The following is a 72,089-nucleotide window of genomic DNA, read 5'->3' on the forward strand; positions in this document are numbered from 1 at the left end:
CATTAATGTTTTTTATATTCATAAATACATGTGTATACATGTACATAGTTATCATTGTGAGTGTATAATAAGATAGATCATGAGTATATGCATCTATAATTTATGGGTCCGAACTTGCTATTACAAGTATCAGTCATAAGTATATACAAGAGAATCTAAATTATGATAATATATCCGCATCAACCATAAAATCATAAGATAAATATAAGCTTGTGATCTTGAATTATGTAAGCATGTAATGAATACTAAATGGGTATTTCATGTAAGAATATAAACATATAATGTATAATCATGAAATTTAAGTATCTATAAGCATGCAATTAAATAAAAAAATAAACCAAAATGAAATCTACAAATTTCATCTAAGATTCAAACTACAATAATGAAAAATTAAGGATAAAAAATATAGGAATTAGGAGCAAAATCAAAATTACAATTATTAGAATTTAAAACTCTCATATAAATGCCCATCTTCCTATTCTAGGTTTTTGTTCCCTATCGTGTTTAAATAGATGCATGACTCTATGAGCTCAACTCTTGATAAATAATATCAAAATGTCATTTTGACCCCTTTTATTATTTGTCCTATGTCCATTTCTTGGCTAATTAGATGCATGAATCTATGAATTTAACTCTTGACAAGTAGCATCAAAGTGCCACATTGACCCACTTTAGGTATTTAAATTCGGGAGTATCTAGTAGATATATATGTTGAAGGGTCTAACCCTCCCTTAACTAGTATCAAATGATACTTCATTCCCTTAACTGAACTTAGGCTAAGTAGATGTTTGGCTCTATGATTTACTCTTGAAAAATAACGTCAAAAGGCCACTTGGACCTTCATACCTTCAAAATTCCAAGATGTCAAGTAAGTACACATATGATATAGGGATTGATATTTTCTTAACTAGTATCAAAAAGACATTCTCATATTCCTTCATAAACTTTCAAACTCAAATATCTTTGTTGCTCTTCTCTAAACTAAGTATACGTTTGACCCAATGAGTTTGCTCTTAGAGAGCAACATAAAAAATGTTGTTGTTTCATAAGCATGGCACAAGGACTAATTACTCTTGGCATTTCCTTATAGTCTTAATATTTTCCAAAACCCAAGAGTCTTTTCTAAAGTAGAAATTGATCCTAATTACAACACTAGTTGCCTAGGTCCCAAAATTAATAATAATAACAAAGGGAAAAAAACAAATGCACCAAATAGCATCAAATCGCAATACCTGACTCATAATAAAAATCTATTTCCAGAATCATCCAATATAGAAATCTATCAAGTCAATAAAAACACAATAAAGGAAAATCTCATGAAATGAAGTGAAATAAAATTGTCAAACCATCGAGTTTTATTGTAAGGATCAAATAAAGTCTCTTTATCAAATCCTAACTCACATAATTTCAAGTCATGTATAGTCAATGCAAAAATCAACATTCCATAAAATGGAGAAAATATTCAAGTTTATGAATACTCTCCCAATCTTATCAAAATCGACAAAGTTAATCAAGTTTTTACAAACCCCAAAAGATTTTTCAAAGTTTATTTAAAAATTGGATTTGTTTTCCAACTTCAAGCTTAACCTTGGTTTTCCCTTTCTAAAATTTTCCTAATTTTGAACAGATGCCCAATAATTTAAGATATTCCCCTTGCATAACCTAGTTTAGTTGCCCATAGATCCCTACACATCCTTGCTAGGTTCCTTTGACCCCCTCCAAGGAAGCCATCCAATCAATAGCTAGGCAATCCTAGAATATGATCAATCCCTCCATTTTGACCAACACTTGTGTAGATGCTTTAGCTCTAGCACTTCACACCAAGTTTATTAGCTTAACCTATCCATGGCACCCTACACCCTTGCCAAGTCAAGTTTAACCTCAACGCATTATTGCTTAGTATTTAAGATCTAGTTAATCTAATCATAATAGCTTTGATAGCTCGATGTGCATTCTATGCACACTAGTCTATTCCCACCTTTTAGATGCCTACAACCTAGATTGATACTCTTATAGAACCATCAATATAGACCCTTGAGACAACTAAATTTTAGGCTAGTCTAGCTCCATCAGAATAGAACAAAGTGGTACAACAACAATCAAATACATTTAAGTAATGATAGAACCCTTTTTTATTGTAATGGAGCAAGTCTCTCATCAACCTTCCATCGAGCAAGAGTTGTCGTTTGTGCTCTATCAAGAAGAGTTGGACAAGATGAAAGAAGAAGACATGAATGACATACAAGTGTCCCAACTAGAAGAGATAATTGAATTCAATGCTTTGCGCCCTCATCCCAACTTTGGATTGGTATACCTAAGTCAATCTAGACATTTGGAAGATATGGAACAAATTAGTTGAACAATTTATCAAGAGTTTTGGTTTCCATCCATTGCCAACATGGAGTGATCTAGAGCACCTTACTCAAGGACCGAATGAAGATTTTTCCATGCATTTGAGATGATGGAAGATCATGCCTATCAAAGTGAAGGAGCCCTTTTCAGAGGATGATGTGATTAATATTTTCATCAAATCATTGAGAGAACCTTTTTATTCATTAATGATAGGACAAGCTCTCAAAGACTTTCATCAATTTCAAGAGGCTAGTGCATGCATCGAATGGGGAATTAAGCATAAGAAAATCTACCTACCATCCACAGATCCACTATTCAAGATCAAAGAGCCTTCTGTAGTTGCCACCATACGTCAACCTTCCTCTTCAACACATAAACATCGAACTTTAACCGATCCTTTCAAAAGAAGAGTCAAGAGACGTTTCACTCCTCTCCCTCTGCAGTCTCAATTTCTTCCTCAACTGATCGAGAATGGGCATCTAACACCTTTGTAACCAAAACCAATTCCAGTCCTTTGCCAAAGAGCGCCAAGTTAGATGAGTATTGCACTTATCACCAAGGACCGAGGCACTCGATGAACAACTGCATAGTTATCAAAGTCAACATCCAGAATCTCATCAACACTAGATAATATCCCTTAAATCATCACTAATATATGTAATCAAATCTGTAACATTTTCAAGAACTACGATTGATTTTATCCCTTACAAGGAGTACGTAGGCAGCCTGTGCAATGGCGCTTGGGTGCAACTTGGATAATCAAATAAAAGTAAGACCTTAAGATTCTCAAATAAACACATTTTAGCATTATCTCCTAAAAACCCTAGGCTTTCTAAATAGACACCCTCTAGGTACTAACCCTTATAGTTTAGGCATTGCTTGCATCATCTCTGTTTTACATGCACACATATTATGCATATTTGCATTCCATCTAAAATCAAATGCTCTCAATAGGAAAGATGACCGCACCTACCAGAGATCAATACAAAATCCAATAAGAGATCAAAGAACTTCAAAAAGCAATAAACTTATTAACCTCCAAAGTTGATTGGTTAATTACTCATTCAAGAGCAACATCACCAGTTTTTACACCATCCAAGAAAAAAGTGAAGAAGTTTATCCTATTACCTTGTCAACCTTTACCACTTTTGCCCATCTTGATCAAGAAATGATACCTTCACCTGTTGTCTTGGAAACCTCTTGCGGACCCAAAGAATTTCAACCAGAAGGCTTACTGTGCCTACCATCAAAGACTAGGAAATAAGACTACCATCTAGCTTATGGACATGTTACCGCCTAAAGCACATTTGCATTGAACTTTGATTTCCTTTGTGCCTTAAAGCTCAACGTACTCATTTTTTTTTACTTAATGAAAGTTTGTTTTGTGTCTTTTATCAACTAATTTTTGTGTTCCAATGTTTAGTCTAGACAAAATAACAAATTCGGCAAGGTCCAATTTATCCTTCTAATGTGTCTAGATTTGATGATAAAAAATTTACAATAGGTCCCATCAATATGTTTTTATGAAAATTGGTTATCAAGTGGAAATTCAAAGAAAGAAATATTCGAGGAAGGGGATAAACCCCAAATAGCATAGGCACTGAAGGCATAAGGGCAATTAAGTCGACTTGCAACAGATACTTTTGAGTCAGCATAAATCAAGGCATCAAAACCACTATTAATTGTTGGTCGATTAAAGAAAGGATTAGAGGCCATTTTTGGCCAACCATTTCCCTTGGTCCCTTATCATTCATGCATACTACAATAGTCAACCCGTTTGAGCCATTCATAGGAACTTTTCTTTGATAAAACACAAACTTTCAAGGATGCATGAATCAAAAGGGCAAAAAAAAAAAAGAGGAAAATGAAAGAAAGAAAAAGCATGGAAAAAAGAGTGAATAAAAAAAAGAAAGAACTAAGGGCAATCCTATTAAAAAGCCCCAACATTATTCTCCCTTGAGCAAGCTTAACATGTATTTCATTTCTGAATCATTCATGCAATCCAAAGATAATAGGAGGCCATCTATCGGTCATTTTACCTTGTCTTTAATCCACCGACCAACCCTTTCAGTCTCTTCTTTGATTAAACCCTTGTTTAAAGAGACATATGTCAAATGTTCGAATGCCCTTACACCAAGTAAAAAAAGAAAAATAAATAAAGTCAAAAGAAAAAACTAGGGCAACAAAGTGTGATTTCAACAAAAAAAAGGAAGGAAAGAAAAAAAAAAACAATATGAGGCAATTAAGCTAGCAAGGCTAAACATTAATTCTTTGATTTCACTTTGCCCCCACTTCATTCTTCACCCCAACGTAAAGTTCTCCTGGATCAAGAAATATGTATGGCTCATGGCTTTAAAAGACATGAAAAGCATTTCTCGTCTAAAATGATAGAAAAAGAGAGAGAAACCAAAAAAAATGTACTACATGCCCTATTTCTCATCCTAAGCCGCGTTTTGTCCCATCTAATAATACCTCCTCGATCTTTGAGAAATTAACAAGCTGACTTTGGACAAAAATTTTTTAGGTTGACAATGATGGAATCAAGTATAGACACCTATATGGTAAAAAAAGAGAAAAAGAGTTGAACCTGAAAACACTAAACTAGTGGCAAAAGAAACAAAAAAGAATCGATGCATTCCAAATTTGGGGAAAGCATGAATAGTTTGACTTAACATTCAAATTGATTACCTCATCACAAGGAAGGCAATACTTTTTCTACAAGTCGTCAGGATTCAATCTCTACGTAGAAGGGGTAGCTACCTTTTGCTTGAATATTTCATAAAATGAATTTTCAGTTAGTATCTAATATTTTCTAAGACACATATCACTAACGCCAATAGTGCCCCTATGGTCAAAAGTTAAAAGCTCAATCGCATCAAATTTTCTTTCATCCAAATCATCCAAAAATTTCCCTAAATTCAACGTTATCCGAAAAGTATTTCAACCCAAATCATCATTTTGTTTTACAAATTTCTTTCGTTATCCAAAATCTTTCATCTTTTTTGGCATACACCTCACTTGAAAATTCTTTGCATCATCCATACAAAATTCTTTCATCCAAATCCAAAATTATCTAAAAATATTTGCATCAAGTTTTCTTTTACCCAAAATCCTTTTACACAAGTTAATCCAAAACTCATTGAATTCTCCTACTTCGTGTGTGCATAATCTAAAATTCATCAAAAGCTTTCACTTCGTGCAATCTGCCTTCGGGCATAATCTAAAATCAGTCAAAATTCATCAAAAACTCTACATTCGGGGATAATCTAAAATCTATCAAAATTCATCAAAAGCTTTTGCTCTATGCGATTCGCTTTCGTGCATAATCTAAAATCCATCAAAATTCATCAAAAACTTTCGTTTCGTGCGATTCACCTCCAGGCATAATCTAAAATCCATCAAAATTCAATAAAAGTTTTTGCTTCGTGTGATTTTCTTTCTGGCATAATCTAAAGTCCATTGAAAAATCATCAAAATCTCTTTCTTCGTGCGATCTACCTTGGTCATAATCTAAAATCCATCAAAATTCATTAAAATCTCTCGCTTTGTGAGATCGATATTCTAGCATAATATAAAATCCATCCAAAATTAATCAAAATCTCTCGCTTCATGTGATCTTCCTTCGGGCATAATCTAAATCAATAAAAATCCGCCTTCAGGCATAATAAAAAATTTATCAAAATATTTCTCTTTGTGCAATCCATCTTTGGGCATAACCTAAAATCCAACAAAAATCATCAAAAGTTTTTGCTTTTTGCAATTCACCTTCAAGTATAAATGAAAAAAATTCATCAAAAGATTTTACTTCATGCGATATGCCATTGGGCATAAAAATTTCATTAAAAGATATCTCATTTCATGTGATCTACCTTCATGCGTAATTTAAAATTCATCCAAAATTCATCAAAATCTCTCGCTTCATGTGATTTGCCTTCAGGCATAATCTAAAATCTATCAAAATCTTTCACTTCATGCAATCTGCCTTCGGGCATAATAAAAAAATCATCTAAATTTATCAAAAGCTTTTGTTTCGTGCAATTCGCATTTGTGCATAATTTAAAATCAATCCAAATTCATCAAAAGTCTTCGCTTCGTGTGATCTGCCTTCGGGCATAATCTAAAATCTATTAAAATTCATCAATAGTTATGCCTTTAGACATAATCTAAAATCCATCAAAGTTCATCAAAAACTTTCGCCTCATTAGATTCACCTTTGAGCATAATCTAAAATCAATCAAAATTCATCAAAAGCTTTGCCTTTGGGCATAATCTAAAATTCATCAAAATCTTTCGCTTCATGTGATTTGCCTTCAGGCATAATAAAAAATCCATCCAAATCCATTAGCTTCCACTTCATGTGGCTTTCGCTTTATGCGATTCGTTTTCGAGCATAATCTAGAATCAATCAAAATTCTTCTATAAAAAAAATCAATCAAAATTCATAAAAAACATTTGCTTCATATGATCTACATTTGGGCATAATCTAAAATCCATCAAAATATCTACATTCGGGAATAATGTAAAAATCATCAAAAGCTTTCACTTCGTATGATCCGCCTTTCAGCATAATCTAAAATTCATCAAAATTCATCAAAGGCTGTCACTTCATGTTACTTTTGCTTCATGCGATTTGTCTTCGAGCATAATCTAAAATCCATAAAAAATTCATCAAAACCTCCCGCTTCGTTTGATCTACATTCGGGCATAATATAAAATCCATCAAGAACTTTCGCTTCGTGCAATTAGCCCACAGACATAATTTAAAATCCATCAAAATTTATCAAAAGCTTTCGCTTTGTGAAATCTGCCTTTGGGCATAATCTAAAATCCATAAAAAATTATTAAAATATTTCACTTAATGCGATTCACATTCGTCAATAATCTAAAATCCATCTAAAGCTTTCTCTTTGTGTAATTCGCCTTTGAGCATAATCTAAAATCCATCAAAATCCATCAAAAACATTCACTTGTGCGATCTACCTTCGAGCATAATCTAAAATCCATCTAAATTTTAGTAAAATCTCTTGCTTCGTGTGATCTACCTTAGGGAAAAATTTAAAATTCACCAAAATCTTTTGGTTCGTATGATTTATCTTCAGGCATAATCTAAATCAACCAAAATTCGCTTTTGAGAATAATTTAAAATCTAACAAAAGCTTTCATTTCGTGTAATCCGCTTTCAGGCATAATAAAAAATCCATCCAATTTCATCAAAATCTTTCATTTCGTGCAATTCGCTTTTGGGTATAATCTAAAATCAATCCAAATTCATTACAAACTTTCGCTTCGTGCAAATTGCCTTTGAGCATAATTTAAAATCCATCAAATTTCATTAAAAGTTTTGTCTTCAGTTATAATATAAAATCCATCAAAATTCATCAAAAGCTTTCGCTTTGTATGATTTGCCTTCGGGAATAATCTAAACTCCATCAAAATTCATCAAAAGTTTTTGTTTCATGCAATTTACCTTCAGACATATATTCTAAAATCTATCAAAATATATCAAAAGCTTTCACTTCGTGTGATTCGCCTTCGGGCATAATTTAAAATCCATCAAAAGCTTTCGCTTTGTGTTATCCGCTTTCAAGCATAATAAAAAATCCATCTAAATCCATCAAAACCTTTCGCTTCATGCGACTTTCATTTCGTGTGATTTGCCTTTGGACATAATCTAAAATCAATGAAAATTCATCAAAAGCTTTCACTTCGTGTGATTTACCTTTGTGCATTATTTAAAGTTCACTAAAATTCATCAAAATCTTTACCTTCGAGCAAAATCTAAAATTCATAAAAAATCATCAAAAATTTTTGTTTCGTGCAATCTGCATTCGGGCATAATCTAAAATCCATCAAAATTTATCAAAAACTTTTGCGTCGTGTTATCTACTTTTGGGCACAATCTAAAATCCATCCAGAATTCATTAAAAACTCACTTTGTGCCATTTTCCTTCAAGTGTAATATAAAATCCATCAAAATACATCAAAAGCTTTTGCTTCATGCAATCTACCTTAAGGCATAATCTAAAATTCATTAAAATATCTCGCTGTTGTTTTTAGAGACTCAAGAATCCCTAGTAGGTCAAATTTTATGACTTGATTCGCCCGTTTGACCGTTAAACTATGGAAATATCATTTTGGCATGCCAAATTGAATTGCCACCTCATCTGTCCCAATCTAAAATCTCAAAAGTGTGATAGCTGATGCCAGATCCATTCTTGTCCTATTAAAACACTTGGACAAGTGAAATTGAGCCTAATAGACCCAAAAAGCCCAGAAACCCAAAGATACTCCACTTAAAACTAAGAAAAGGCAAAATCATTTTTAAAAGTTCATCAAATTTATATTTTCTATCACTGACAACCCCAAATATGAGACTCCCATGACAGGCACACCCCAATCTCCCATAGGATGCCCAAAACCCGTGAAAACCACCCCCAAATTGTAGAAAACCTTTTACAAAGAAGGTTTGACCATGCACCATTTTCTTTGAGCCTATTTATGTAAAAAATCTATGTTGAATCCTAGGCATTATATCTGAATGAGTTTCAGACCTCTTACTCTCCCTTCCTCTATAAATACAAACCCAACACAAATTTTGGAAGGGAAAGGAAACTAGAAAGGAGAAAACCAAAGAGGGAAGTAACTAGAGAGGAGAAAAGCAGAGGGGAGGAAACCTGAGGGGGCTTTAGAGAGAACTTTGGGTGTGGATTTGAAGAGGAGAGATCTTAGAAGCACTCCCAACCTCTGTAAAACTTCTATTCATAAGAAACCCCTAGATGAATCTTAAACTGTTAGAAGGGCTAGGATCCACTATATGGAAGGTCGAACCATGCTCGATGGCTGGGCAAAATTTCAAAAATTTACTAATCCTTCTAGGAATCGAATTCCCTGTATTTTGAAAAACTGCATTTTTTCAGACCAATCTTATACTGAAGTAGACCATATTTGAAACCAAACAAAGAGGGAGATTTGTACCTGATACGAATACCACAAACACATATCCCAAGGTAAAAATTTACGCCCAAATCAGTCCTAAAACCAGCTTTGACTGAAAATGGCATAGTGTATTCCTAAATCCGGTTCAACAACATAGGTTTTCGCAAACTAGGATCCAACTACTTGAATCGAATTGAGGATGATGAGCCTGATATCCCCTTATTTTTTTTTTCAAAAATCAGAGGAAAACTTATCTAAATAAGTCTTAGATGGCTGATGTTGAACTAGGAAAACTAGGAGACAAAAGGGTGCAAAGAGAACAAAAAACTACAAAAATATGAAACTATCTTGGATTAGCCTGCCCCCTCCTCTTTTATAATCTCTTATAGAGCTACCTCTTAATCTAATTAGGAAATAATCCAAATCTAAATCAGATTTGGACTCTAATTAGAGATATACCTTATCTTCTTTTAAGATTATGTGCTTTATACTCAAATCCAAACCCAGATTTGCCCCATGGGCCTTAGGCCCATCAACTTTAAGGTTCACAACCCAAGGGTGTTGCATGACCAACTTAGGCCTGATTTATATGGTGTGGGACCCCACAATGACATCACATAAGTCCACATGGGTTTGGCCCAACTTTTGTAAAAAGGCTTGGTTGAATTCACAACTAAACATAGTGAACCCTTGAGCACATCACTGTGGGCTCAATATGGGCCCAACATTTACACTTAAATGATCATTGAATTTTGACATCTTGTGAAGATTGAAGGATAATTGACTTAAGTAAGATAAAACCCATTAGGTAATCAGCCTTGTAATGGTCTCTTACACTTGACCTCTTGACCCATAATCATCAAACATTGCCCAACAAGAAAAGACTTTTCCCTTGGCTGCAAGGTGTAGTGTCACAGTCTACTTGGATGGATTCCGGGAATTAAAACATTTTGCATATATATATATATATATATATATATATATATATATATATATATATATATACCCATGCGATGCAAGGGATTAATTAAGCGAAAGCTAAATTTTATAAAGGGTCATTTACTAAAATACCCCTTATAGTTTCATGGATTTACTAAATCTACCCTATAGCTAGCATTTTACTAAAACACCACTTATAATTTGAAATGGATTTAATCAATCTTCCATTAGATGACAGTGTTGACCCTGCTCATTTAAATAAATATAATCAAAAGAAAATAAAAATAAAAAACACCACTTTTGCCCTTAATAAGACATAGGCAACCGTTCTATTGGCTATATTTGGTCAATTTTGTTTTATGTACAGAAAAGTGTTAAGGGTATTTTTGGAATAAAAAATCATAGGTCTAATGATAAAACAAATACTCCTTAATGAAAGATTGATTAAGTAAATAATTGTAAAATATATTACATGTTTTAGCAAAATAAAAACTATAAGGTTGGTTTAAGTAATATGTAAAACTATAAGGTGTGTTCTAGTAAGTGTTCCTAATAGAAACACATAAGATTATACAATTTGTTATATTTTCAACTTTTTAAATAATTAATAATTATTAATATTTTATATAATAAATTTAATAAATTTTTTATAATACCAAAATAACAATAGTTAATTACATTTAGGTTTATCCATTAAACTGATGAAACAGACCAACCTGATCAACTCGACCCGAGTTGGTCGATTTTCTAGTATTTTATGTCAGCTTTGGTTAAAAAATTTCCCATGTCGACCAAGTTGGATCAGTTTCACTTTGGCCATTTGTAAACTGACCAAAATCGAACAACCTAACCATGGATATATATATATATATATATATATATATTAATATTTTATATTTTAAATATAACTTTTAATATGGAAAAATGGGAAATTTCCCATATTTCTTAGTCTAAAATGTTTTATATCATAAATCTAATCTTTAAATTTATTTTTTAATAATTGCATTGTAATTTTTAAAATTAAATTAAATTTTTAAGTTTAAATCTTTTGAACTGACTGACCAACTCCCCAACTTGAACTGACTGTCTAAAATATTTAAATCTTTTGAACTTGAGTGGGTCGGTTTTCATGAAAGGTCAATCGATTTCAGCTGACCAACTCCCCAATTTGACCGGATCAATTTGGTTTGCCAAATAGCCTATGGCCGAACCGAACTAACTCATGAATACTCATAATTTTAGTTAAATTAATAGTCTCATCTCTAATAAATAACAATAGTTTAATCTCCAATAATTATTAAAAATTTATAGCAAAAATACACAATTATTGAAAATATATTGATAATGAAAAAAATACAATAAGTACTAAAAATATATTAACTTAGCCAATAAATAGTATAATCTCAAATAATAGTTTAATTTCTAATAAATATTAATCCATAAGTTATAACAAAAATACAATAAATACAATAAGTACAATAAACTAAATTTAAAAATTTCAATAATAGTAGTTTAATCTACAATAAATATTGAAAGTTTTTTTGTTAAATAACAAAAAAAAAATAATTTATACATAACCATTAAAAACACATTTATCATAAAAAACAATAAATAATTATTGAAATACAATAAATTTTAATTTTAGTATATATAATTATATAATAAATAGAGGTTAGGAGTTTAAAATTATTATTAATAAGTATTAATTTTTTGAAAGTTATTTTCTCGAATTATTACTTGATATAAGTAAAATTAGTTATTTACAATATTATGTAAAAATATTAAATTATAATTAATTTCAATATTATGTTATAATTATTTTTCTACTTTTCAGAATTTTTAAATTTATTACATAATTTCTTTATTTTAACTATTTAAAATATAGTTATGTTAAATATTTTGTTATTTTAAATATTTAGTTATTTAAATACTTAAATAATAAATAATATATTTAAGTTTAAAAATATTAATTATTTATTGAATTTAATTATCCAAAAAATCATATTTTATACTATTATTACATACTTTCATTATTAATTTTATAATATATTAAATTATTATTAATTTCAATATTATGTTATAATTATTTTTCTAATTTCAAAGAAATTTTTAAATTTATTACATAGTTTTGTTATTTTAACTCTTTAAAATCTAGTTGTGATAAATATTTAGTTTTTTAAATATTTAAATATTTTATAAATTATTTAAAATTTTTTGTTATGTGAATTTTATTTATTTATGGCTATTACATATTATTAAATATTTAAAAAACATTGAAATTGATAATCCAGAAAAAAAAATAATTTAAATTGTTAGTACATAATTTAGTGACATATTTTGAAAAATATAAAATTATTTTTTGTATTTTTAATAAATATTTTAAAGTTATTAGAGGTAATTAGAGATAATTAGAGATAATTTAGGAGATAAACTCTCTACTAAATTAGAGATAATTTTGGAGATAAAGGAATTAGAGATAATTTAGAAGATAAGTAGGAATTTGAGATAATTTTGGAGAAAGTGGGGATAGTGGGGCTGGTAGTTTAGGAGAAATTTTAGGAGAATAGATTATTTAGGTTATTGGGAAAGTGCATCTCATTGATTGTTTAAAAAATGACATGGAATTAATTAAAATTTGTAGACATCATAAATATATTTTGTAAAATCAGATTTCAAAACACTTGAAATTCACTACTGGTAGTTCAGGTTTCCATCAGAGAAAGTGTAAAACCCTATCATTCACTTTGTTCGACACAAGGGCCGATCCTATCACTATGATTACCCACTTAAGTGAATTCTCAGACTATGGTAAAATGTTTTCAACCTTGATAGATCTCACTGATTGGTATATCAAAGACAATCCAATCCAATACCTAATGTACTACCATAATTAAGTCTAAGGGTTATGTGTAACTTTTTAGTTTTGCCCATCCATCTCCATGGTCCAAGGCATAATTGGAAAATAGCCCGAATTTGGTGTTTCATCCAAACACACATTGTATGTACTTTGGATCTAACGCTAGCAGCTAAGACAAACTGTCCCAATTTCTTTGGTATTACATTAGTGTTAGCCTTGGCAGAATAAACTCCCCAAATTTATCAAATGACTGAGAACATTCTAAACTAACATGAGTTTCATATGTATCTAGTTTAAGAGGTAATTTCAAATAAACATATGAATATCGACATGCAACAATAATGTACTTTTATTAATTTACAATAAATGTATCTGTACATCAATCTTATTGGAGCTAAGAGCATAAACTGTCTAACATAAACTTCAAAACCACCATCTATGTTTCAAATATGAAATTTTCTTGAAATCCTCGAGCATTCAACCATATCAAACCTCTATTGAACCCATCCAACTATTATTTTGATTAGTTCGATTGTTGGAATACCACTGTCAAGGTTACATATGAGAGGTAAGCCTCTCACCTTATTTGTAGCTTGAGTTTGTGTTTTCTGTGTTACTTAAAGTTTTGAGACATTGGAGAATAATTGTTCACGAATTTTTCTAGACTAAGAATAGAGGTAGAGAGGCGAGGGTCTTAGGGAAGTCAGTACCTAAGACCCAATAACATCACCTCAAAATCAGTCTTAGGAGAAGTTGAGAGCATGCTTCTCCAGATTTAAGAATTTCAACAACTAATTCTGTTGTTTTTTTGCATGAAATAAAGCCTAGACAACTCCCATATTGGCCTGCTGCAATAGCTTGGAGAGAGGAGTGCCTAACATCTTTCTTCTCCCAATCCTTAGGATCCATAATCTCTTGGTTAGGTGCTTTTCCTCGTGAAGAACAGAGTCACTATCAAAGCAAGTAAATCAATTTTCAAATATAAAAATGAGGGCCCATTTCCTCTAAAAAAATGGATGGTGTCTCCATTTCTTTAAGCTGACCATGAGATTTCTGGAGCTCACACCCGCTCAAGCGTTGGTTCATTGTGATGTAGGCATATTTCTTGCCTTGATGTTCCTAGCCCCCGATAAGGTGGTCGCCATGTGGGAGGCCTCTTGCCTGGTGCCTCAACTCGTCTACTTGTTGAGCCAAGTTGTCAAGTCATTGGAGCACCACATTGAACTATTGTTCATGGGTGACCAAATTTTGTGCATTGGGGACATTGTCCTGATTTTCAACTATTTTTGGAAATGTTAAGTAGTTTCTTAGAGTTTTTGGAAAAAGGGTGAAGATGTTAAATCGTTCCCATAGACGGTGCCAATTGATGCTAGAAAATATGGAGTCGAGGGCAGCAGAGTAATTTTTGAGGTCCAAGGGCTATTGGTCCCACTTGCTAAGAGTGAAATACATCAAAGGCCCTAGGAGTATTCCCAGGGGTGAGGACTCCGATGGTCAAGTTAGTTGAGGGCTTAGGCAAAGCTAAGGTCACTACAAGAGTGTAAGCAATAGCTCAAGTGTGCGTGCATACCTTTAGTAGTAGTGTCCCTTTTATAGTAGGAGGCGCCCAGGCGGTGAGTAATGCACGACGCATAGCCATCCCGTAGATTGTGATCACGTAGGGGGATTCAAAGAGGCGTTGATCGACCACGACCCCCTAATTAGTGGCTCAAGAGTAAATGCACCTAGAACGTGCACCCATATCAAGTGCTCCATAATCACTAAGGGTGGGAATTAATCGATTGCCCTTAGGAGATTGTCTATTGATGAAAATATCCTTAGCCGATGCTACATGCCAGGTTTTGGTGGGCTGACCAAATATTCCTATGTCGTTGACCATTAACAACCTAACACTTAGAAATATTAGAAACACTTATTTAAAGGTTTGGAGACTCCTCCTTTAGCATTCTGATGAGGGCGGATTTGGCCCTCCAATGACATTGTGACACATGGCATCCCGAAATAGTTGGACGACACCCAAACGTCGCCTATGCGATGATTTGGAGTCCCAGATCGAAGTTCATCTTCACCTCGACCTGGTGACCTGGCTTTACCGCCAACCTAGTGACTTTGACCACAACTTAGGCCGACTAGGAACACCTCATCAAGGGCCAACCTGTAGCATCTCGTCACTGGCTGATGTGACCTCGATGAGAGGAGCGACCTCTCTCGAGGGCTTGTTGACCTACGAGTTGTGCTCGCCGACAAATTCAGTGTGCATATCCCGACACTCCTAAGTTTCTCGGAAGTTGGCCCACGTACCGAGTGTTTTGGAGGATGGCCAACGTGCATGGCGGTTAGCTCTAGGGATCTTGGACCGGTTAGGCGACCTTCCGAAAATCTTGGATGCGGTGCATGAAGCCCACACCAAACAAAGCTTATATAAAGGCACCAACCCCAATGATACGAAAAGGTACGTGCGATTTAGTGCATTCTAGCTCTCCTTGTTCTCAAAACTCCCAGCTCGCATATACTATTACTGACTTAAGCCTCACTAGTCCTCTTCATGAGGTCTCCCCTACATATTGAACCCTTCGCAGCTCCCGCGGGAGTTAGCGGCCTACGAACTATGCGAACGCCCTTGCAGGTTGAGCCCCTCAAGGCTCCCAAGCGAGTCGGCGGCCTACAGTTAGTAGAGATGCCCTCGAAGGTCTAGCTCCCTATGGCTTCTAGTAGGAGTGGACGACCTGCATCATTACAAGGCTGATGCTATGCAACCATGGCCCTGAACTTTTGATTTACACCGAAAATAACATTATGCCCTCGTAGGGGGGGGGGCAAAACATGTACGTCGTGGTCTTGCAAGCACTCATCCAGAAAGATAATCCCACGGGATGACGTTGAAGCAACCATATGAGAAGTTACTACAGAATGGACACCCGCTTAGGTAGAAAGGTCAAGCTGCACGTCGGCTAAATAAGGATAAGGAGAGTGGACCGCGAGTTGCTCCCAGAACTTAAGGGCTAAAGTGCCGAATTGATAAAAGACCTCGACACCACATAAGACCCAGTCGCTTCTTCGGCATGGGCAAGACCAAAGATAAGGAGAGAGGACTATAAATCACTCCCTAAGCCTAAGGGCTATGGTGTCGAGCTGACAAAAGACATCGGCACAATACAAGTCACAGTCGCCTCTTCGGCATGGGGTAGATAAATCATAGTCATCTCTTTAGCATAGGCGTGCTAAGTTCCAGTCGCCTATTCGGCATGGGAAGATGAGTCCTAATCGCCTCTTCGGCATGGGTGTGCTAAGACCCAATAGCTTCTTCGGCATGGGAAAAATCAAGGATAAGGAAACTGGACCGTGTGTCGCTCCCAGAGCCTAAGGGCTAAGGTGCCGAGTTGATAAAAGACCTCGACACCATATCAGACCCAGTCGCCTCTTTTGCATGGGCAAAAAAAAAAAGCAGTTCGCATTCAGTACGAGAAAGAGAACAAAGGAAAGACTAGTTCGCTTTTAGCACCATGACAGACGCAAACTTAGTCGATCTCTTCACAGTAGACCTCCACCTCAGTTTCAGGCTCCGCATCGAACTCGCTGGCTACTCTTAGCCAACTCGAAGGACGATGCGTCGAAGTTTACCTAGGTGGAGCGACCTGATAAAGCAGTCACATAAAACTCCCTCTTGAGGATGGCATGATAAACTTCGCTCTTGAGGTAATGGTCGGATTGCAGAATTCCTTGATGGTTCCATCCCTAATAAGGTAGATGTCCTCGAGGTACCTGCCCCGATAATCAAGACGGCGTGGTCCTGTATAAGGCTGCAAACACTTGGACTCTTTCGACCTAAAAAGCAAATTGGACCGATGCTTATGACTACGAGCTTATCGAATTAGTCATTCTGGGCCAAAAGGAGCGATCTACTCCCTTCGCCGAGCTACTTTCAGCTCGGGAGTGGAGGCAATTGATGAGGGCGGATTTGGCCCTCCAATGACATTGTGACACATGGCATCCCGAAACAGCTGGACGACACCCAAATGCTACCTAGGCGATGATTTGGAGTCCTACATCATAATTCATCTTCGCCTTGACTTGACGGCCTACCTTTACCGCCAACTTAGCGATTTCGTCCACAACTTAGGCCAGCTAGGAGCACCTCGTCTAGGTCCAAACTATAGCACCTCATCACTAGCTGATGTGACCTCGACACAAGGAGCGACCTCCTTCGAGGGCTTTCCAACTTGACTGAGGTCCAGGAGGTGACTTGCTAGTTGTGCTCGCCGAAAAATTCGGTATGCATATCCTGACACCCCCAAGTTTCTCGAAAGTTGGCCCACGTACCGAGTGTTTTGGAGGATGGCCAATGTGCATGGCGGTTACCTTCGGGGATCTAGGACCGGTTAGGCGACCTCCCAGAAATATCGGATGCGGTGCGTGAAACCCATGCCAAACAAAGCCTATATAAAGGCACCAACCCCAATGACACGAAAAGGTACACACGATTTAGTGCATTCTAGCTCTCCTTGTTCTCAAAACTCTCAGTTCGCATATACTATTACTGACTTAAGCATTGGAGCGACATTGCCGAGTTAGCCACCCCAGGTTCTCTGATACCTCCCTTTCTTTGTAATTCGAGCGACCTACTTGACGACAGGCGTCCGAGCTGCCCTACAGTTAGGAGCATCCAGATCGCACACCATCACTTTCAATATTGATTTTTAAGATTCTAAAAACTTATTTAAGTCCAGAAAAGCTTAAGAACCAAAGCTATCCTAACATAGGTTGATTAAATCGATTTTGGTCATGTTGAGTGTCATAGAAAGTGCATCTCAAGCATTTCTTCATCTTCAACATTAAATTTGCTTAATACAATTATAGCTCGAAAAAAATTACTTGAGTTAGCTGCATACTTAGGGCATTGTCTACATAGAACTTTCTCCTATTGTGCTTTTGTGAAGACTTTCTATGAAAAAACCAAAATAATGTAGAAGAAAAGAAGAATCAATAAACGCATGAAGTCATTTTAGCGTTTAATTAGTTTGAGTTTCCTGAGAAGGAAAGGAATTTGCAATGGCAAGCATTTCCACCATACAATCTCCCATAATTTATGTTCCGCTGTTTATGGAGAAGAGACTTTTCACAATGATGAACAGAAGACAAACAAATCATGTATTCTATTGGCCTGACTCCTGAGAACAGCACTAGGAATGTGGTTTTCTGTTGTTTAGGGGTTTGGCTACTCAAAACACAAGCATTCCGCAAGTTCAGACAAGTGCCATCGGTTAACACGGCAAGCTCAAAGTGGTGCATTCATCTTTTCGTGTTCATACTGGTGTGTTTGGTTGCAGAGCAATTTTATTTGCACTAGTGCAAATGAAAAAAAATGCAATTTCTCCTTTATTTTTATTTAGGGGGTTTACTTTATTCTGATTCATGTCTTAATTTACTTAATTTGTATTACAATCAAACAAAATAAGCTAAAATTTAAAACAAAAATAGGTCAGAATTTGCACGGCCATTATTTTGCATCAGTGCAAATTTATTTGCATTGCAACCAAACACAGCCCACTGGAACCTTGTCGCTGCCAGTTCTGGTTTGGTTTCGTTGTGGTGGCAGAGAAAGATAGATAGAGAGAGAGAGAGAGAGAGAGCATCTGCTGGACCCTTCAGTTAGAACGTATTTCAATATTCTCAATTCTCATCTTTGACCGAAGTTGCACATTATAGCGAATCTAGTGATTAGTGCAAGAATGTAATAAACTCAAAAAATTATTGCATAAAAATTTTTACCGAAGTTGCACTATGATAGTGATTAGTGATCGTGATATGGTCATTGCTATTTCGACAGAAAGGATGTAACAAACATTACTACAGCAGGAAGCAAGAACGTAATGAATTCAAAATGAGCCATTCAAGGTGATTAAGAGACTAGAAGTTACAAAATCAAATCTATCTTATCTTCCTTCGTCTTGCCTATGGCTTTTGCTGAAGACAAAAAAAACAACTTTCTCACTTTCTTTCTGTTTGTTTTTTTTTTTTTTCGCTATATAAAACGAAAATACGATATTCCTGCAGTGTTTCTCAAAAAGCAAAACATTCTCCGCAGGATATCGTTCTTTTTGATGATCATCCTGATGGGATACCAGATGTATTGAATTATATTGACTTACTTCCTAGCTAATATCAATATTTTATCTTTCAAAAAAACAAAAAACTAAGGTCTTCCACGTGACCAGATGATTCAGAAAGAGTGGATTTAAGTTCAAGAATATGGCGGCTTGGTAAATGGATTTCGTTTTGAAGGCTTGTTGGATACAAGGGTAAGCTATAGCATTCTATATTTCTACCGTCACAACATTCATAGCTTAAGTGCGGCATTATACTAGATAATTAAACATATCATAAGGCAATGATAAAGTTTATAAATATTGTGTTCAGCCAGATATTTAACAAACAAAGCACCATATGCTAATTGGTGTCTGGAAAGTTTCAGAAAGGAAAACCAGGAAGTTTAACCAAAAGTTGACAATAGGTTTTTATAAGTACTATATGAACAAGAGAAAAAAAAGGAGCAATGTCATTCCCATCTTAGAGGGCTGTATGCGAGGGTGAGCCGCTCAGCATAAAATTTCAGGCTTCTGGAAATGCCCATAAAACTTGAGATTGGAGTTCGCATGCCGGCATCGTTGAAGTTGCAACAGAGATTTTGGAGGGTATAACCGAATGAAACAGGTTTTCCAAATTCAAAATGCAGAACTTGTACCTTCATTATGACTGGCACAAATTGTTAAGTGAGGACTTCCCTTCTCACACTAAAACTGAATTGAATTCCTGAAAGAAAAAAGAATTTCAAATCAACCAGCATGTTTTTCATGATGGAAAGGGTGGTGTTCAAGGAGAGATCTGAAGATCTAAAATTGGAATTTTCGAAAATATATTTTTTTCTGTATTTTTTGGACAGTAGGGGCATTTTTGTCATTTTGACTAGTCCCAAGTGGCCCTAACCCATGATATCCTGTTTTACTTGTTTAGTAGGGTTTATCTTTTAATTTTCAGTTTAACTGCATAGTGGGTGCAAAGTTACGGAGCTTCTCGATGTAAATAATATGCAGTGGCATTTTGTAAGTATGATGAACAGTATTCCGAGCCACGCAAATCTCTTCTTAAATAGATATTTTCTCTTCCTTTTGAAGCTAATGAAGATTTTATTTAGAGTTCTTTTTGCAAGTTTTCTGTATGAAGTGATCCTAGGTCCTATAGATCAACCAAATAAATTTTTACACAACAAAAACTAATATTTGACTTCGTGTTTGAAAAGAATATCGAGCTGTCTCAAAGTGGTAATCATGTCCATCAGGCTGGCAAATAACATTGCTACTCCACATATCTCCAATATTGTCACCAACTTATAATACTATCTCTTGTATTCCACATAGTGCCAATAGTGTTATTCACTAGGGACAATGTCGATTCCAGAAAAAATTCGTGTAGGTACCAATGGAAATTGAAATGTCGTGCAAATATTAGGAAATTTATGGACATTTCAAACCATGATTGAAGCAGTGTTATTGGGATGTGTATCAAAGGGTAGTTGGTAGACTTTGATATCTTTGCATGACATAGCATCACTAAAATACAGGGAAAAAAGAACAATAAGACAAAAAAGAAAAATGACTGACCTGTGGATGCAGCCACTCCTGGGGAATAATGCTTATGGATCCTCTGATCAGTTCATCTGATTGGAATAAAAGAAGCCAGACTCATATGGTGCTTTGAACAACTGGAACTCTTGAAATTGGTTACTGCCATTACTACGTACAGTTAATGAATGCATCCGGGGTCCGGCTGGTTGTTCAGCCTGCCAGTATTCTGATGGAGGTAGGCCTTGAGGCACCAAATGCACCACTGGCTGAGCAATCTTTGTACGGTTTGTATGTATTATCTGGTTGAGTGAATTGGGTTCAGGGTCACTTGAACCCCAAGAACTAGTTGACAGAAGAGAGAGAGCACGCCGGAGATCTGGTGTTGTGTCCAAGTCAGAAGTGACCCCAGATGCTTCCATACCTGAAAAAAGGTAGTCAAATCATACCAATAACATGAAAACCTTAACTAAGAGAAAATATGAAAAAACAAACTTGCAAGATCTTACTAAACAGAATATCTTCTAGTTGGATCATTTAACAAATGCTGAATGATGGTGTTCTCTCAACACCTATCTATGTTGTATTTTCTTTTTCTTTTTAATGAATTTCCTTTTTTTTTTATCAAAAAAAAGAAGCTTCCACATGGCAAATTGGTTTGGGATCCAAAACGGTCCCACAAGTTCTTGCTATTCTTTATTAATGGAGCAAATTTGATCCCAAAAACACTTGCCACATGCCAGAATATGCCCATATTTTTGGATTAAAATATTAAATCTTCAAGTCTCTTTTGTTTGACAAAATAATTAAAGTAAGCGTAAAGGGCTTTTATGAATTGGAGGATTGAGCAGGTCTCCCACCCAGAGAGTCCCTTGCTTGTTGGACAGCTCTAATTGGGCATATCCATAAGGTGAGGCTTGGAAACAAGGGGGGCGGAGGCTTGTCACCTAGTCAACCAGCAACCATCTTTCACTAGTAATTTAATCCTTATAAAAAAGTATAAACTTCATATTAAAATCTAGAAAATCAACATATTCATGAGAAGAAAAAGACAAAACAAAAATAAAATTCAGAAAATACACAGAAAAGAGAAGAGGAAGAAAAATGTGTTGATTGGAAAAAAAAAAGTTCTTCCTTGTTAGTTCAAGTTTCAAAGTCTTTGAGGGTTCAAGACAGCACACAACAATCATGTTTGTTGATTGAACCCTAACAAATAAGAAAATAATAAAATATAAACCCACAAAACAAACAAATGAGTTTAATAATGTCTATTTTATTTATTATAATCTCAAAAAAATAAAGAATATAAAGTATTTCATAGGCACCATATACAAAACAAAGTCAACAGACCACAACTGGATATCAGTTGTAGCCTTGTAGCATGTGTAATGGTGCATCAAAATTAATAACATACATTAAATAGTATGAATCATCATAGGATAGAGTTTTTCTGATGAAGAAACAAATGATACCTTGGTTGAGGACCTCGGCAGTGGTGCCCTTCAATGACAAGAGCCTTTGAGGTTCATGGCTAAGTGTAGAAATGGCATTTGGCACCTCATTGCTGGGCAAATGTAATTGGCCATCAATGCTTCCTGCTTTGGCCGGTCTCATCGGAGATCCCTTTGCTTGTGTAAACTTAAAGTCAGATGCACTTTCCCAAGTTGGACTTACAGCAGGTCTCATGTGAACGATTGGCATCCTGTTTAACATAAGGCTCATCTGTTGCCTTTCATCTGTGAAGGTTGGCACAAGCAGATCAATTAACATGCATAAATTGGAAAAAAGGAGCAGTATTGCTTCTCTTTGTTTTACTTTTCTTTTATTTTATTTCCTTTTTATGTAAGAAAGTCCAAAAATTAATTCTTGAGTTGTCAATTTGTAAGTATCAAGCAAAATGGAAACATTCATGCCCAACCAGAAGTTACAACATGAAAAACAAACAAAAATAAATGATAGCAATAAAAATGTTGACATCTTAGAGAATACGTAGAAGATGATAACATTCTTACATGTCCAAAAATATTGTATATTATACCAACCAGTTGTCTGACAACAAATGAAATGAGATGATAACAAGCCCAAACATAAGTTACAAACAATGTTCATAGATCAGGACCAGGCATAGAACAAGAGAAAGGAGAGGTTCATGGGTCAGAGGTTCAACTGGGGTCAAACCAGAGGTCGAACCATGACGATGTGGCATATAAGTATATGTAGGTGGGTCACATAAATACTATACATAATATATTTTACAAGTTGTATTGTACTTGAATGTGGTGGATAGATGGCAAATTTCCTTAGTTTTTAAAGAAAATAACCAGGCATTTTCTTTAAAATACGTGTATTAAAGTAATATACACAACGTCTTAAAAAACGACCCAGAAACGGAACCGTTCTGGCCACCAGTTTCCGGGTCAACGGTTTGACCACTGGTTCGAACAGACGGCCCATTCTGACAGCAAAATTAAAAAAGGTCAAAAAATTGTTGAATGGGTCGACGATTTGACCACCCGGGTCAATGGTTTGTTGACTTTTTCAACGGTTTTTGACCAGATTCTAGGTTTTGGGTAAAACAGAACCGGTTGACTGGATGGTTTGCAGGCCGAACGGTCCGACCGTCAGGGTCAATGACGGTTCGAAAACGTTGATACACAATAAAGGGTCATTAATTAACACAAATGAAGAGATGGATAAATGGTAATTGAGCAACACAAACAAGAGGTCATGCGTTCAAATCTTGCCATAAGCATTTTGAAAATTCAGTTATTTAGTGACCAAGCGATTTCACGAAACCAGGATCAGTTCTCTGGTTAAACTGGCTGGTCAGCTGGTTTTGACTGGTTTTATATGAATTCCGGTTTTCAGTGTATGAACGAACCATCCAGAGACCTAGATCATAGTTCAACCGGTCCAGTCCAGTTTTCTGAAGACTAGTTACAAACTTGGAGAATTGTACTGAAACTATGCATCAATCATTGATTTAATATGGAAAGTTCCAAATTAATAAACAAAATAAAGATGGCAAGGAAATGACTAATTGCAACTGTAGAGAACACTGATGTGAGCCCCACAGCTACGGCCCCACTGTGTTCGTAGGGTAGAAGATGTTCTAGTCTGCCTAGGGTTAGCTATTGGTCATTTAGTTGTTTCAGTTGTTATTTATTTCAGTCTTATTTTTTGCTCTATTTGTTATGTAAAGACTAAGGGCAGATCTGTCCTTTCCATGTAATGAGCATAACCTATAAATATTAATTAAAGTGGCGGCGGCAGAACATTAGGCTTCTGCTCCTCCTTTCAACCCTTGTGTTCTACTGCTTCTCCTCCCTCTTCCTCTTCTTTCCTCTTACCTTTCTTCTTATCTTCGATCCTGAAATCCATTAGGGTTCAAGACTGATAACAGTCCTGAACTTCTACTTGGTATCAGAGCTAGGGCTTCTCATGTGAGTATAGTCCAGCCGACCACATGAGAACCATCTAAGGCTGGAAGCTGAGAAAGCAGAGTTCGTTGACTGGTTCTTGGAGATCTCCAGAGGATTAGCAGCTGTTTGAAGAAGTGCCACAGTTGCAGCGAATTGGTAATCAGGAAGAATCAAAGGAGGCTAGGGTTCGAGTAACCTTGGTAGGCAGCGAACTGCATCCTATTGTAAGTCTTTTATTTTCTGAGAGAAGTAACATCAGAGAAGATAGGTTGGACCTATCCAGCAAGGGTGGCCGAACCACTCTAGGGTTTTATCTCTCTATTCTCTAGGGTTTTGTCTTATCCTTGCAGCAAACCCTAGTATTGGACTGAACCTTGTGATCTTATCCCTGCGGCAAATCCTAATAGTTCAGTTTTAGGGTTTCAGCATATCAGATTGGTCAGTTTAAGGTTTCATATTAACCCTAATACAAACCTTATCCAATACAGCACTGTCTGGAGTGTAAAGTTTTTAGGACTGATTAAAACCTCAAATTGGCTTCAGCATATCAGATTGTTCTTCAAACTGATTTTCAGTCTTCTTTTGGGGTTTCAAACACTTCTAAAGGGGTGAAAACAGTTCGGACTGTTGCTGTTGTGTGTGGTTGTTGATTTCAGATCAGTTTTATACATTTTCATGCACATCTACTATGAGTACAGATTGGTTCTATACTGATTTTGTGATTGTGGTTGGTAGTCCTAGTGCTGGTTTTGACTGTAGTAACCCTAATTTTGGGACTTCTGGTTCTTGACCGAAATGGAGTTTAAGAATCAGGCAGAAGGCAGTTTTGGGAACAGCAGTTATGGTGGTGGTTCTGAGACAGGTTTTCAGATTACAACCGTAAAGTTTGATGGATCAAACTATTTGGAATGGGCCCAATCAGCCATGATGGCTATTGGGGGAAGGGGCAAAGTAGGGTATCTCTTGGGAGATGTGGCAGAACCTTCCAAGGGAGACCCTACTTATACCAAGTGGGTCCAAGAAAACTACTTGGTTATGACATGGCTCTGTAATTCTATACAGCCCCATATCAGCCGAAATTACTTATGGGCAAAGACAACCAAGGAGATATGGAATGTGATGAAAGAGACTTACTCCCAACCCTTTAATGTTGCCAGAGCATATGAGTTGAAATGTGAGGTGAATTCCCTTAAACAAGGAGAGAAACCGGTGTTGGTCTACCTCTCTACCTTGAAGTCCCTGTGGCATGAAATTGATCACTTAGAGACTCTTGAGTGGGAGAGTCCCAAAGATGCTCAGATACATAGAAAGCACATCGAGACAAACAGAGTGTTTGAGTTCCTGGCAGGACTGAATTCAAAATATGATATTGTGAGACAAACAGAGTGTTTGAGTTCCTGGCAGGACTGAATTCAAAATATGATATTGTGAGACAACAGATTTTGACCAAAGATAGTGTGACCCTCTCTCAGGCATACTCCTTAGTGCACAGTGAAGAGACCAGGAGGAAAGTCATGATGCAACATCAGCCGCTTACACCTGCCTTGGTAGCTGTCAAACCCAAAACAGAGGGTGATTCAGAGAGGGACAGAAAGAAGGAAGATAAAAGGGATGTGGTGTGTGAGCATTGCAAGAAACCTAAACACACAAAAGAAACATGTTGGAAGCTGCATCCACATTTGGTCCCGGCAAAGTTGAGAAATAAAAGGGGTAATGCTCATGTGGCTATGACTACTGATTCAGCATCCTCATCTAGCACGAGAGGCATACCATTAGAGACATTAGCTGCAGTTCGGGCTGCTCTAATACAATTGGAGAAGGAAGTTGGCAGTTCAGCTCAGTTACCGTAGTCATCATCAGCTCCGGCCACATCGGCCTTTGCACACTCAGGTACTCGAGCCTCAGCCTACCATGCCTCCGCTCCAGGTACTACTGAACCGTGTTGGGTAATAGATTCAGGTGCATCCGACCATATGACTACCTTGCCCTCTTTGTTTACTACTTATTACTTATCTTCTGGTAGGGATAAAGTAACTATAGCTGATGGCTCTCTTGTCCCTATTTCTGGCAAGGGTGACATCAAACTGTCGGATACTATATCATTGTCCTTTGTCTTGCATGTTCCTAAACTGGATACTAACCTCCTTTCCGTTAGTAGTATTACCAAACATTTGAACTGCTCAGTAACTTTCTTTCCTGACCGATGTGTTTTTCAGGACCTGGAGACGAAGGTGATTGGGACTGGCTGTGAGACGAATGGGATCTATCTGCTCGGGGAGAGTTCTCGTCGGGAAGAGTCAATGGATAAGAAGTTACTTGTTTCTCAGGTTGTGAGTCCGGTTATGCTTTGGCATAACCGATTGGGTCATTTATCTTTTCAGTCCTTGAAGAGTCTGTTTCCTACTTTGTTTGAGTCTGTTGAGTCATCTCAATTGAAGTGTGAAAGTTGTGAGTTTGCTAAACATTGTAGAAACTCTTATTCATTGAGTAATAAAAGGAGTAATAGTTCTTTTGATATTATGCATACTGATGTTTGGGGGCCATATCACATTCCTTCTATGGGTGGGTACAGGTATTTTTTGTTATTTGTTGATGACCACACCCGGTTTTCTTGGGTTTATCTTATGCGATCACGAGATGAGGTGCCTGCCCTAACCCAAAACTTCCACCAAATGATCCTAACCCAGTTTGATGCCAGGATCAAAGTGCTTAGATCTGATAATGCAAAGGAATACTTTGCTAAGCCATTGGCATCGTACCTCCTTAATCATGGGGTTATCAACCAGAGCACTTGCCCTCATACACCTTAATAGAATGGGGTTGCAGAGAGGAAGAATAGGCACATTTTGGAGGTGGCTAGAAATATTATGTTCACCTCCAATGTCCCTATTCGCTTATGGGGTGATGCTATCCTTACGACGGTATATCTTATTAATCGGATTCCTTCTCGGGTTCTTGATATGAAACCTCCTTTTTCCCTTCTATACCCCAATGAGGAGTTTGTTCACTATTCCCCTCAAGACATTTGGTTGTACCTGTTTTGTTCAGCTTCTCGGTCCCCATCACTCCAAGTTTGAACCCAAGGCCTCCAAATGCATCTTTCTTGGTTATGCACAAACTCGAAAGGGTTATTGTTGTTATGATCCTGTCTCAGGGAAGAAGTTTGTATCCATGGATGTCACTTTCCTTGAGGAGACACCCTACTATTCTCAGGTCTCTCCTCAGGGGGAGAGTAGTGAGTGTGGAGATTTGGGTCCTTTTCTTCAAGGGGAGTGTAGTGAGGACAGAGTTAATACCTTTGGGGTTGTTCCCTTACCTATTCTAGTTGGTGATGAGGGTTGTAGTTGCGAGGGTGGTCAGAGGGATCGGGAGTTGAGAGTCTATCACAGGCGATGCAGGCAGGTTGATCCCGGTCATCAGTAGTCCCAGCCAGCTCCAATCTCTTATGCGGCTCCAAGTCTAGATATTACGGTCCCAGGGCCCACAGAGACTCCTTCCATTGTTGCTACCTCACCCTCTGCAGATGACCTTGACCTTCCCATTGCCCTCCGTAAAGGAAAACGGCATTGCACCACATCTACAACCCACTGCATCGCCCAGTTTTTGTCCTATGATCGCCTATCTCCCTCCTACATGTCCTATCTTACCTCCGTTGCTGATGTCCCTATTCCGAGAACAGTGCAAGAAGCCCTATCAGTCCCGGAGTGGAGAGGTGCAATGCAAGTTGAAATGGATGCCCTGTTGAAAAATAATACCTGGGAGCTAGTTGACTTGCCCAAAGGAAAGAAACCAGTTGGATGCAAGTGGGTATTTACTGTGAAGCACAATGTGGATGGTTCCATTGAGAGGTACAAAGCTCGGCTAGATGCAAAAGGGTTCACTCAGACTTATTGTATAGATTACTTGGAGACATTTGCCCCGGTAGCCAAGATGACCACCATTCAGGTTCTATTATCTCTTGCAGCAAGCTACACTTGGCCTTTGTACCAAATGGATGTTAAGAATGCCTTCCTGAATGGGGACTTGTAGGAAGAGGTTTACATGCAGTTTACCTCCTGGATTCTATGATACAGAGGCAGGTAAGAAGGCCTGCCGGCTCAACAAGGCATTGTATGGTTTGAAGCAGTCACCTAGAGCTTGGTTCAACAGATTCAGACTAGCCCTTGGGAAGTTCGGTTATGTATAGGCCCAGTCAGATCATACACTGTTCATCAAAAGGGTGGAGTCGTCACTGACACTACTTGCAGTATATGTTGATGATATTGTGGTGATAGGAAATGACAACCATGAGATTGAGTCCCTCAAACAGCTCCTTCATCAAGAGTTTGAGGTGAAAGATCTGGGTACACTACGGTATTTTTTGGGTGTTGAAATTGCTAGATCTAAACAGGGGATCTTTGTCTCTCAGAGGAAATATGTTTTAGATCTCTTGGCTGAAACTAGAAAGCTAGGTGTCAAACCTGCAGATACACCCATTGAACAGAACCACAAGATTAGTGCAGAGAGTGGGGAGCTGCTTGAAGACAAAGTTATGTTCCAGCGGTTAGTGGGAAAGCTCCTATATCTATGCCTCACCCGACCAGATATCAGTTATGCCGTTAGTGTCGTCAGTCAGTACATGCATTCTCCTAGAACCATGCACCTTCTAGCAGCAGAGAGAATACTAGCATACTTGAAGAGATGCCCGGGTAAAGGTATACCGTTCAAGAACAATGACCACATGAAGGTGGAACTCTATACGGATGCCGATTGGGCTGGGAGTGTTGATGACAGAAGGTCTACCTATGGATATTGTGCTCTTGTGGGAGGTAACCTGGTTTCTTGGAGGAGTAAGAAACAGAGTGTTGTCTCTCGATCCAGTGTTGAAGCTGAGTACAGGTCAATGGCTAATGGAGTGGCTGAAAGTCTTTGGCTGAGATCACTACTTGAGGAGTTGGGTATTGAGTATGAGAAGCCCCTGATGCTGTATTGTGATAATCAAGCGGCTATTAATATAGCACACAACCCAGTGCAGCATGACAGGACTAAACATATTGAAGTTGATCGACACTTTGTACGAAAGAGGGTCTCATCACAAGAAGTGTCTCCCATACATCACCTCCAATATGCAACTGGCAGATATCCTCACCAAAGCTATACCACGGAAGAAGCTAGAGGCAGATCTATCCAAGTTGGGAATGATAAACATTTATTCCCAACTTGAGGGGGAGTGTAGAGAACACTGATGTGTGCCCCACAGCTACGACCCCACTGTGTTCGTAGGGTAGAAGATGTTCTAGTCTGCCTAGGGTTAGCTATTGGTCATTTAGTTGTTTCAGTTATTTATTTCAGTCTTATTTTTTGCTCTATTTGTTATGTAAAGACTAAGGGCAGATCTGTCATTTCCATGTAATGAGCATAACCTATAAATATTAATTAAAGTGGTGGTGGCAGAACATTAAGCTTCTGCTCCTCCTTTCAACCCTTGTGTTCTACTGCTTCTCCTCCCTCTTCCTCTTCTTTCCTCTTACCTTTCTTATCTTCGATCCTGAAATCCATTAGAGTTCAAGACTGATAACAGTCCTGAACTTCTACCGCAACAAAACATTGACATCTATGCAAAAGGTTATGTCAGTTATCCTATATATACCCAAACCATAGGCTTGAATGAAATAATAAGTACAATAAAATAAAGATGTCGGTGCAGATTGAACTGTCATCTATAATGTATATTTGAAAGGCAGAGAGGATCGACCATCATATCTACTGGTTTGCATTTAGGTCTATAGTCAACTCATCATTATCATCATTTAAGCCTTATACCAGCTAATATGGGGTCAGAGCTACATGAATCCTGTTCCACCATTCCAGTGTATTCAATGCCATATACATTTTTGAACTATGGGCCCTTTAAATCATTTCTCACTCCATCAACCCATGCCTCTTTTGGTCTGACCCTAGCTCTTCTAGCCCCTTTAATTTGTCACAGAGTACTTCTTACTGGCTGTAGATGGTCTTCTCTGCACATGCTCAAAGCATCTTAGTCTACTTTCCTTAATTTTACATCCTAGTGGAGCTACTCCTAGTTCCTTCAAATTAGGTCTATAGTCAATAAGTTGTATTTTTCAGAACCTAACATTTTCAGGTGGACTCTAAAATTTCTTGGTTATCTTGTGAGCTTATCATGAAACTCCGTTGAAACTTTGGTGAAAACTAGTTCCTTAACAAACAAACAGCATCTAATTTTAGAAAAAAATTGTAGCTGAAATCATGTTCAATTCAGTATCATTGAAGCTGAAGTCAAAGATTTTTTTTTTTTTTTGATGAATGACATAAAGTCAAAGATATTGGGTAAACTATACTAATATCCCAAGGGATTTTGCACCAATGTTTTGAAAACCAACCCAGACATCAAAATGGAAAGCTGGATGGGTCATATTTTGAATGGTTTAACCAGTGATTCATCCAGTGTAACAATTAAAAACTGTCAAAAACCAATGACCCACCCAGAGGTGCAGTAACCAGTTCTACTACCCATAGCCATAAGGCTGATCATTTCTAGCCTACATAACATCTGTTTTATTTATGTTATATATGCGAGGCTTAGATGATGATGATACTAAATACAATGTATTTAAATTTGTAGGCCCAAAATCTCAGGATTACATTTCAGGACCAGGGTGCTGAGCTGGGCCCAGGCCTGGGCTGTGCCCCTTACTATAGGTGCTAAGCCTGGCCCATGATTTTCAAAGGGTGCATGCCTGGGCTGAAGTGCAAGGCATACCAGGTGCATGTCTTTTGAAGGTGCTGTGTCTGGGAGATAGGATGGATTCGGATGGAATTATTCTAAGATGAGGATTAGAGGGGAGGACCCACAAGGATTTCAACACAATGCATGCGTTAGTTTTTGGACCCTCTATATCCTTTGAGTAGTTGAGTCAAGATTAGGATACAATCAGGATTTAGGAATTTAGCAGAGGCAAACTCTTTAAAGGGTGATAGTTTGAAAAACTTTTGAAAAAAAATACGATCATTCATTTTCATTTTCTTGTGTATATGTTTTTGGACTTTGGAGAATTCTCCAAACAGGAGAAAGAAAGAGCAAGAAAGGGCCTTCTAATGGAAAAGTCTGGTAACACCTCTGCAATTGGAGCAAATCCTAAAGCAAGTCTAGTAAGAAAAAAGGGCTTCCCTGTGATGGGGATCGGTCCAGGCATTATAAGGCCTATTCTCGTAAAAAAGGCCAACAAACAGGTTCTAATGTGGCATGGAGAAGACTCTTGGGACTTGGACTGATCTGGTCAGGGGTATTATGTTTCTTGATGCACAAGACAAAGAATGGCACTTTTTGTAATTATGGTGAACAGTGTTCTAGGCCACACAAGTCACTCTACAAATAGATGTATTCTCTTCCTTTTGAAGCTAATGAATGAAGGAAGATTTCTTAAGAGCTCTCTTGCTGTATGGAGTGATTCCTACAAACCCTAGAGTGATTCTAGGACCCCTTGGAGTGATTCCTTGGGATTTCTCTCTCTTTTCTCTTTCTCTATCCTTTGTACTCTCTCTTCCTCTCTTTCTGTCTTCTGTTGGTTTGTCCCAGCCCTACTGCATCACCCTGTTACAGATATACACTCTTGGAATGAACTGGGGAATGATATCTAAGACCTTGACATGTACAAGCAAAAAGCTAGTAAGCTACTAGATGTGATGAATGAGTCGAGAAGTTGGCACAAGCATCAACATAGAGGTGCCAAGAGAAATGATAATGGGTCCAAGGCTAGAGGTTAAGGTAAGTGCACAAAGAAATGGTTCCGTAGAGGCCTAAGGGATGATGAGTCCATTTGTGTTTCGGAGCTCTTGCTTCTTCCAAAGTCTGTGTGTTTGGACCCTTCTAGACCTGATAAAAGGATTTGGACACTAACCCTAAGTGGCTCCTTTACTTGTGCCTGATACGTGCCTTGGGAGAACTCGCCCCTAAAGGTTAGCTGTAAGAGGGAGGGAACCCAAGCACATATATATAACACAACGGTATCCCATACTACCAATGTGGGATATCTCACATTAGCATCCCATGCTACCAACATGGGACAAATGGATTGTAACAGTGCTTCTTTCTTTAAATCCCTCTGTTCCATTCCCTCCTCTCAGGTTTTCCCTATTAAAGAAATCCGGTCAAGGCCAATTCCTCCTAAAATAGCTGTGTTCTTTTTTTATCAATAACAGAATAGCTCATTAAAAAATAAGAATAGGTACAAGAAGACGGGGAGAAATAAACTCTCTTAATTCCCCACCAAAAGAAAAACAAACTAGCTGTGTTCTGTTGCAAAGCCTTTTATGGTAAGATCAATACTTTGGAAAACTTGCAAAAGAAGAAACATTATATGTGTTTGTCCCCAAACTAATTCATTTTGTGTGAAGTGAAGAGTGAGCACTTTCACCATTTGTTGGTATCTTGCTCTTTTGCTGCTAGTATTTGGAATTGGGTTTTAACTTCATTTGGGTGTAGGTGGAACTTGCCCTCTGAAGTAAATATGCTTTTTGAACCATTTGCCTTTGGGCAACTGACAATGAGGGGGAATTTAATGCGGAAGTGTATCAAAGCAGCGCTTGTGAACAATTTGGGAGGAGATGAATGCTAGAATTTTTCAACAAAAGGAGAGAAGCCTTGCTGAAGTAAAGGAGTGTATATTGACAAAGACAATCTTCTAGTTGAAAACTTCAGACCTGTTTGTGAATTTTTCTTATGATGATTTAAGGAGAAATTGGACAGTAGTGGCATCCACAGCTTCCACAAAGAATAGACAACAAGCAGAATGGAAACCCCCGCTAGAAAGAGTGGTTAAACTGAACTTTGATGGAAGCAGTCAAGGTAATTCAGCGCCCTCGAGTATAGGAAGAATCCTAAGAGATAAAGACAGCAACATCCTATCTTTGTTCTCAGGGCTAGTGGGAGTTGGAGACTCTACAAGGGCTGAGATATTAGCAGCAGTACAAGGTATACAGGCATCCACAGCTTCCACAAAGAATAGACAACAAGCAGAATGGAAACCCCCTCCAGAAAGAGTGGTTAAACTGAACTTTGATGGAAGCAGTCAAGGTAATCCAGCGCCCTCGAGTATAGGAGGGATCCTAAGAGATAAAGACAGCAACATCCTATCTTTGTTCTCAGGGCTAGTGGGAGTTGGAGACTCTACAAGGGCTGAGATATTAGCAGCAGTACAAGGTATACAGGTTGCTAACCAACTTGGAGTTGAGAACATGATAGTTGAGGGGGACTCCAAGGTGGTAGTGGGCTGTCAAATCCAGAAACAGTCTTTTGGGGTTACAAAGATCTTTTGAAGAAATTTAAGTAGAAAGTTTGCGGAATTAAGGAGTTTCTTGAAGAAAAAAGGAGAAGAAGAGAAGTTGAAAAGAAAGGAGAGCAATAATCTGGTTGCCCCCTTCACTTATTATTTATACTAAAAATAATAGAGCAGTACAAAGACTTATGCCCTTATAGGGCAGCAAGACATAAAACAGCATATATAAGACAAAAACATAATAAAATTTGGACTCACATAACTACTGTGGTCCCCACCTCCTATCTAACAACTAACATAAAACATCTAATAAAAAATATCATAAAATTGATTAATCTTCAACACTCCCCCTCAAGTTGGGAGTAAATGTCACACATTCCCAACTTGCGTAGATCATATTCAAGCTTGTTCTTTGCCACCCCTTTAGTGAGAACATCGGCCAGTTGCAACTCTAAAGAGACATAAGGCAAACAGCCTTTTTCGATTGTTGCCCTTTCTCTTATAAAGTGTCTATCAACTTCAATGTGTTTTTGTTTTTTGATGAATAACTTCAATGTGTTTTGTCCTATCATGCTGAATTGGATTGTGGGCAATATTGATTGTCACAGTATAGCATCATAGGTTCCTCTACTTTCGCCCCAATCTCACTCAAGAGAAATCTAACCCAAAGAAGTTTTGAGGCACCATGAGCCATGGATCCATACTCAACCTCTGCACTTGACCTTGCCGCAACCGCTTGCTTCTTACTCTTCTAGGAGATCAAGTTTCCACCTATAAAGGTACACACTCCTGATGTAGACCTCCTATCATCTAAGCATCCTGCCCAATCTGCATCTGTATAGGACTTTAGCTTCAAATTCTCATGATTTGAGAAAAGAATGCCTCTACCAGGGTGCTTCTTCAGATATGCAAGTATCCTCTCAATAGCTTCTCAGTGCTGAACCCGAGGTGCATGCATGTACCGACTCACAACACTAACAACATAAGAAATATCTGGTCGTGTCATGCACAAATACAACAGTCAACCCACCATTCTTTGATATCTCCCTGCATCCTTTACCAACTCACCATCAACACCATTAATTTTGTGATTTGGATCAATAGAAGCGTCTACTGGTTTGGTCCCCAACTTCCCAGTCTCCCGTAATAGGTCAAGTACATACTTCCTCTGTGAAATGAAGATCCCATTCTTAGATCTTGCAACTTCAATCCCTAAGAAGTATTTGAGCTCACCAAGATCTTTAATCTCAAATTCTTGCTGCAATGATTTTTTGAGATCATTAATCTCCTCTAGATCATTTCCTGTCACCACTATATCATCCACATACACAATCAGAATTGACATCAGAGCATCTCTCCTCTTCACAATGAGAGTGTGATCAGACAGTGTTTGTGTGTATCCAAAACGGATGAATGCCCCTCTGAACCTGTCAAACCAAGCCCTAGGTGTCTGTTTCAGTCCAAACAGATATTTTCCGAGTCTGCACACCTTTCCCTTACCAACATTCTCATAAAAGCCTGCTGGAATGTCCATATATACCTCATCCTGTAAATCACCATTGAGGAAGGCATTTTTGACATCAAGCTGGAACAAAGACCATGAATAGGTGGCTGGTAGAGATAAAAGGATATGAACTAAACTCATCTTAGCTACTGGTGCAAAGGCTTCCAGATAATCAACACCATAGGTCTGAGTATACCCTTTTGCTACCAACCTTGCCTTGTATCTCTCTATCTTGACATCAACCTATACTCCACTGTGAATACCCATCTACATCCGACTGTCTCCTTGTCTGGGGGGAGATCAACTATTTCCCAAGTTTGGTTTTTAACCAAAGCATCCATCTCATCTTGAATGGTTGTTTTCCACTCAGGTTTGGAGAAAGCCTCAGTAACATTCCTGGGCATAGACACAGAATCCAGGGAAGAAAGAAAAGCATGGTAGGAGGGTGATAAGGCACTATAGGAAAGATGGAGTGAAATGCAATGAGCTGTACACTTTCTCTTCCCCTTATGAAGTGCAATGGGAAGATCAATGTCAGTGGGATCAGCTGCAACAATGGTCTTAGGGACAGGAACATTATCATCAGAAAACATAGTAGGCTCAGGCTCAAGAGGAATACCTGGAACTATATCTGCCAAATCTGGAGTTTCAGAAGGATTGATAGAGAGTGGTGTGGGTTGAGGATGTGTGGAGTCAACCATCATTTGTCAGCACTGATATTTCTGTGAGGTTGCCTATAGTGGCTCAGATAATGAAACTAGATGTGCAGGTGCTGGCTGAACTGATGAAAGTGCTAGTTGAACTGATGAAGGCACCAAAGAAACAGGAAGAGGAACAAATTGTGAGTGCTCCACCCCAAAACTCTCCCTTAAGGAGAACCACTCGAGAAGAAGGTGAATTCAAAGAAGGTAACATCCATTGTGACAAATCTACTCTTCGACACTAGGTCATAACAGCAATACCCCTTTTGGTTCTAAGCATACCCAAGAAAAACACATTTCTTGGCCTTAGGATCCAATTTCTTGCGATGAGAGCCAAGAATGTGAACAAGGAAACACACCCAAAAACCCTTGGAGGTATATGAAATATCTCCCCATCTGGAAAAAGTATACTAAATGGCACCTTAAACCCCAAAGTCCATGAAGGAACACGGTTAATCAAATGCACGGCTGTAAGAACTGCATCTCCCTAGAACTACATAGGAACTGAAGCACACACCATAAGACTCCTTGCAACCTCCACAATGTGTTTGTTTTTTCTCTCAGCAACTCTATTCTATTGTGGTGTATATACACAACTGCTCTAATGAATTGCCCCATGTTCTAGAAGATACGGGGTCAAGTCCTCAAAGTACTCTCTAGCATTATTTGATCTAAAAACCTTAGTTCTCAGTCCAAATTGTGTGAGAACTATTTGGTGGAACTATCGTACCAAGTTAGGAACCTCATCACGTGATCCTATCAAATATATCCAAGAACATCGTGTATAATCATCCACAAACAAGAGAAAGTAACGAAATCCTCCTATGGAAGGGATATGATATGGCCCCCATACATCAGTGTGAACAATATTAAAAGCAAAAGCACTTCTTTTATTACTTGGTTTAAAAGACTGTCTACAATGCTTTCCTAACTTACAACTCTCACACTCCAAAGTAGATAACTGAACATACTCAAACAACTTTGGGAAAAGACATTGCAAAGAACTAAAAGAAAGGTGTCCCAAGCAATTGTGCCAGAACATAATCTGGTTCACTGACTCTGACCCACTACTACTGCTATTGCTAACATGATGGCCCTGATCTCTCAGAATCTCATCCAGAAGGTAGACTCCATTCACCTCACGACCACTCTCAATCATCTTCTTTGACTCCAGATCCTGCAAAACACAATTACCAGGAAGAAAGGTCACGGAACAATTCAAATTCTTTGTCAAAGAATTAACAGACAGTAGGTTGGTATGAAGTCTAGGGACATATAAAACAGAAGACAGAGTTATATCATTGGTCACTCTAATTGCCCCTTTCCCAGCAATGGGAATATGTCGCTGTAGAGACTTTGCCTCTATCAGAACACAACTGATAGGAATTGAAAAGGGTAGGGGCATTAGACATGTGCTCAGATGCTCCTGAGTCTATAATCCAGGGAGGTCCCTCCTTACCTGAAGTGGATGCAAGATTTGTAGTTGCATATGAACTACCTGTATGTGCAAAGGAAGAGGTGTAGTTGGCTCCTGCATTCTGTTGTCCATCTGGAAGGCTAATGCTAGGTGAATATTTCTTACTCATAAGTTTACAAACCTCTCCAATTCTGTCTTCACTACTGCTACTGCAATGGATTCCCAATCAGTTTGGGAAAGAGGGACCGAAGAGTCTCCTGTAGTGGCTACATTTGCATTTCCCTTCTTGTTCCTTATCCGGGCAGGCATAAGATTTGGATGAAGCTTCCAGCAAATATCCCTGGTATGCTTAGGCTTCTTGCAATAATCACACACCAAGTCCTTCTTATCTTCCCTTCTAGTCTCACTACTCCCCCTGTCTCCATTCGACTTAGGTTTTGTTGTACCAACCATAGCCAACTAGTCAATCCCAGGCTGTCTCAGCATTACATTCCTCCTACTCTCCTCTCTAGAGACAAAGGCATAGGCTTGAGAGAGTGTCACACCCTCCCTAGAAAGAATATGTTGCCTAGCAATGTCAAAGTTAGGGTTCAACCCTACCAAGAACTCAAAAACCCTATTCCTCTCTACCAGTCTATGATAGGTTGCTGCATCATTTACACTTTCCCATACCACAGTTTCTAAGTGATCTATTTCCTGCCATAGGGTTTTCAACATGGAGAAATACACAGCAAGAGGTTTTTCTCCCTGTTTCATACTTATCAGCTGATTCCTTAACTGATAGGCTCTGGCTTCATTTTGTTTTTGAGAGTAGGTTTCAATCACTCCATCCCAAATCTCCTTAGCAGTATTAGCCCATAGGAAATTTTTTGCAATATGAGGTAACATAGAATTACACAGCCAGGACATTACCATGTAATTCTCTTGCACCCATTGGTGTATCAGGTTTCTTCTCCTCCCTAGTGAAATATCCTATTTTTCCACGAGCACCAATAGCCATCTTAGCTGATTGTGCCCACTCCAAATAATTTGTACCATTAAGTTTTACTGTAGTAATGATCCTGATGATGCGCAATCCGGCTGGTCTTAGTTGTCAACGACCTTGCCTCCGATTGGAGCAACGGGGAGCCTGAAATGGAGAAGATGAGGAATCTCCGGGGAGGGACCCGGTGAAATCGCTCCGAAGCTCAAGTTAGTATACTCTTGAAGGCAAGATAAAACCAGATGGCGCAAAGTTCACATACCTTGTTCTTGGGGGGTAGGGAGCCTTTTATAACCACTTCGCGCACTCACTCCGAGGCTTCTGTCAGGTCGGGTATGATTACTTCTGTGCTCTGCCAGTTCAAGTGTCATCCCCTCTGCTGGGACAGAACCGCCATTGCTCCTTGTCGGAGCCGTCTCTGTAACTGGAGATGGCGGTGGCAAGTGGCGATGGCAAGTGGCCGTTTGAAGTGCGGCTGTCAAGCGTCAAATCCCAAGTCAGTCAGGTGCGCCACCCCTGGATACGAACTTCCTCGGTGTCAGGCATGGTACGATTGTTCAGTTCGACGTCCTGGAGGCGAAGTGCTGGAGTGGTGAGCAAGGTGAAGTCTTGAGTTCGGATAGAGGTGTGTCCCGAACTGCCATGGGGCAGGCTAGTTAGGATTATTGCCCTTTGTGTTTGTAAGGTTCGAGGCCTAAGGGAGAGCTCGTGCTCCTTGCGGGGAGTTCGGGCTCCTCGTAGGGAGTTCGGACCGCTAGTTCCTCCTTTCAGAGTTCGCGCCTCGGGCATGCCATTGTGCTGAGCTGTTGCTTTTGCCACGTGTTGAGTGATTACAAGGTCGGGCCAAATCTTCCTTCATCAGATCCCAAACCCAAAAATATCACTACTACCTCCAACACCAAGTCCCACAGTACTGATAGATTTCATCTTGATATTCCAACTCTCCATCTTACTTCAAACAGTTTAACAGTAAGAAAAAAATAGATTGGAAACCTTCCAAAAATAATTTAATATCATACACACAAAAACAAACCCTTCCGGAAGAAGAAAACCCTAGTTGGAGAGAAATCTCTCTCCTCCCCACGCCTCCCAACAGAGAGAAGAGTGAATCGATCACTCCAGGAGGCTAAGAAAAATCCAGAAACCAAACCACACTCTTCATCTGCTAGCAATCTACAGCAGATCGATCAACCCTTTATTACTTCATGCAGTCGGCTGATCTAGGGCTGCATGAGAATGCTTCTAGAAACCCTAGCCGCCGCTTTGACACCAAGTAGAAAGCTTGCTGAATTAAAGAGTTTCTTGAAGAAAGAAATAAGAGAGAAGGAGAAGAAGATAAGTTGAAAAGAAAGGAGAGCAATAATCTGGCCGCCCCCTTCACTTATTATTTATACTAAAAATAATAGAGCAATAAAAGACAACTATGCCCTTATAGGGTGGCAAGACATAAAACAGCATATATAAGACACAAAAACATAATAAAATTTGGACTCACATAACTACTGTGGTCCCCACCTCCTATCTAACAACTAACATAAAACATCTACTCATAAAAAAATCATAAAACTGATCAATCTTCAACAAGTTAATTGGCTGACAAGGAATATGGTAGTTAGTTTTTAATGGATCAGTAGAACGTCAAATGCTATGACTAATTCATTGGATAAACAAGGGATATCAAGGGGTGATCTGTTTTGGGCTACCTTATAATTGTAATTTCAGGCTAGACCGTGTTTTTTTCTCAATGCTCAGCTCTAAGGGGAGGTAACATCTCGTACCTCCTCTTAGGCTGATTGTACACCTCTTCTATGCTTAATAAAATACCAATCATTTATCAAAATAAATAACAGGTTGGTGGTTTGGTTGCTTGTAAAAGGTTATTGGGTAAAGGAAGGGAAGTGCACATGGAGATGGAAACAAGGGATCATGTGTTGTAGGAGTAATGCCCAGGTAGGTGGTTAGATGGGAAAAGGTGAGAAGGAAGGAGGGTGGTTTGGGAATAGGTAATGTGAGAAAGAAGAATCTCTCTTTTGGTTAAGTGGCTGTGGAGGTTTCCTTGGAGAATGAAAAGCTTCAGAATATCGTTATAACTAGCATTCATGGGCTATTAGAGAATGGTTGGAATGCTGGTTTGTTGCATAGAGCTACTCCCACTGCTCCTTGGAAAACAATACATGGTGTCCTTTTCTTAATCATATAAGGTATGACTTGTCCTCTGGTAATAAGGTTAAATTTTAGGAAGACATTTGGCTTGGGGAGTCTCCCTTGAAAAACTTGTTTCCTACACTATATTCAAACTCAAGGAGACCTATGTTTGGTTTTATTCACTCTTTTACCTCATCCTTTAGGTTGACTTGGAACTAGTGTTTTAAAAGGCATGGGAGGCATATGCCTGAAGGCACGGTGCCCCCAAAATACCTTAAGTCATATGCCAGAGGTGTTGATACCTCTGAGGCGTATGCCTCATATGCCTTTTTCATAAGGCATGCCAGAGGCATATGCCCCATGCACACCTCATATAAAATACAAAAAAAAAAGAGAAGAAAAAAGAAAGGGAGGGGGAAAGAAAAAGAAGGAAAGAAAGAGAAGAAAAAAGATAAAAGAAAGAGGGCCGGGGGTTCTACCCACTTCTTAATATAAAAGATTTTTATTAAAAATAAAGAAAAATAAGATCATCCTTCCTCTTCCTCCTCCCCCCTCCTTCCTCTTAAGGAGATTTACGCCTCTTATGTTCTGAACTATGCCTCATGCCTCTAGGTAGTAGAACATCTCATGTCGCGCCTCCGCATTTCAAAACATTGCTTGGAACTTGGGACTAAGGAGGAATATTAGAGATTCTGAAAGTAGAGAAATGAATACATAGAATAAAATTAGAGAGCACCTTTTTGACTCTGACTTAGAGAAATGAATACATAGAATAAAAGAAAAGAACAACAGAGTACTTCTTAAAAGGAAAGTCCTCTTAAAAGGAAATTCCTTTTCCTTCCTGTCTTCCCTTGGGAACTTCTCTTTTCTTCTCTCTTTATCTTGGCTTTTCTTAAGAATCTCTTGAGACACAATTTTCTCCAAAGAAAGGGGGAGACTCTAGCTTCAAGGAGCTTAAATAGGGTGGGGTAGTTATGCAGCTACCCCACCCCACTTAGAGAGAGGGAACTCCCATACAGGACACCTGTTTTTAGTTTTGATGATTAGCTAGCAGACTAGCCAACCCACTTATTTGGGTTATAAAATATTTAAATATTATTTGGATTTAAAAAATGTGTTCTAAAGTATTTCATGACTCTGTTGCGGATGGGCTGTGTGTGGTCTCTTAATCTTGCTGGTAGTTTTTCTTGAAAGTCCTTTTTTAATTACCTAGTGGCCCTTTCTTCCTTTCCATCATTTCCTAGAAGGAAGTTTGGTGTTCTCCTATTCCCCCAAAAATCAGTGCCTTTTGTTGGGAAGTATTCCATTGAAGCATCAATACTTGCAATTTGCTGCAGAGAAAAAAGACCATAATGACTTTTGTCCCCTACCTGGTTATCATGTGCAGATTGAATGGCGAGGCTGCCTTCCACCTCTTAATCTCCTATCCATTCATTTACTGCATTTGCAAATGTCATTCTACTCTTATTTGGGTGTAGGTGGAACCCTCCTGTTAGTTTGGACAAGCTGTTTGACTCGTCCATAATAAGATGCACAACAAGGAGGGGCATAATCATGTTGAAATGCAAAAGAGCAGCAGTTATTTGGATACTATAGGAAGAGCAAAATGCAAGAAATTTTTATGAGAAAGAAAGAAGCAAGGTAAGGAGGCTCTAACTGAAACCATCACAAGAGTAGAACAATGGTTGAAGACTTTGGTACTATTCTTGGAGTTCACTGTGGAAGGTTCCTTGAGAAATTGGGGAGCAATATCAAGGTCCTCCAAAAACAAAAAATTATTGAGCATTGGATACCTCCACACCAACGTGGGTAAAGATGAACTTTGATGGTTGTAGCTTGGGTAATCTGGGCCTTTTGGAACAGGAGGAGTGTTAAGGGACGAGAATGGTACCATATGTGCAATTCAGGTCCAGTAGAAGGAGATTCAGTAAGGGCAGAACTTTTGGCAGTAGTGTTCAGGTTGCAAAAAGCAAAAGAAATGGGAGTTGAAAGGTTGTTTATTGAAAGGGATTCAAAAGTGGTAGTTGAATAGTTAATGAAGGAAGAATGTCGTGTGGTACTTCAGGAATAAGTTAAGACAATTTAAATGGTACTCAAAAGACATGCAAATACAAATCGGATGGGTTTGTAGGCCTGCAAATCGTTTGGTTGATGATTTGGCTAAGCAAGGGTTAATAAACAACAAATGTTTTGGGCTCAAATGTAGAAAGGATGTTGACTTGAGACTATAGTGCCTCTTTTTTCTTTTGTATCCACGATCTCTTGTTGTAACTCTCTTAATCTTTAATGAATGAATTTCTATCTTTGCTACTGATAAAAAAAGAGCCCAAGTAGGTGGTTTCTTTGCTTGTTGAATTGTGTGGTTGTCTTGTTTTCCTTCTAATATCTATTTTGGTTGTGGATATATAAATAGATGTATACAAGTGTCATTTTATTGAGGTTTCATAAGACCTATTCATGGGTCGGGTAGCCTAATTGGCTGCCTAGATGGCCTGGCCCAACCCGTTCTTTATCAGTCTTGGACAAAGTTTTAGGCCCGTGGGCTCGGGATCTAAGCACCAAGCCCAACTATTTTTGGCAACCTTCATTGTCAGCTAGAGACACCAATCAGTTGGCTCACTGGCCTTGTGCTGCAATTGAGATCTATGTTTGAAAAATGGATTAACACTACCGTACTTCAATAATAGTGCGATTTCAATATTACAATCCATATTTTATTAACTGAAAAAACACAAGGGCAATAATGAAAAAGGAGATACATTCATTGGTATAGTGACCACAGGGGAAATTGTTGGCAGCCTCCTTACTGCTAGACCTGTTCATGGGCCGGGTAGCCCGATGGCCTGGCCCAACCGCAGTCAGGCTTGGACATATTATCAGGCCTATGGGACCGGGCTCAGGCCCTATTATCTAAGGTCGACTTAATTTCAAGCCAGGCTTGGGATTTCACAAAAACGCCCAGCCCAACCCAACAATATTTTATATAACAAAAATATTAATAATATATTACATATTATTAAAAACAAGGTTGAAAATATCGTTATGTATCGGCTCATATCGGGGCCTTCCCGATACACCCCCACGGGTCAGGCCATGGTTCAAAGGGTAGCTGGGACTTAAAACGACCCCTTTGAACCAGTTTTGAAAAAAAATAAATAAAACACAAAAAAAAACACTGATACCAGCATATCAGCCTGTATCGATATTTAGAACCTTGATTAAAAATATAATAATATACATACTTTTTTCTTAACCGGCTAACCGTAAATCCCTAATGTTTTCATTCGACAACCTCCCTCATCCTTGTTTTTTGTTCAAACCTGGATTGAAAGAACTTGGAAGGTTTCTTCCCTTCCACATTAATGGCTAGTGATAGCAGCAGTGTCATCTCCTTCTACAGGTGGTGATTGGCGACTGACAAGGCGGCAGATAGTATCATCTCTCCGAGTACTCAAGCGACATCCCCATTCTCCAAGCCGAATAGTGACCAGCAACAAGCTGACGACAACAACTAGCCAACTTTTGTGTTTTTTGGGCAGTTCCTATTGGATGTAATGCTCGTATGTCTTCTCTTGTATGTCCTTCCCTTTTTTTTCAAGAAGTAAGCTTTGTACAATGTTGGCACAAGCAAAGCCCAAACAAGAGAGAGAGAGAGAGAGAGAGAGAGAGAGAGGTTGGAGCAAAAGAAATCTTCCTCCTTAGAATATGCCCTTCTTGCTTGCAAAATGAATCTATTGTATGAAGTGGAATTCATCCATGGTGAAGATGGTGAAAATGCATCCCCTGCATCAAACATAGAAACAACACGAGGAAGATGGGAAAGCTTCTGTTGATTCAAGTCAATGTAAAGAAGGTTGGGAAGAGAGGATGAAAGTGCTAAATGCAAGTCTAGTAGGGAGGTTTGTGTGTCTGGATTTGGACATGAAGAATATTGAGGCTTGGGCACACCTTGAACAGGGAAAGGAGAATGTTTTGGGGGGAGTCAAAGAGTTGAATGGAGGGCTATTTTTGTTTATGTTCTACAATAGAGAAATAGCGGAAAGGATCTTAAAATCAGGCATCAATGGCTAGGGAGGTGGACCTCCAATTGGGATGGTGGTTTTTGACACCTAGTGCATTGAGCGCAAGGTTTAAAATTTTGACATAATACACTAGATACAAGGCATATCATATCGTATCTTTGAAGGTTTGATTCGGCATATGGTGGGAAATAGGTGGTATCGTCTTTTTTCCATCATATCGTACCCATATCAAAGGCATCAATGGCTAGGGAGGTGGACCTCCAATTGGGATGGTGGTTTTTGACACCTAGTGCATTGAGCGCAAGGTTTAAAATTTTGACATAATACACTAGATACAAGGCATATCATATCGTATCTTTGAAGGTTTGATTCGGCATATGGTGGGAAATAGGTGGTATCGTCTTTTTTCCATCATATCGTACCCATATCAAAGGCATCAATGGCTAGGGAGGTGGACCTCCAATTGGGATGGTGGTTTTTGACACCTAGTGCATTGAGCGCAAGGTTTAAAATTTTGACATAATACACCGGATACAAGGCATATCATATCGTATCTTTGAAGGTTTGATTCGGCATATGGTGGGAAATAGGTGGTATCGTCTTTTTTCCATCATATCGTACCCATATCAAAGGCATCAATGGCTAGGGAGGTGGACCTCCAATTGGGATGGTGGTTTTTGACACCTAGTGCATTGAGCGCAAGGTTTAAAATTTTGACATAATACACCGGATACAAGGCATATCATATCGTATCTTTGAAGGTTTGATACGGGATATGGTGGGAAATGGGTGGTATCGTCTTTTTTCCATCATATCGTACCCATATCAAAGGCATCAATGGCTAGGGAGGTGGACCTCCAATTGGGATGGTGGTTTTCGACACCTAGTGCATTGAGCACAAGGTTTAAAATTTTGACATAATACACTAGATACAAGGCATATCATATCGTATCTTTGAAGGTTTGATACGGGATATGGTGGGAAATAGGTGGTATCGTCTTTTTTCCATCATATCGTACCCATATCGATGGCGTATCAATGGTGTATCGAGAGCGTATTAAGCGTATTGGTCGATAAGCTACGGAAAAGATACAAACAAAGAACAATAAGCCTTCTTTCACCCCCAAACGACTTTAAAACTCCAAACCTCATTCCTAGAGTGTTATATCTGAAAAAAAAAATGCAAGAAACAACTGGGAATCAAGGTTTTTGAAGATTTTTCAAAAATATGTAAGTTTTTTCATAATTTCTTATGATTTCTTTTCTTTTTTTGATTGAATTCTTGAAAATGTTCAAATCTATGATGATCCTTTTTTTGGTGTTAGGAGTAGATCTATCATCTATGGAAATGTTATGAATAAATTTAGGGAAAAAATAAAACAACAAAAAAATGAAAAATGTGTTTTTATCTGCCTATAAAGACTTAATATGTTTTAGATCTATGGATGATCTATCATATCCATAATTGAAATTTCTTGTACAATATGTTTTTATTTTTTTGTAATTTTTGGAATTAAATAATAAATTTTAATTATTTATATTTTCTTGTAATTTGCCCATAAAGACTATGTATGTTGTAGATCTATGAATGATCTTTCACATCCATAAAGCAACTGAAATTTCTTCTTCAATATTTCTTTTTGATTTTTTATATCTCATAATTAAAAAATAAATAATAGTTTGATGATCTAATCATAAGGATTGAATATATTGTAGATCTATGGATGATCGATCATATCCACATAGTAATTGAAATTTCTTCTTCAATAATTATTTTTTGAATATATTGTACAATGTTTATTTATTTTTTATTTTTTGTATTTTTAGAATAAAAAAAATAGATATTAATTATTTAAATAATAAATAATTATTAATTATATTTTATCTTAGAAGTTGTGTCAATGCATGTTTTATGATTTATTGAAGTATTTATAATGTTTTTATGTGTATCTTAATTTTTCTCCGATACACATGCAAATCCAAGGTGTATCCTAAGACGTCTCTTAAAATTGCCTTTCCGATACACTAGGCGTGTATGATACTTTGAACCTTGGTTGAGCAGAGGGAGGAGGGTGGTTTGGACCAATGTAATCGGAATTCCACTTCATGCTTGGAGCATCCTCATGTTTGAAGCGATTGGAGACTTTTTTTGGGAAATACTTGAAATTTTATGGCAAGACATTTCAGTTATCCCAAGCAGAATAGAGCTGCAATTTGCTGGGGAAGATTTGTGAGATAAGATTAATGATAGAAGGGGAGGAAGGAACATTTCTAAGTTCAGTAATGGATAAGGAGGCTGACTCGGATTGGAAGGCAGAAAGGTTTGTGCATAAATGCATGGAGAACAAAAGTTAGTCATTGAAGGGGTAGGAGGTGTCTTCAGAGATGAGGATGGAAAGGTTCTTGCAATGTATTCAGGTCCCATTGGGATTGGGGACTCTTAAAGTCGAGGTATATGCTGTACTGGAGTCTGGAGGGTATAAGAAAGGCTAAGGAACTGAATATACACAAGTTAGTCATTGAAGGGGACTCAGAGTTGGTGTTAAGCTGGTTACAGAAGGAAAGTGGGCTTCGGAAAATTGCTAATGAGAGGAGGGAAATTAAAGACTAACTAGGGGGGATGGGAATCCAATTCCAGTGGGTGAAGAGAACAGCAAATGCATTTGCAGATGCTTTGGCAAAGCAGGGAGTGGGAAGGGACCAAAATGTTTGGGCTGTATTGTAAGCATTTTTGTTTTTTGTTGTTCTCTTGGAGAGAGTTAAGCCATTTTATCTCTCTCTGGAGTGCTGTAACTAATTTTTATTAATTTAATAAATTCCTGTTATTGATCAAACAAAAAAAATTCATGGAGAACAAAGCATAGAAGGGAGAGGTGAAGAAACGATCACAAGAAGGAGATGAAGATGGGGTGAAAGGGGCAAAGGGAAGAACTGGAAGTTCAGGGGAGGTTAGGGGTGGAGAAGTAAAAAAGGGAGGACACGTGGAGGAAGGAAAGGAGAAGGAGAGGGAAGAGTAAGGGGCGTGTGAAAAGGTTGGGGAAGAGAAATAAGACAGCTGATAGAGAATATTAAAGAGTTGAAGCATTCAGGTAGGGCCCACATTAAAATTGGAAGGTCAAAGATCTTAAGAGATAAAAACAGGTTAAAGGGGCTATGGGTGTTAAGAGGGAGGGGCATAATTGGAAAAAGGCAAAGCTGTTGGGTTTTTCGAGAAACTCGACAAAAAAAAACAAGCAATGGCTAGGAGAAAGAAAGCTAGAAGCCAAAAAGAGACTGGGTTTGGGTGGTGACAACATTCAAGAATGGTAAGAAAGTTTCGAAGGCATTGCATGATGGGAGATTGGTTGGGGAGCTTGAGAGTGATCGCCCGTTACAATAGAAAGAAGCAGAGGATGACGACAAGGGCCCTAAGGTTTGTAATGACAGTGATTTGCAGTGGCTTAACAAACCAAGAGATCTGATTGGGAGAGAGTGCTTCAGCACAAGGTAGGCATCAACCAATTCAGCAAGAGGTTGTCAACAGTCTTAATCCCTTACAGATTACAATAGAGGAGAAAGAATAAGGAATAGGGGAAGAAGAGAGAGGGGATGCTCCAGAGGAAACGTCTGCTGTCGGTTTGCTCGTTGATGAGGTAAGTCCATCTAACTCAAATTCATTGGCCACCTTGGATGAGCATAGAGAGGAAAGGATGAGAGGAAATAAGAAGATAATAGAAGAAGAGAGGGGAGGAAGTGGGAAGAGAAAGGAACTGCTCAAGGTTGAAGGGAGTGGTCCTCAGAGGAGGGTTTATAATAGGAAATGGAGATTTGTGGGTTTAGCGAGTGGTGAAGCTGGAGTGAGGGGGGAAAGGGGGGGAGGGAGGAGGAAGAGAGAGGGAGCAGAGAGGATTAAGATGCAAGAGGGATTGAAGACCAAGACAGAACTGAAATTATTAAAAATGGAGAAGTGGTTATTAATAAACTAGTGGAAAGGGAGGTGGCAGTGGGGAAATTGTTGGGTTTATTCTTCTGTGGAGGGGTAAGGTTTTGTGAGGGCTGATTTGAACAGTTTGAAAAGAAGAGATGAATGGAAAAGAATAGAAAAAAGGAGAGGATTGAGAAGGATAGGGATTGGGATGAAGAAGGGGTGAAGAGGAAGGTAGGGGCAAGAATGAAGTTATTAAGTTGGCATATGAAGGGACCAAGGGAGAGAACAGCAGGGCAGTGGTGAAGAACTTGATTAGAAAACACTGACCAGAGATAGTGTTGGCTGCAGGGAACAAAATTGGAAAATTTTGATGTGGGCATGAAGGAAGAAATCTGGAGGAGTGAACAGTGAAGAATGACTGGATTTAAAGGCTGAAGGGTTGTCAGGTGGGCTGCCCATACGGAGCCAGGGTGTTTAGGAAGGTATGAATCGTTTGGAGCTGCATTACATTTGTAGTGAGCTGGATCATTTGAAATGAGAGGAACGGATCAGTAGATTGGATCTTGGTCCCTCTTGATTTTGTTTATGTCAATTGAGTAGCCTTGGGAGACAGTTTTTGGGACATTCTAAAGCTTCAAAGATGTAATGTGATCGGTGCTGTGTAGAGTAGTTTTTTTGGGGTGTCACCTTGACACCTGTTCAGATTGTACTATCTTTTTATTTTAATGAAATCCTTTTTTATTTATTCTTCACAGAGAGAGAGAGAGAGAGATCTAAGTTTTATACAGCAACATTGGCACAAACTACTATTACAAAGCCCCTTTCAATCATACTTGCTAGCTTGTTAGTGTTGAAACCAGTTTGTAATTCAACGAGGCAGCTAGAAAATACATAACTATAGCCCAAAGTTGTTCACCCATTACCAAAGGAAAAAAGGCCAATACCTAATGTTGGTCCCAGCTATCTGGGATCGTGAGAGGGGTGGACCATATATGGACCTAAGGCTTAGTTTTGGAAGAGTGGAAATACAAATATGTACACTGCACATACAAGGTTTAGAAATACCTTATACAGGGTTTTGCACTGAACAATTTGTATCTGCACTCTTCCTTTGCAGTGAAAATGAAATTCGTACTGGCGTAAATGCATGGAAATCCAATGGGCTGAGTGTAATTTCCTGTTTACTTTTGTTCTGGGTTTGAGCTTGTTTCATTTGTTTGTGAGGAGTAAAACAGGGAGTACAATGATGTTCTCCCCACTATATACATGAAAAAGAGTGAAGGTAAGATGGGTTTTTGTTTGAGAGGAGTAAAACAGGAAATAAAACGATGGAGCCCCTGCTTTATATGAGAGGGATTAAGGTAGGTAGGTGGTGCAAATGTTGAATCAGTGTATGGGATACAAAATTATTTAGCAAAAAGTGCAGATTTTGAGAATCATAATAAGAGTGTAAATCATGATGATAACAATTTTATGCAAATCTAACCTAGGAATAAATTTGCATCTGGTTAAGATTTACACTGCAAACAAACAGAGCATAAACTTTCGCATTTCTTGCACAAAGCGGCTGCTCTCACACTTAAAACCGTATTCTCATGTTTATCAACCCATTTCTTGCACAAATAGAGAACTTCCTTTTATGATAATTCCAAGGAACTAAAGGTAAATAGAGAACTTCCTTTTATGCTAATTCCACATTCAAAATTATAAAGGAACTTCCTTCTGTTCTCAAACAGTTGAGACACAGAATTTCCAATAAAACAAAACCAAAACAGGAATAGAAACAACTAATCCATAAAAGAAAAGAAAAACTGAGTATGGAAACACTTATCAGGACTAAGTTAGGTGGTCCAAAAGCTGGCATGTTTAGTATACACATCCATTGGGACATAACAAAAACATTGTAATTGTATTAGGTATAAGCCATAACATAATTTTTTGAAGTATTTTCACCATTTATCTCAATCAAGAATTGATTTTTATTGCAACGCAGAACACAAAATTTCAATATATATCTAATGTTCATAAGTAACAGGCTCACATTTATTCATCTAAAACAATGTGAGCACGTTATGTGAACATCCATTAAAAATTTACATCTACAAGAAAGTGGTTCAAGAAGTCAGAGCTAAAAATAGTACCATAAAATGATGAAGACAGTCTTGCAGAATTGAATTGGATTGCCTCAGGTTGTGGCTTGCGGCGACGTGCATTGTGATCAGAGAGACGCCTACGACAGCTACGCTTTTTCTCATCAAACTCAGACAAATCATGGAACCTTTAACATGATCAAGCAGGTGGTTGTCACGACAATGTCTTCTAGCATTCTGAGATGCTAAAATTTGGCATTCACTTAGAGCAAAACTTTACAACTACAGTAGATGACTAGATGGCAACATGTAAAAATGTCTTACGTCATTGCCAGCATATGCAAAGTTAAACCACAGTGATAAAAAATAATAACAATAGAAGATCAATCTTCTAATTAGGAGTCATTCCAGTTACTCAGAAATATTATATGATGCATACCTGCTACATTGCTGGCAAAACCGGCGTTCCAGGCCTGCTACAATTACCTTTGGGGATTTGGAATGGCTTTCACAAACTCTATGCCTGCGATGGTAATCTTTAGCTGATGTAAGGTCGAGGTTACAACCTTCTACTTGGCACCATGGGGTCTGAGTGCTCTGATAAGATGCCCTGGATCTTTTTGCTGTGGTAGAAGATGATGTTGGAATGACAGAAAATGAGTTCTTAATTGTGCTCCCGGCACAAATGTCTTCAAAGTAAGTGCGCTTACCAAGCTTTAAACCAATCACTGGTTCACTCGAGCCAACTGAAGCCCCCAATGTTGGAGAAGTTCCAGTATCTTCTAATCTGGGAAATTCTTTTTTCTTGCTAAAATCCCTAGGAAAATCTTCAGCAGCCTCAAAATTAAAATTGGATATTTTTATTCCCCCCTTCAATGATGAGTCAACAGATGCAGAGATCGAACTCTTGGATGAGGAGCCATGTCCCAAATCAGAGCCAGAACAACCACCTCCTGCAGATGAATAGACAGATCCATTATCAATTCCTCCATCCCCTTCAATCCCCCAATCTGTTGGTTGCACCTGCTTGGGAATGTCACTTGCTTTTCCATTGAACATTACTAGGTTATCCCAGTCCCACTGTGAGGGAGTCTTTGGATTCCACTCCATGACAGAAGTCCTCATAGGAAAGGTTTCACAAACTGTTTGACTCATAAAACATGCAATAACTCACAACTCACCCAACTACGTTGGACAGGATCAGATCCTGTAGGAATTAAACAAATATGTCATCAAGGGGGAGAGCTGTTAGCAAGCCAATGTGAAAGAATATATAGAAGGAAACTATCATTTTTTTGAGAAAAAAAGGAAAGTTATCATAAGTACAAATCATGCAGAACAGGTAGGAATCCATTATATACAAATCAGACAGGTAAGTGAATTTTTGTAAAGATAAGAAACAATCATACCCTCTTTACTTTTTTTAATTATTGTTGATATTACATCAAAGATAAATTCAAGCATACCACCAAAATCATATAATAGCACTGGCTAGTCTTTTCTCGGCTTCCTCTCTCTCTACTCAGCAGTAGCAGATCAATAGCATAGACCAGCGTATAGCAAACCTTTCCTTTGAAATGAACCAGGGTCAGCTCCTTTCCTCTCTGATCACAGACAAGTGCCACCAATACCCCTTAAAACCCAACTCTACCCATCTAACGAGAAGGTCAAATTGCGGAGGGAGAGACAACAGCTTCTCTAGCACCAGCACTCCAGCACTTTGAGCACGGTTAACCTTTATTGATCCCTCGAGATTAAATCCCCTACTTCAATTGGCTAAACATGTAACGTCAAGGGTTCAATGTAGTAGATACAGAGAATGTGTATAGAGGAAGCAGCCCTTACAGAGCCCTTACATGAGCTGATGGAATTAGTAATACCTTTGCCATCTTCAATGCTTTGCATCTTCCACCAATGAAGATGAACCTTCCCCCTGACCCCCTCACCCTCTCTCTCTCCCCATACTACAAATCTCAGCTTCTCAGTACTCTAAGCCTCAGACCATCGGCAATATTCAAGCTCTTCCAATAAAAGAAATGCCCTTACTCTTTTATCTAAGAACTGTTCTGTTCAGCAAGACTCACCCACCCCCTGAATGCCAGCCAACCTGCTCCCTTCTCGGTTTCAGAGAGATTACAAAAGATTACGCCTCCATTATTTCACCATATCCAACTAGTCTCCGAAAAAAGTTACCGTTACCCACTACACCAAACCAGTTTAATTCTCCTCTCTTTCCTTCTCATCAACCATCCAAAAGTCCCCTTTATATCCTTTTGCAATTACTTTCCCAATTATTTATGTCTGGACCCAACTGAGCTTTTTTCTGTCAAAACTTTTACTGCGTTATGTTAGACTAAACTGCCGCCTTTATATCCTTTGGAAATTACTTTCCCCAATTATTCTTTTGCCAAAATTATTGGAAGAAAACAACCTTTTTTACCATCTGTTGTCCATCTTCGGCCTTTAATTAATCATCCATTTCCCCCGAAAACTCAAAATAGAAACCAGAAATCCACTTCCTTGATTTTATCTCACTCAGACCCCAGAACACCAGACATTCGCCTTAGGCGGCACAAATCTCTTAGAAAAACAAAATCGTGGAATTTATGGTAGATGAAAAGCTTCCAATTAACCGCTCATCAAACTCAACTCAGAAAATACAGAAGGAAACGATACTATTTTTCTGCATTGCAGTATTTGTATCTTAGTTCTAATCCCTGATCAATCATCATCATCATAGTCTCACAGTCTCTCCTGCAACAATGAAGACAGGGATCCAACTAACGCTCAACGTGCTTGCTCCACCTAATCAAATAACAAAGGCATCGTTACTTGCAAAGACATGTATAGATTAACGAAAAAGAACGTCGAATTGACCATCTGAGTTCAACGAAAAAAGCTGTTTAAACACGGCATACTTGTTTTGGCCCTTTTGGGTGCATAACAAAAACGGGTCAAACTCGTATTGACCAACTCAGAAAATGCAGAATTTTTTTTTCTTTTCCATCTATGAATCTGCTCTGAAGCTTTTTAAAGAAGAGATTAAAACAAACAAACCAATTTTTTTATTGATCGTATTTGACGCCTTTTTGCCTTTTCTTTTTAAATTTTTTAATGGGTTGTTTGGTTAATACTTCAATAGAGAAAAAAGCATTTCCCGTTTTCTTTTTATTTCCTCAATACATTTTGGAAGTATCGTAAGGCAGAAGCTTTTTCTTCTATGTGATGTCCGTACTTCAAACTGGAAAATTTTGGATTTTTCATCAAGGTCAGAATTTCCTCTACGGAAATATCAGAGGAAAATCTTTAAAGCCAGGGAGTTACAGCATAAATTAAAGAGAATTTAATTTCCCTAAACAAATACGAAGCCTTCTTTTGCTTTCTTCTGTGGGCAGACCCCACCTTTCTATCTAGGGCTTCAGCTCTTTCTTCTTTCTTTTTTTTTTTATTTTTCTTTTTCATGATTTCAGAAATTTTGGCGGTGAATTTATGTCAAACTACTGAGCGAAAACGTAGAAGATTTTTACCGTTTTCAGCAACATTTCTAACGATTTTTTTCTTTTGTTTTCTAAATAATCCATCTAGGGTTCCTCTCTAAGGAATCGAAAAACAAGTTTTATTTAAAAAGAAAAATTGGGTTTCAGACATTGCAACTTTGCAAGTACCCGTGTCCATCAATACAAGTACTTGAACACTGAACTTGGGAGAAAAATCCAAAAAACAGACAAACAGACTTCTTTTTTATTACCGAGTTGAGAATTTCTCGAGGTTGATGGTTGATCTCTTTATTAGGGCTAATTAGCAAGAGAGAGAGGTTGAACTGAACTTACGGGGAGTAAAAGGTGCTGATGGTGAACATGTGCGGAGTCTGCCATTTAAGAAGCTGCAAAGCTCTGGAACACAAGACAGGTGGACGAACTCCCCACCAGTGGATCCAAACACTCTTACAACACCACTCAGACAAGCAATTGCAGTTTTTGCCCTCTCCCGTTCTCCCCACCCAACTCAGCCCTTTCTTTAAATTCAGAGTGAGAAGACACAGACAGGAAAAGCGCCGGATGTTGATAATTGATACGAGAGAGAGAATCACGGCTCAAGTTAACTCACACGAGTTGCCGATTCGGCTCAGCATATAACACAGACAAAGAGAATATAAATATCTTATCTCTTATCAATTAATAAAAATAAGAATGACTCAATGTTATCGTCAGAGGACCCTGATTTTATTCTTCCATTTATACCCCTGTCATTAAAATATATTTCCATCTTATTACTTTTTCAGAAATTTATTAATATAATTTTATTAATATAACTTTATTATTAATGTAATAATAATTATTAAGTTACATTAATTATTATAGTAAATTTTGTTATTTTCAAAATACTGTAATTACAGTAATTTTGAAATAACTGTAATTCCAATAATAATTATTAGTGCAGTTAAATTAATTATTTTTTCAAAATAAGTATTACACTAATAATTATTATTGGAATTTTGGCATAGTAATTAAATAATCAGTATAATAAATGTTTTACTAAAGCTACAATTTCTTAAAATTAAGTTTATTACACTAACAATTAAATTGTGTTATTTTCCAGAAAAATTACTAGAAATCAATGAATATAAAATTTTTTCAACCAATAATTTCTTTATAAATGTCATTTAAAATTAATTAAAATAAAAAAAAAATTAAAAAATAAATTCAACAATTATAGCTCCAGGAAAGAGTTGGTGGAGTTTGCAAATTGGCAAACAAAATATCATAATTTTGGAAAATTTTGGAGAAGAAAATAAAAAATATATATATTAATGCAACTTTAGAAAATTTCTTTAAATGTAGTAAATAATTATTGAAAATTATTGGAATATTTTGGAAATTTGGAAATTTTTATTACATTTGATAGATTTTGAAAAATTATTTAAAAATTGTGTGATTTTCATTTTAAATTATTAACTTATATTTAAAAATAAAAGATAAATTAGTATAATTTTATAAATAATATATTTAAAAAAACAAATTATTTAATATATTTAAAAAATCAATAATTTAGTATATACATTTTTAGAAATTTAGGGGAGCCAACATTCAATATATCATTTTAATCATTTTTACCAGCAAATTAGACATTGGGATTTCCCGTACATCGCACGGATTCCCTGTATAATGTAAAAGTGGAAGTGTAAAACCAAACGACTAATTTGGTACGACGTTGGGAGGAGGGGGAGGAGGTTATAATACGTCATCCAATTTTTTATAAGGTTTGACAGGTGGCAAGTGTTAAAAGTTTGCCACGTGGCAAAAGGATGATTATGATTTATGACAAGGCAGATGAGCGTGTGACGCTGAAGTCTGAACGCTCCTTCACTGTGACTGGCGGTGTCTGGTACTTGTTAGGTTGGGTTGAGACCATCAGAGCGGGACGGAGACGGACATCAGCAGATATTGCAGTGGATAGCGGAATTGCCCTTCCTTTTCGACAAAATACCAAAAGTGCCACTATCAGGGTCAGTACAGTATAGAGCGACTGCTTCTGAAGTCTGAACCACATACACACAGCTTCCGCATCCGCTGACCCCTGCTGCCTTATGTGGTTTGTTTTTCGTAAAAAACATTTCCGTAAATAACACGAAAAATAAAAACTCAGATATTTTTCTCTCTGAAATTCTTTTTCACCAATTCTACCGTGCGACTTCTGTTAATCCATCTACTTGGGAAGTCGAGAGACGCGAGCGATAATGGAACGCAAAATCAAGACGTCTTTTTGTTATTATTACCATCATGGGCCATGGCTTTGCTTGCGCATTTGGAGTGTTGGATTTTACCATTTTGCATTTTGGAGGTTGATTAAGCGTTTGAAAATGATGCAAATGGAGTGTAAATTTTGGTTTAGGGTAAATTTGCACTTTTGTTTATTTTTGCTTGTGTTTGTTAATATTACATTTATGCATTGATAATTGATAGATCAATAATAAATAATGAGATGTAAAAGTATATCAATAAAAAAGAAGTAAATTTGCATTCAAGTGGGCTTTTGATAAAAAAAATGCATATGTTTTATTGAAATTCATGATTGCATTCATTATAGCTAAAAGTATGTTTGGTAAGAAGGTAAATTTATTAGTGCAAAACTAACCAAACTTTGCAATTTATATGAACTGTTTTATACTCTACATATTTGCTTTCACACTTATTTGTATTGTTTCCAAATGCAACCTAAAGTGGTGTTCTACTAAGAAGAGTTACATCGCAACAAAAACTATGTGATGCACTATAACATCCTAGCTTCACATCAGAGGCCCCAATATCCTTGCTATGTGGACCAACTACCTCTCACCGTAGCCTGATGAATTTTTTCTCGGTATTGAATAGCATATATCATTTTTTTTCTTGACACAGTACAACACTTTTTCAACAATAATATAACAACTCTTCTCAAAGGTGTGGTGGAGGGAACTGGTAATGAGGTTTGAAACTGCATTGCTTCTAGGACTATCTAGTCTATGTATCAATTAAGTCATTGTTCACCTATAGCCTCATGATTTACCCTCATATTTGCACTAATCCTATACTTCACAGAATATGCCTATGTTAGCACTTAAGGCTACATTTGTTTGGGGTGGAAAATTGAACCGATGATCAAAATTATAGATGTAATAAATACATCTCTCTCTCTCTCTCTCTCTCTCTCTCTCTCTCTTCTTCTTCTTCTTCTTCTTGTCATGGATGTTGAATAGTAGATCTGAACCCACCTCCAAAGGGAGAGCTGGAGAGGAGCAATTGCAACCACCTCAAAAGGGAGAGCCAGAGAGGAGTAGTTGTGGCAAAGAAGAGCCTCAGTGGCGAAGAAGCTCTTGTCATGGATGTTGTAGATTTTGATACCAAAGCCAGATTTCATTCCCAAATTTTGATCCCAAAGAAGCTTTGGAGTAGTGGCAAAGAAGCTCTAGATTTTGATCCCAAAACCAGAGCCTCAGTCTATAAGCTTAAATCCTACGAAGCTCTTGTCATTGGTGCTACAGATTTTGATACCAAAGCCATATTTCATTCCCAATTTGAATTTTCATGGCTAGATTTTGACAAGAAATCCTATGAAGCTCTTGTTCTTGTTCTATGATGAAAACGAAAGCATTTAATCCCAATTGCAACTTAGGCTTTTGAAAATCATGCTCAATGTTGGAGTGGAAAAATAGGAGAGGTATTGAGCAATCGAATGCTTAAGCGACACTACCTTTTACATCGATCGTCCAAACACACAAGAGTGTAAAATGAGTATAAATCCAGTTAGCTTTTTATACTCAGAAATCTAACCATTGTTAAACTCCATCGGTGTAGTTTTGTATTTACACCGCAAACAAACGCAACCTAAATTTTTTTTAGAGTAACGTTTCTAGTAATGCACATTGCTAAGTTTCTAGAAGGGGAAGTAGCTGCACTTATGCTCACATGCGGATTGCGAGGAAAGAGAGATCTTTTGCATTGACATAACTGCATGGACATGTGGTGAAACCCTAAACCACTTTTCAATCCCAGATCCAACTAACTCAAAATTGCTTTTCCAAAGGAAAACTTTCATCTTTTTTTTTCCAAGGAGATTTCTATAAATAGAGGACTCCCAATCATATTCACATAAATCCATTACTAAAATTGTGCATGAACTCTATAACCATTACCTCTTTCAACCATCTACTCTCTTGTCCTCAATCTCACTGGAGATCGCCACCACCACCATCTAACGGTGTCCTTTAGGTAGATGTCCCTAGTGTCTCTAACCTCAAACTTACATTAAGAACCTTTGGTTGTTATCCTGGTCATGGAAATGGTAGAAAGAATGAACAACTTATCTCCTATCCCCGAAGACCTAGCAGAGGACAACCACCCAACGGTCCCTGAAACATCATCGAAGTACAAAGATAGTGGCGAGTTAGAGATCCTAGCTAACAAGGTTTATAGCATCACTACTACACCGTTAGGGTAAGAACTTCTTGGATACCTTCGCCATTGAACTCCAAAAGGCTGAGAGGATTGATCACCTAGAGCAACAACAAGTTGAGATCAAAGAAACACTGACGTAGTTGCTTCAGGGGCCCTAGATTTAGCCTCAACCATAACCCTAGTTTGCATACCTTCCCAAAACCAACCATCGACAATGCCAATCAACAGACTTAGTTGTGGAATTAGAACCAACCCTAAGTCCATGTACTAAAAACACCTGACTTAACATTCTAAACATAGAGCCATTCCAATTAGCCTACTTCACCAACAAGACCTTCCCTACCACAGTTCCAGCGCCATCGCCTTGCATGATTAGCACGTGATACAAAAAGACTTGGTAACGTAATGCATTAGAGGGATGCAACCCAAGTATTGTATTGACATAGAGAATATAGAGTTGTCCAACTTTTCGCAGTTGTGGAAGTGTGCAAAACACACACCTATGACTACTAGGAGACCCTAACCGTGCCAAAATAAGTCATAATAGCATAAACAACGAAAGTTGTCAAAATTCCAAGAAGCCTATACAATGGGAAAAAGTTAACGCACTAATACTTTAGTTGCATGAGGACCCTATACATGGCGCGAAGATGGCAGCCTATCACCTCCCCACCCCCACCCTTTGGATGTAATAAGAGTGAGATGATTTTAATAATGAACAAACTTGTAGAGAATTTAGTGATTGAATTTCCCCCACCCCTTCCCTATGTAAACCCAAACAAGGGTCACCTTCGACCAAGATGGCACGATTTTTCCTATGCTACCATGCATGATTTAATGGAATGCTTCACATTGCAATGAATATCCATGGCTAAGGTCAAGTTAGAAGAGTACCTCTAATACAAGCCAGTAGAAGTGGAAAGAAACCCCCTACCCAACCATCAACAAGGCAAAAGCATCAACGTGGTATGTGTAGTAAATTATACCTTAGCCTCATATAACACCTCATATTTGCGATTTCAGTAGAGTGACGAGCTATAGTAGTTCTTGATCAAGAAGGGGCTGATGACAATAGAATTAAAGGCATTGGAAGAAGTCTTTAGAAGCTCATTACATTATTGCAATAGTAGAAGTACAATTGAATTCTCTATAGATGACATGCTAACAACAAACCCCTACCACACCAAGCCACTCTACGTTGTAGCCAATGGCAAGGAGTCCAACATAAACCAAGACCTGATTGATTAGGGGGAGTTCAGTAAACCTTATTTCCATCCACACTCTATGATTGATGGGATTAACAAGTAACTTGGTGACTGGTCTGCCCATGGAAGTGATAAGCTTTAACAATAACGTTTCATCCACCAAGGGATCAATTATGTTGCCTTTCACCCTTAGGCCTTTCTTCACAAACCAAGAATTCTAAGTGGTTTAAGGGCACACATCATACTTTATCCTATTGGGCAGGCCACTCATTCACCACTTGTGACCCATGCCTTTTAGTGACAAAGGTGCCATTTGAGAAATCTAAGGCACACCTACATGACACCATCTACTATATTGATCTTTCCAAGGATGGAGAAGCCAGGATCATACGAATTGAGGGAACCAATCTATCAAAGTGTGATAAAAACGAGAAAACTACTCCTACGCCAATTAATCCCAACAATTAATCATACTACACTTTGGTGGTGGAGGATAATTGCACAAATAGTGTGTCAAAGAAAACAAAAGGCGCTGATGAGTTAGAAAACAATTCCTTGCAATTCCAACATGTTATGTCATGTTAACCTTCAAAGATGCTACACTTTTACACAAGTACAAACTATGAAAATTAGAAAAATACAAAACTATAAAATATACTTGACATTAACCAAGTACAACTAAACAACATTGAACTTAAAAAAAAAAAGACTCATAACTTTTACATCACAACACTTAACCTAGACACATGAATGCACAATAAGTTAAATCAGCACTTAACGAATTAGCTAAATATTACAATGAGATAGAACCTTCCCCAAACATTTGCAAGATTTAAACAATGCTATAGAGGAACCCTTATAAGAGATTGGCATTGTAGAAGAAATAGTGAAAAGCATCCATTGTTCAGTTCAATTAAATTGCAAGGTTAGCACAAAACTAGCCTACTAGAATTGCTGAAAGAGTTTTAAGCCAATGAAACAGCCCTAACACATTTTTAAGCTAGAAATAACCCTTGAGATCAAAGAAGATATAGAAAAACTCCTCAATGTTAAGTTCATCCAACCCTTGCACACCCTAGCTAATTGGCTAAAACTTGTTTGAAAGATAAATTCTCTTTGCCAAACATTCATAGCGATACTGATCGATGCAACAGTAGGCAATGGATTATTTTCTCTCTTGTATGCTTATAGTGGCTATAATCAAAGCTTCATGGATCATTTAGACTCTCTACACAAAACTTTAAAGACACCTATAGAGAACTTTTACTATAAGGAGATGCCACTTGGACAGAAGAATGTTGGGATCACGTACCAACGGGTGATGACATGTATATTTTGTAATATGATGTAAAGGGAGATTGAGTGTAATGTTGATGACACCTATAAGGAACTTTTACTATAAGGTGATGCCACTTGGACTTAAGAATGTTGGAGGCATGTGCCAAAGGGTGATGGCATATATATTTCGTAATATGATGCATAGGGAGATTGAGTAAATGTTGATAATATAGTAGTTAAAGTAAGAAAGAAAGAGGACTAGAAGTCGTTAGAAAAATATTCTGTTGGAGTAAGTAGTACAATCAACGATTAAATCCTTTGAAGTGTGGTTTTGGTGTAGAGTCAAGAATATTTTTGGGATACAAGATTGATCAAGTAGGAATCCACCTAAATGAAAAATTGAAAGTAGTCATAGAACTCTTCCCCCTAATAAGGAATCTTAAATCAAACCTTTATAAGGAAATTCTCCTACCTCATACGATTCATCCTTAGATTAGCACCAATGGTCTCCCCTCTCCTTAAACTCACTAAAAAGGCTACTAGTTTCTAATGGATAGAGGAGCATAACAAGACATTTGAACATATTAAACAGGCCTTAGCTAAGGCACCAGTTATGTACTCACCCCCAAAAAAGTAAGGAATTTAAGTTGTACATCACAACTAAACTAACTAGGAAGGCGTAGGGTCTCTCATCACATAGAATAATGTAGAAAGGCAAGAATGACCAATTTACAATGCTAGTAGGAAACTTAAGTGGGCTGAGAGGAATTATTCCCATATGGAACAATAATGCCTAGCCCTAATCTTCATAGTGCAAAAGTTTAGACATTATATTCTCCAGTAGAAAGTTATCCCCATCGTAGAAAGTGATCTCCTCGAGTATTTTGTAGACAAGAATCTAAAAAAAATGTTCGATGAATTGGCAAAATTACATATGTTTTCAAAAAAAAAAAATCAAAAATAGTGAACAAGACAAAATTAACCTTTTTGGATTAAATTATCCTATTTTAAACTTCCACAACTTGAACTCCACTATTCATAGTCTCCCTCCTTATAACACCATTGTTCATTGTCTCCCTCATTCTAACATCATTGTTCATTCGAATGTATCTGAGAATTCGTAGATCTGAGCTATGGAGTTGTGAAATTATTCATTCAAACACCATTGTTCATTCAAATGAAGAAATCAGTATGAAAATCCCTTTGTCGCATTCATGATTACTCCTAGGAACACCTCAAAATTAGAGTCGTCCATTGTGGGTCATGAACCACAATGCAAAAAAAGAATTAAGCTCCTATGACATACCTAGAGAAGATCCAACAGAGTGGATTATTGATTCTCAATTTGAAGTTGTTTGCGGATCAAAGGTAAATCCTCATTTTCCTTGTGGTTTCCATAGATATATTTCGTTGCATTGCTAACCACAATAGTGGATTCAAAGCCCTCGTCATGAAATGGAACACTATGAGACCCTGATCTCAACCCACCAAACCTAAATGCCTTGTTTATGTTCTTATTAAATAGGGCACTTTTTATTTCAGGCCTTCTCATGCTTTTCACTGATTCGAGAACCATTCATTCTCTGTGCTTAGAATCATCATCATATAGCACAATAAAAGACTGGGCATGAGGAACAACAATCTCAAGTTTCCAATCGGCGGTCTTCTTGCAATCTAGTTTGTGAAACAAGGCATCAAGAGGGCTAAGAACATCATTCCAGGCTTCCAACATCCGATTCATAGTGTATCGAACAACCTTCACTTGTAACAACATTGAAAAGCAATCGACTAAATATCACAAAACTTAGAACATACCTAAAAATCACAATCGATTGGATGCAAAAAGCAAACTTTTTCCTACCTTTTTGAACCTCTAAGTATAAAAGGACATCCAACATGAAGACTTGAACTCAGCTTGTTAGTACATTTAGCTCGTCGTCACTAGAATTGTAATAGAAGCCATGGATAAGTACTATATAGAGTAATCCCAATCGAAGAGAACACAACGATCAAGCTAGGCAAGACAATAAATAGTGTCTAAGGTACTAGAGTAATCGAGATGCCCCTGTGATAGTATGACGACACTTCACCAAGGCAATATGAGCTTCATACACTTGTGATGAGCACAAAATGCCATCTAAGATATGCAATGAGCATAAAATGCCATCTAAGACATGCAATGAGCATAAAATGACTTATAGGACTTGTGATGAGTATAAAATAGCAGCCCATGCCATGATGAATGGTAGATGAAGCCCAAAACTAGCGATACCTGTTCATTGTTGACTTATGCCTCTCATAGTTACAAGGAACTGTGATGCCGCATCTCGACCATGATTAATGAGATGCTTAAACACGTCATCCGACCAAAGACAAAAATCCCAACACGTGACCGTGGAATAATCCACGAGGGGATGTAGCCAACACGTGCTAGGCGAGAATCCTTAGGAAAAGGAAACTCTATTCCTAGAGAATCTTGCTAGACACGTGGCAAAACCGTAATAGAGTTCATTCAATGGATGATATAAGAGCAAAGATCCCCTTCCCTAATAGGAAAATTTCTCATTTGGACTCTTCCCCATATAGTCTCGCGATTACCTCTATAAAAAGGGGAAGAGACTAGTTGTGTGGGATACGAGAATTCTCAGAATTCACTAGCTGAAAACCCCTTAACCTTTCTTCTTCTAGGGAGCTAAGATTACCTGCAACCTTGACTCGAGACCAAACCCATATTCATCCTTCAAGAGACCATTCCCTATTGCCTTACCACCTCACTTACATTAAAATCTCTAGTTATTCACCTCGATCATAAAAAAAGATCACAAGTAGGATAAACCTCATGGCTATCCTTGAGGAGGAAAACACCAACACTAAAAAATGCTGGCTCCGAAGAGAAAGTCCCTCAAGAGTCGAGTAACTAAGTCAACATCGAAATCCTATGACATAAAGCTTATATGAGTTTGAAACATGTTTTGATTGCCTGGAGCATATGCAAAGCGAGATGAGAAATACCCTAAAACTACTCATGTAGTGGGCAATCGCACTAGAAAACTCCCCGTTCACCCCTACTGGACCATCAATATCTCACTCCAGCTGCATGAGGGCTTTAGTGCCCAAAGTACTTGGCCTTCAGCCGACGGGAGGGGGTAACCAACCCATGACCAACACCGCTCACAAGACACAACACTCTATCCCTGAACAAACGCCAATAATTGTGATCGGGGAACATAGTAATGTACCCGTAAGTAGAATGGAGATTCAGGAGTTTGTGCAGGGCCTCATAGAAACGAGCCAAAGTAAGACCCAACCTACATACATGCTCCAGAAACCATACTCAAGCCGCATCCTACACAAACCATACCTTGCGGGGTACACTCCTCCACAACAATGGCCCTTGTACAACAAACAAAAAAGAAGCCCGCAGGAACATGTAAGTAAGTCCAAAGACACCCTAGGAGCTTTCGCCTTGGATAGTGATCTGAAGGTCCACGAATTCTCCAAATCCCTCACCAGATTGACATACGTGTGGTTCATCAATTTGACCCCAAGAAGCCTAGACTCCTAGGGAGAACTCACAATAAAGTTTTTGTCCAAATGGTTCACCCTGGAGAAGAGACTAGTGATGGTTGACCTTCACAATGTTGAGCAACGCCCGGGAGAGGATCTCCTGGCCTATGCCATGCACTTCTAGAAACTCACTCACATTGTGTTTGATGAACACACAATAGAGAAAGGGGCCAATAGAGTAGTGTATTCAGGGGATGCACCTAGCCTATCAGGTTAGGATAAAGAATATTGAGCTTGAAACATTTAGCCAACTATGGAAGTGCATTAAAAGGACTGCAAGTATTGTTACTGTGCCCGAGACACATCAAGCCAGCCCTGGGCTGATGTACCAACGACAAGAAGCATATACTGTTGATTGCAAGCCATGGAACACTAGAGGGCCTAGCCACGCTCCATACTTTTCGCCCAATAACCAAGGACGATGGGAAGGTGATTTGTTGCCACCACCCCCTCCACCATTTGGCCGTAATAAGAACAAAGTGATCATGATCATAAACAAGTTGGTGGAGGATTGAGTCATCAGCCTGCCCCCACCACCTATTGGGGTGAACCCTAAGAAGGACTGAGATGGTACGACTACCACCAGTCGCCGCACCACGACTTAATGGGTTGCTTCACCCTACAATGCCTGTTTGCCCAGAAAGTCAAGTTAGATGACTTCGTCAAGAGGAAGCCCGCATAGGTCGATATAAACCCTCTTCCAACACACCAACAGGGAGGGAGCATGAACACAGTGAGCATGACAACTTGTGACAACATCGCTGCAAACATGTTGGTTTGACGGTTCGAGCAAAGTGAATAGTTGCAAAACTTCTTTAGCAAGTAGGGAGCGAGCAACACGATGTAGAGGATCACCATACAACCACTAGTCAAGGAATTTAGATGGCACTTGGAACCTCATCGCATAAACAACTTGAACGTTGAGGTTACAGTCGAAGATATGTTGGCCAGTGACCCCAACCATAATCAACCCCTATACATAACAGTGAAAGTAGGTGGCTATGAGATGAGGCAATCATTGGTGGACTCAAGGTTTTAAAAACTGACCCAAAAATGGAATCGTTTTAGCTACCGGTTTTCGAGTCAGCGGTTTGACTGTCTGGGTTGAATGGTTCGAATGGTTCATATTAGGAAAGGCCAAGTAGTATATGAGTCATGAGAAACAAAGAAAGGAGGACTAGAGGAGTGGAGAAGAGTATTTTGTCGACTGAGAAAGAAGAGAAGGAAAGAAAGAAAGGAAAAAGGAAAAAAAAAGGAAAAGAAGAGAAAGAAAAAGAAGGAAAGAAAGAGGGAAGGAAGGAAGAAGGAAGAGGAGGAGAATGATTCGACGCTCACCGGCAATGGCGACAGCGATGACAAGATGGCGATGGCGACGACGGTAACACTGCGCAGATGACAGATCTCATACAAGTTCTTAGATCTCAAATCTGATATTGATTTTTCATTTTTTCTCAGATCTAGATCTAAGATCTTCTTCTTCTTCTGAGATCTGCAACTTTTTCTTCTTCTTCTTCTTCTTCTTCTTCTTCTTGGATATCAGATCTGAGTTCGTGTCTAAGATCTACAATTTCTCAAACTGCGAATTGTTGTCCAGGTCAAACGAATCGATGGTTCGTCCGCTCGGGTCAGCGATTTTCTGACTAAGTCAATGGTTTTTTATCCAAGAGAGGGTCAGGGGCGAAATGAAAACGGTTGCTTGAACAGTTTCTGGGTCGAACGGTCCAACCGTTCGGGTCAACGACGGTTCAGAAACATTGGGTGGACTAAGGGAGTTCTATAAACCTAATATCTACTTACACCCTAAAACTGATGAAGATAGAAGAAGAAATTCTACCCATGGAAGTTACGGACTTCAATGGGAACGTATTTGCCACTAGAAGCTCCATCATGCTCATCATCGCCATTGGCCTATTCTTCATAGATTAGGAGTTTCAAATAATCTCAAGAGGGACATTCTACCATGCTCTCCTTAGGCGACCACTAATACACGCCTTAGCACTGGTTCCTTCCACTTACCATTAGTGAATTAAGGCAAAGTACAAAGAAAGAACTGTCCAAATTCCAGCCACCAAAGTCTCATTTGATATGTCAAAAGTGTACCTTCAGGATGCAATTTACTATACTAACCTGGCCAAGGGTGGCAAGGTGTAGGCGGTGAAGGTCAAAGGGGTGGAATGTAGTGACCACAGAAGAGAAGAAGTATCAACGCTGCGTCTAAATGACAAATGGAAATGGGAAGAGCTACTGCACATGAACAGATGAGAGATCCATCATATGGATGGCCAAACCATGTAGGAAGGTTGGGTGAAACTTCAAAAATTTCACTCTCTCCCGTTTGGGAATCGCATTCCCTATTTTAGAAAATTGCATTTTCAATGGTCATTCTTGAAACAAAACTGTACCAGATCTGAAACCAAAGGGAGAAGAGGGATATGCCTGATATGAAGTAGCAATAACTCCCAACGAAGGTGTTCACACCCAAGGAGAAAATCAAAACCCGCTTCCATTGAATATGACACAGTGTGTAATGAAGCAGGATCAGCAGGACGACTCTTCAGCAAGAACCGAAGTCTTCGGCAAGAATGGGGTAAAGGGCTGGTGAGCACGACTTTAGATTGTTTCTTCAGTCAAAAAACAATATCAAGAACTCTTCTTGATCAATTCCACAGGTGCAGATCAAACTGGGTAGAGATAGCAAGAACAATGAGAGAATTCTGCAGATTGCTGTGTATTAAAACTGAGGAATTCGCCCCCTATTTATAGTCTTCTTTGGATCAGCCTCCTAATCTAAATAAGAGAGAGTTTCTTGATCCAAATCTGATATTTGGATCTGGACTCTTAAATGGATAAGACTTATCTTATCCTTTTAGGTAATCCTAATCATATTATAAATCAGATATTGCCTCCTTTTAATTAACCAATTTAAGCCCAGTTCGATTTGGGCTTTAGGCCCATTAAACCTATGTACTCACATACACCTTTAACCTGCTGCCCAGTTGGCTCTCTTTGTATGGCGTGGGACCTTTACATCGATCTACATATTAACCACATGGATTTAGCCCAGCCTTTGTTACAAGGCCTGGCCGAATTCACTGTAGAAGATAGTGAACCCTTGAGTCCATCACCATGGGTTCTTAATGGGCCTAACATTTACACTAAATGGTCATTGGGTCTAGCCATCTTATGAAAACCCAAAGATCATGGGCAGATGCAAGATTAGCCCATCAGGTACTAACCTCAATTGTCTTACACTTAACCTTTCAGCCCATAATGATCAAACGCTACCCGACAAGAAAAGACATCTCCCTCGGCTGCAAGGAACAATGATGCACTCTCTATTCACATGGATCCCGGGAATTAAAACATTTTGCAAATATTTTGAAACCATAATATATATATATATATATATATATATATATATATATATATATATATATGTATGTATGTATATCTCTATATAAATATATTTTGCAAAAAATAAATTTCAACGTTTGAAATCAGCTACCGGTAGTTTAGGTTTCCATCAGAGAGAGTGCATCCCCGATCATTCACTTTGTTCGACAAAGGGACTGATCCTGTCACTATGATCACCCACTCAGATGAATTCTCTGACTGTCCCAACATACCCAGGTTTTGACCCCTCTAAGGATCTCACTGATTGGTATATCAAAAATAGCCCAATCCGACACCTAGTGCAGTACCATAATCGAGTTTAGGAGTTCGGTGTAACATTCCAGTTTTTCCCATCTGTCTCTAAGATTTAGGGCAATACTGGAATTTTGGTCCAATTCAAGGTTTCAAGAAAACTCACATTGTATGCACCTCAGGTCTCACCCTAGCAGCTGAGACAAACCGCCCCAACCAACTTGGCGGCACATCAGTGTTAGCCTTGGCAGGATAAATCTCCCCATATCTATCCAATGGATTTGAAGATTCTAAACTAGTACGAATCTCATAAGTGTTCAGTTTAAGGGTATTACACAGAAATATACCAAAACACATGAATCAATTATGTACTTTTATTCATTTATAATAAATACCATCAAGTACATCAATCCGATTGGAACTAAGGGCATACATATCTAACAACACAACAATGGAAGAGGATAAGGAGGGTGAGGTTTCCATTACAAGGAAAATGGTGTTGGAGGTATGAGGATTTTTTTGGAATGAATGATTGAAACTGATGTTATGAATAGAATACATGAGGCATAATGAAATCTTTCCTTTTTGATAAATATTATTTTTCAATAAAACAAATTTGAACCCACGATGCCCTCATCACAACTCCATAATGAATAAAACAATGTGAGTGACATTGTGATGCTCCCATTGCATCCAGAAAGTGTATCACTTCGAGCACAACTAGCAATAAACAAGGTATATAACCCATCGCGTAATAAAATTAAGTTATTTAAGGACAAAGAGTAATAATAAGGGAATATTTAACAGGAGGGACCAATGGAGGTTATCAAACACTACGATGAGGTCCTTTCACCGCCAAAACACATGCAACATTCTAACAGTGTGGTGGAAGAACTACTAGAGGAAATCAACCTAACCATAGAGAAGATATACAAAAGACCCATGTACATCTCTACTAGGTTGCAACATGATGATATGACAAAATTGATTGAACTACTAAAAGATACTTTACCATTCTATTTCATAGAATTAGATATTTCGCTAAGCATCACTCTCACTTTTTTTCCCTATGCTTGTTAGAGTTATAAGATGTATTCGCATTGTTGTATGACTAGATACCTGGGTTAGATTCAGCACTAGTCAAGCATTCATTGTACATTGACCCCAAACATAAGCCTGTCAAGCATCCCCAATGCATCTTCAAGCTAGAGGGAGTGTTGAAGATCAAAGAAGAAGTAGAAAGGCAACTAAATGTTAGCTTCATCAAGCCTATCGCACACCCATGGTGGCAGGCAAACGTTGTACTAGTAAAAAAGATGAATGGCTAGTTAAGGTTAGTTCTTAAAACCTTCCCCTCTCAAGAGCACATAGCGCGGTACAAGCTTCGCTTACCTTTGACATCTATCATCTTCTAGGTGTTGAATCGATTTTTGAGATCTCAATAGGGCCTATCCAAAGGATAAGTCCCCCTTACCAAACATGAAAACCCAAATAAATGCCATAGCTGGGAACGGAATTTTCTCTTTCCTAGATGCTTACAATGGGTATAACTAAAAATATGGACCCTACTGGTGCACCACACACAACCTTCTAAACACCCATAGGAAACTTCTCTTACAAAATGATGCCCTTTGGCCTGAAGAATGCCGGAGTATCATATTAGAGGGCTATGAGAAGTGTCTTCCATGGCATGATGCACAAGGAGATTGAATGTTATGTGGATGACATTGTGGTGAAAGCGGAGAAGAAGGAGAATCTTACAGAAGTTCTCAAAAAGGTATTCACAAGATGTAAAGAGTTCAACTTGTGGTTAAACCCCTTAAAGTGTGTATTCAGAGTAAAATCAAGGAAATTCCTAGGTTACAGAGTCAGTCAATCTAGTATTCGTCCTTTTGAGGGCATAGTTAAAGCAGTCCTAGATCTTCCCCCTCCCAAGATAGAATCACAACTCAAGACATTTTTAGGGAAAATGTCATACCTCAAAAGGTTTATCCCCAAATTAGCATCAACCACATCTCCCCTACTCAAGCTAACTAAAAAGGATGTGGAGTTTAAGTGGTCAACATAACACTAACAAGCCTTCGAGCAATTAAAACAAGCACTAGCCAAATCCCCAACCATGTCACTCCCAAGAAGTGGTCAAGAGTTTAGGCTGTCTACTAGCTTAAGAGAATGATGAAAAACAAGAGTGATCGATCTACTATGCCAAGAAAACACTCAAACTAGTAGAAAAGAATCATTTTCACATGGAGCAATAGTGCCAAGCACTAGTCTTTGCAGTTCAGAAATTTAAACATTACATACTAGGACAAAAAGTTGATCTAATAGAAAAAAGTTATCATGTACGGTATTTCATATATAGACCCCCATTTTCCAAAGGTTAGTGAAGTGGATGATGTAGTTGAGAGAGTATAGCATTGAATATAGCCAACCAAAGGATATCAAGTGTCAATCCATAGTAGATCTCTTAGTAGCCTTCCTTATGAGCGATGAGTTCCATATTTCTAAAGAAATACTTGGGGAAATCCCCCTCATTGTAGCAATAGAAGACACTGAAGGGAAACGCCATGCTTATTATTTTAAAATCCAGTTCTCCTGTTCCCATAACATCACAGAATATGAAGCACTCGCACTGGGGTTGGCCGTTGCAGGGGATTCCAAGGACTGAAAAGTAAGAGTGATAGGAGATCCTAAGATGATGATTGGCCAAATGGGAGGGGCAACCACTCTAAAGGAAATATCTATACTTCCCTATAGGACCATAATTCAAAACCTTACCAAGGACCTAGAGGTGGCGTATGAACACCGAAAAAGGGCCAATAATAGATATGCAGACGTGCTCGCTACCCTTGGGTATAAGATATGGACAAGTGAAGAGCCCATCACCATAACAACTAGGATGCAAGGCCAACTCTTGACAAACAGGCTAGCACATTGGATAAAGACAAAGGTCCAGGTGCAGGAGGGCAATTAGAAGCTACCCATAATACAGAAGTTGTAGAACCCAACATCCACTACGAGACAACAAAGTATTGTTGTGATATCAATTAGTCCATGGGGTGCTTTACAATAAAATGGTAGACGGGGTAAGGGCACGGTGTTTAGTGCCCAAGGAAGTGACAATAGTGTTAAGGGAGACCCACGAAGCTTATTGCGGAAACATCACCACATCCCTCAATAGGAGACTACAACACCTGGGTTACCATTGGCATGAGATGAAGAGTGATGTAGCCAAGTTACATAATCATTGTAAGAGATGCATCCCAGAGTCAGGCAAGGAGTGTCTCACAATAGGTGAGGCTGATTGGAGGGAATCCTATACCGTGTATCTAAGAGAAGGAACATAACCCACAGAAGCCATATTGAGAAAGGGACTCCTGTCCAAGTTCAAGAGGTTCTATTTGCAAAAGGCTTTACCATATAGGAAGTAGTATATAGGGCAACCTCTACGATACATCACATGGGAAATAGAGGAAGTCCTAGATGCAGTTCATAGTTCCGAGCCCACCACCCACAAAGGATAGATGGCCCCATATAACCATATCTTACACTTAGGTTTTTATTAGCCGACCATGCTAGAGGACATACAAAAACATGTGCACAGGTGCCTTACTTGCTAGATACATGGCCGTTGGATTCACTAATTAGCTAATGAACTTCATCTAATAATAACACATTGGGGGTAGATCCCATTGGGAAAATAAATCCCTTATCTAGGATATATTGTTTCATCGTATTAATTATGGACTATTTCACCAAGTGGGCCAAGGTAATTCCCCTTCAGAGAATAGTCACAAAGAACATAACAAACTTCATCGGGCAGTATATTGTTCATCACTTCAATGTCCCCATCTAAGAGACTACAATGCACTGATTATTCAGTAAACTGAGAAGGTTATAAAGTAATCACATAACACCAGAATGAACTCAGATGTCATACCTCTTCAAGAGTGATTTGCCCGCTAGGAAATTGGGGGACAATGAAGTTTGGTGAATTGAGATGGTCACTCCCTTCGCCCCTCCTCAGTATAAATGTTTGAAACATAACAAATTCATTAGTCGAAACTGAACGACCAAGTAAAACATAAAGCAATTAAGTATAGAAAATATAGAAAATTACAATGTCAGGTTCTCTCGTCCCCTTCTCCTGCGAACGAGAAGCGATCTTCTTGATGTGCTTATTGGTGACCAGGACAGTAATGACCAGCTCCGTAATAGAACCCTCCCTTGTTGATAGAATGGGGCCATCACCCAAGTTCTATTACTCCCCGAGTTGTTTCTTTCTGCAT

The 72,089-nt window shown here is 38.3% G+C and overlaps 1 protein-coding gene across 12 annotated transcripts; it reads right to left on the reverse strand.

The window, feature by feature from the left end:
• Positions 1-19,465: 19,465 nt before the first annotated feature.
• On the reverse strand, positions 19,466-54,298 carry LOC148853088 (squamosa promoter-binding-like protein 3). Of its 12 annotated transcripts, XM_088944912.1 has the most exons (8): positions 54,002-54,298; positions 51,638-52,976; positions 50,882-51,378; positions 50,611-50,794; positions 50,223-50,359; positions 22,176-22,439; positions 20,743-21,127; positions 19,466-19,837 (listed from the first exon to the last, which is right to left on the reverse strand). In XM_088944912.1, exons 3-7 carry the CDS (start codon positions 51,324-51,326, stop codon positions 20,790-20,792), a joined length of 1,368 nt encoding a protein of 455 aa, XP_088801038.1. In that variant the 5' UTR covers positions 51,327-51,378; positions 51,638-52,976; positions 54,002-54,298; the 3' UTR covers positions 19,466-19,837; positions 20,743-20,789. The 12 variants fall into 12 exon arrangements, with proteins under 12 accessions (XP_088801038.1, XP_088801033.1, XP_088801030.1 ...); XM_088944907.1 differs by having other exon boundaries at positions 19,466-19,826; positions 50,611-51,378; XM_088944904.1 differs by having other exon boundaries at positions 50,611-51,378.
• Between the last annotated feature and the right edge of the window lie 17,791 nt (positions 54,299-72,089).

The sequence above is a fragment of the Nelumbo lutea genome, chromosome 5, assembly GCF_056320005.1.
Source record: "Nelumbo lutea isolate HS-2025 chromosome 5, American lotus-T2T, whole genome shotgun sequence".
NCBI lineage: Eukaryota > Viridiplantae > Streptophyta > Magnoliopsida > Proteales > Nelumbonaceae > Nelumbo > Nelumbo lutea.

Excerpts from the sequence above, each read along its gene's own strand:
- LOC148853088 (XM_088944911.1), bottom strand. The coding sequence starts at position 51,326 with ATGAGTCAAACAGTTTGTGAAACCTTTCCTATGAGGACTTCTGTCATG. Across the intron at positions 22,440-50,222 it reads ACTGTCTTCATCATTTTATG|ATGAAAGGCAACAGATGAGC; the intron begins GTACTATTTTTA and ends CAACCTTCACAG. Across the intron at positions 21,128-22,175 it reads TGCCGAGGTCCTCAACCAAG|GTATGGAAGCATCTGGGGTC; the intron begins GTATCATTTGTT and ends ACCTTTTTTCAG.